Consider the following 72089-nt stretch of genomic DNA (forward strand, 5'->3'; position numbering starts at 1 on the left):
CTACTCACTTTACACCTGACTGTTTACCAACGGGAAGACTCTCTCTTTGAACGTCACTGCTTGAACGCATGGACGAAGTGCCTCTACACAGTCATTCAAGAAGCCTTTTTTGCTGATGGCTGCGCTCTTGGCATACAAAGATAGTGATCTACAGTTAACGCTGAACAAATTTTCAGACACTGTTATGCTCTTTAGCCTAACCATCAACCTTTACAAGACTGAAATACTCCATCAGTCCGTGCCAAAACACCAACACTATAGAACCAAAAATCACTGTTGACGATACCCGACTGACAACGGTAAACAGCTTCAAATACTTGGGGAGCATCGTCTTGAGTGATGGGCCTTTGGACAAAGAAATCAACTCCAGGATCAGCAAGGCTAGCCAAGCTCTGGGGAGGCTGCGCACCAGTGTTCAATCAACACAACATCCGCATTTTCACAAAGCTTGAAGTCTACATAGCTGTGGTCATCCCTTCTCTCCCACATGGATGTGAGACCTGGACTCTGTACTGACATCACATCAAACAACTGGCGAAATTCCACATGCGCGCCCTCCATTACATCCTTGGCATCCGTTGGCAAGACTGCATCTCCAACCTGGAGGTTTTGGGGCACGCCAAATCCACCAGCATTGAGTCCATGATCATCAGAGCCCAGATGCGGTGGGTGGGACATGTCATCAGAATTAATGACCATCATATGCCTCACCAGCTGCTCTATACTGAAATGAAGACCAGGAGACTTCAAAGTATCCACACAAGTGCTATAAAGACATTGTGAAGGAAACCCTATACCACTGTGGCATCTAGCCAAGAGAGTTAGAAGCTGCAGCTACTGACAGTTCCTATTGGTGAGCCTTGTGCTATGAAGCTTACACCAGTTTCGAAGACAAGTGCTGCCAAAAACTGATGAAAAACTGTGAACAGCATCACAAAACAGCAGCCATGGTTATTACAAAAACTAACTTCCAGTGCCCCCGTTGGGCTAGACTCTGTGCTTCCAGACTGGGTCTACACAGTCATCTTTGTGTCCACAGATGAACTACACTTCAACGCATCTTCTTTGAACTAAAAGGCAACCAATAACAAAAAAATATTCCAAAATGTCCATTCCCTCCACAGCTCCTTGGTCCCATCTTCCACCTTTCTTGTTCTTCTTCATATACTATCTCCCTAAGCAAGCACAGAAGCCTGAACTTCCCTCTCCTTTCCCACCCTACTCACCTCCCCAGAGCGTTGAATACTCCCAAGTGATATATCAACGTGTTTACTATTTTTCATTTAAGTACAAGAACATACGTATTGCCCCACTCAATTGAAGCCTTGTACCTGAATCTGTTCTACTGTACATAGACATTGAAGGAGAAAAAGAAGTGATCCAGATTACCTGGATCATAGAATTAAGTTGCTGGTTATAGGAATAAACGATAAAATATTGAAGCCACAGGGTGCTGATGTCTTAGAAAGGAATCTGGGCCAGAAATAAAAAACAGTAGATTTGAAAAACCTTGTGGTTTCTTTCTGGACCATGCTAATCTATTGCAAACCTTCTCATTCACATATTTCAAGTGCACTAGGCAGAAAGGCAGCCTAGAGGTTTGGGAATGGCTCTGGTGAGATTTTGCGCCTCTTGAAAAATTCAGGTGAAGTGTGAATGGTGTTTCTTGCAGCCATACCTGCTGCTGACTGGATGAGATTGTAGTTTTGTCATCATCTTCCATCGTCGTTTTCAAATACCTAACAATCACAAGTGACCAGTTACTGCTTTGATAGTAGCATTCACAAATAATTTACTTCCAATCGTTTTTTGCCTAACAGTTTATATCTTCCCCACTTCCTGCAGTGATAGGACATTGGGCAAGGTTATCCAAGCAATCAAGCCTGGCAATCAAACTCTGATTTTCCAACAACCCTCTTGTGAGCTGAAATTCCCATCCCTTGCATGAACAGCCAACTTGTAGAAATCTAGGCTTGCTCAAGAATTTTCAGTGCACCTGGATAAAACAAGGTGGGAGGTCTCAGATTGAGTGAGAGCCCAGGATGGAACAAAGCATCTCTCATTCTGTCATTCATTTGAGGCAATAATGCAAAAACAAGATGTTTTAAATGTCAAGGGCAGTGCAGTTCGCGCAACGCTGTTACTGCACCAGCAACGAGAGTTGAATCCAGCCTCGTCTGTAAGGAGTTTATACATTCTCCTCCCCATGTCTGTATGGGTTTCCTCTGGGTGCTCCCACCGTTCAAAACATACCAGGGATATAGGTCAATTGGATGTAATTGGGCAGCAGGGCTGAACCTAAAAGGCCTGTGACCATGCTGTATGTCTAAAATTAAAATTGGAAAATAAATATAAATCTCTGCATTCACCTTTGAAAAGAAATATGTACTGATATCTCACACCAGACTCTTGAAACCAACAATCTAAAATACTCATCATTCTCCCTCAGACAGACTGCCTTTTCATGTTTTTAATGATCTTAACACCAATATAACTTGAATTCCATTTTGGCACATTGCAATGCAAAGATTTTGTTTTTGTTTTCTAGGGGATTTTCGTTGATTTAAATTTAACCCTGAAATTTGTCATTGATATAATAAAATTATGCTAGTTCTAAAATTAGACAAAGTGACTTTGCAACCCATTGAAAGCAGAAATGAGGAAGCTGGTATCATCTGTACATTAGGGCAGCCACATGAACTTTCCAGGGCACCCAACAGCTGGTAGCTCAGTTTGTCAATGAAGTCAACCAACTGAACTCAGGAGATTCTTTTCATGTTGCCAAGTGCATTCTGTATCCTCAGTCATTTACAACAGCCATTCTCAACCTTTTGGCTGTGGCCCCCTTAGGACTCTGCTCAAAGTTTATGGGCCCCCTTCCCTGTGAACCAGTCATGTTTTATTTCCCCCCACCCCCGTACTTCTCTACCACTGACTACATAAAACATATTTATGTTACAAGGTGAAAAGAAAACAAGACTTTAACCCAAATGTGCTGTGGCCCCAGATGAGAATGTCTGATCCAATGGTGACTGGATGGATGTCAAATCAATCTGCCTCAAGTGTTTAGTTTTTAACCTTGATCAGTCATGCTAATGTCCATCCTCAACCCCTCCTTCATTACCAATAAAATATGATGAGGAATTTTGACATACCTGTTCCTTAAATCCAAAACTAGGAAGCAGAAGATAGCTGTTATCAAAGCACACAAGGTAATATCACTACCAATTTAAATATAGCTCGAGTTCTATGTTCTTCGTTCCAATATAATTCTGCACAAGTATTCAGTTGGAACTGGAAAATGCTGTTTTAAGTACAAATAAACATAGCAAGAATTTTTAAAGGTGTTTTATTTAATGTTTAAACATAACAGAATAATATGCAAAATCTACCCTTTTGTAAAGTTAAGGACTAACAAGGCCTTTGAAACGTTGTTGATTATCAGGATATAGAAAAATCAAATTAATCAACTGATAACAAGGCAAAAATTATGAACAATTGCAAGGACTTTTTCAATTATTTCTTTTATGAGCTATTCAGGACTTCCACAACAGTAATTGGTCAATAAATTAGCCTCTCATCTGACTACTGGATGGCTATGAAGGCGATTTTACGTCATCCAAACGTTGTACACATTATGACGTCAATCACTGATGTGTGCTATGCACAAATTAACTCTGGAAAATCAGAGTTGATTAACATTGCTGCTTCTATTGGCAGTAATGAGAAACCATTTCAGTTGGAAGAGAACATTTACAAGTGAACCAATCATTATTTCAAAATTCTGTAAAGGATGAATTTGTTGCAATGGAAGAATTTTGATGATTTGATAAACAGAATATGCATGTCTCTGCAGGAAGTACGGAATTCAGCAAACTTTAGTTTGCATGATAACTGTGACCGTTTATCACATTATACACATGCACCATCCCAGACCATGCAGTTATCTGGTTGTGCCGCAGCGTCCAATTTCATTGACCGAATTACAAGTCTTATGATTAATAGAATTGTTGAGAAATGTAGGAGAAACCACAAATCTGAAGGCCAACAGTCATCCCTGATTTGTGTAAAGTAATGCATTTTCTCCATTTGTCTACAGTAATCTTGCAGTATGACATATTTCTCAATAACACTGCCATGCATGTGGGTTCTGAACAATGAGTTACTCTATCAAGAAAAGCAACTTTTAAAATTGACTACATATTTCATTCTCCGCCACCCCTGACTGGGAAAGAGAATAAGCAGCACATAATTAAGTTTCCCCAGACTGCTCGCATGTGGTGGTCAGAACAGAACCGCACTCCTTGCTCAGAGCATTGACACATACCCATTGAGGAGTTAACTGGTAGTTTTGCATATTTGTACTTCACTAGAAGTGTAGAAAGAGAATGGGATTGGACTTTTGATAGGAAGTATAATCTATGCAATCTAAATGTGAAAAATTTAGATTATGTTCAGAAAATGTAATTATTACCTAGTTATTTCATCAACATTAAATGTAATTTCAAGAGCTGAAGATCCAAAGTTAATTTTAAAAAGTCAGCTAAAATGACTGTTAGAACGTTCATTACAAATTAAGTTTAAATCAGATGAAATAGTCCAAGGATTACCCACCCATAGATCATAAATAAATCTTTTGTTTTGAGGACACAAGAGGCCCCATAAATAACTAGATGAAAACTATATACATTATTTACCAAGTGTTACTGACAATTCATTTAGTCAGGACAACCATTTTGCGTTCTCTTATATAGGCAATATCAGTCTGCAACAGATGGATCTGCAAGTGTACATAACAGTCCTAAATATGTGTGAGATAAACTTTTATCCATGTAAAGGAGAATAAAGATAAGAAATCATGGCCAAAACTGAATTTGAATCATTGCACTCATTTAGTTCAGCAAATTCCCGCTACATACAAACATGACCCGATAGAATAATATTTCAGTACAACATCTGCTGAGAGAAAGCAGTGGTAATATTCCAGGGTACACAGCATCTGGTTTCACGATAAAGTTTTCAGGTTCTAGCTGTGATAGACTGGTGAATTTAAAATTACTCTGAAAATTAAAGGATAATTTAACAATCAAGAAAGTTAGGTTTTTTTCTTCAAGTCCTCAAATCTACGAGAGAGATCATCAAAATCTATATCTTCTGAGGCTGTAGAAGTACCACCCACAGATGTTGCTGGTAAGGTGTCAGGCACAGAGGGCAACTCTGGTAGAGTCAAGTTATCATAGATAAAATCGCTCGGACCAGGAGCAGCAGGAGGAGCAGGTCCAAACATCTTCCGAGGTGCAGCAATTGGAGCTGAAGGACCTATACAATTGGAACAGCAATTACCATGTGGAATGCCTCTAATCACACAAAACTTTTCCATTATAAGAACTATTAAAATATATCTACTGACTTACCAGGAAGCTTGGAAGAAGGCAAATGAGTGTCAGTACTTTTCATATCATCAATCTATGAAACAAAATTAATCAGTAATGTAGTCATGTCAATTTTAACAGAACTAATTTGACTGCCAATTCCATGCTGCAAGCAATAGCGGAGAAGCACAAGCTTAGCAGCAGCTGAGGTCTGCACTAATGTTTTTGCAAGGGGAAAAAAATTTCAAGATGGTGTGCTTTGCTGAAGGCTCTTGCTTGAGTGCCTGTATTAAATGGTCAGTGATATGGTAAACAGAGTTATGCTGGACATGGTCAAAGAAGCAGATTGAAATGATGTGCAAAAAGACCCTCTTAATCTACTGTCCATAGGATTTCATATTAAACTAACAATCCAGTTTGAATCATTAATGCCTCTTCCTCCTCCCCAAAATCTAATGATGAGCTTGTAAAGTTGGTAGTTTCAGATAATTGAAGTTCCAACAATTAACCTACAAATAAATAGGTCCCAAAGCCTTCATTCCCCAAATACACATCTTTCAAGTTCAAGCTGTTGCACACCTTAACACCAAAACTGAAAACCAGAATATAATTTCTTTATTTAAAAAAAAAGACACCAATAAATTCTGTAGAGGGACTATGATTTACACCAGCTGGTTGACTGGCTAAACGAGTTCTTCCACCATTTTGCTTTTTAACTCCAGATTCCAACATCTGTAATTATGGTGCTTGCATTCCAAGCCTCTCAGTCAGTTGTTTTGACTTCAGATTTCAGCCTCCTGCCACACATAAATGTGTTAAGAGGCCAGAAACAAGGGCAATTCTACTGAGCTCTAAAAACACTCTTCTGCAGAAAGTGGACATTCGTGACTACTAATCTATTAAGTGTTTACTTAGTTACTGTAAATGCCAAATGTAAGAGTTGTAAAAATATAAATGTAGCCACATTTATCTACATGGCAGATTGAGCAAAGTTCTTATAAAGTTTCACTTGTAAAAATAACTTTGAGAATCTTCAACATGCAAACAAAACACCACTAAAGACTTCCTGAAGCAAAGCAAAAAATTCTTTACATAAATACCAGCTTTAGTGAGTTGAACATTCTGAATGCACAAAATAGAGACCTTACTAAGCACTATACATATTTATGAAATAAACCTACAAATATTACTTTTGATTTTACATGGAGAAACTCACCTTTCTGTTTTCTGAAATAGTCATTAAGCAAATCATTCCCAGTACTTTATGGGTATAAAAAAATGTACACATTTGAAGTATAGCAAAGCCATTTGCCATCGTAATGTCAGAAGTTTAAGTGCTAAGCAACATTTTAAATCTCTCTAAACCAGAGAGACTTTGTAATATCATGCGATTAATGGTGAAAATGCCACAGATAAAGGTAATGGGAATAATGGTGTGAATGCATGGCTGAAAGCAGAAGTACAATTAAAATAGCATCTTTCCTGAACATCTACTGTCTTCACTGTCCAGGGAAAAGAGACTCAGCAACTCACAGATTCATATGTTGGTGGCTGTGTTGGAATTGGAGGTGGATTACCTCCAATATTTGGAGGCTGGAAGTTGTTGAATGGTTGATAAGTGTCCACTGGAAGACCATTAAAATTATCCTAGGAGGAACAAAAAAAGATTTAACCAAATGTAAAGCATTACCTCCAACCTAAACTAATGACCACCACAAGACAAATTTGTCTAGATCGTCAAATAGAGTTCCAAAAAAAAGACAAAAGACAGAACTAAGAAATTTCACAGCCATTGGAGCAGATTAAACCCCTGCAATTCTGCAACTTCTAATCATTAAGAATGGTTAACAATTAAATAGACTTTGGCAGGGATCAGCATCCAAGTGCGAAAGAGCTGAGGCACTGGAAATGACGTTCAACCACAGATGATGAACAGATGAACAATCCAACAGGCTTCCCACTATCAACAAAGCCTGTCTACCGCTAATTTTGTTCAATCATTATTATATCAAATGGCTACAAGCCCCAGATGTCGAGGCTATGAGGAACAGGAAAAACTAGCAGAATACTTCAGAAGTAGCTGCACCTCTAACCAAGTTGTCCTAATACAGTTACAATAACAGTATCTCCCTAACAATGTGGAAACACACACAAGATAGCAAATTACTAACCAGTAACTCTATTCTTAATAATTAGCATTAACCTATTAATGTGCCCAGTTCAGACTTCACCAGGATCATTCTACTTCAGATCCAAACATGGACCAAAACTAAATTCCAAAGACAAGATGAGAGTATCTACAACAATGTGGCATTACGGCAAAGGACAACCTCTGATGGTTGTAGTCATATCTTGAACAAAGATATGGTTGTGGTGGTGGGAGATCAATCACTCCAAATCCAGACATTGCTGCAAGAATTTCTCAGGACAGGGTCCTAGGATAATAAATGACTTGCTTTCCACCATTAGGTCAAGCTTAGGGATGTTGCTTAATGATAGCAGAATCTTCAATTCCACTTGTCACTCCTGAGCAAATAAAGTAAGCAGAAGACCTAGATATTGATTGACAATTAGCTTAAACCACTGGCCTGATGAAGGTCCATCCTTGACATACAATGGGATTACCATCAAGGCTCTCGGCTTCCTCATCCTGACAGTAACAGTTACTGAAGCAGATCAGAAACAGAGTATCTAACAAATAGATATTCACCTCCTCACATCAAGGCATTTCCACCATCTACATGACACACAAGGAGTGCGAAGGAATACTATTCACTTGCCTGGATGAGTGCAACACTAATAACTTCCAGAAAGCTTGACATCACCCAGGATAAAGCAGTAGCCCACCAATCACACTAAACAATCATTCTCTCCACCACAAGCACACAACGTCAGCTCTAGATACTACAAGTAAGCACAAAGAAGATCCATGGGAAACGTTATCCATGCAGAATTCCTCAACAAGCCGAACCTCATTTTCAATGCAAAATGCATCAATGGTCCTTAAATAACAAATCTGTGGGAGAATCTTCACCAGAAGGATTGCTGAGGATCGCCAAGCCAATTAAGGATGGGGAATAAATGATTGGCTTGCCAACAATGCCTTAATCTGAAAATAAATGAAATATAGTACCTTTCCGATTATCCAAAAACAGTTCTACTGAAATTCTCAAATATCAGAATTTTTTTCCAGCTGACACAAGTTAAAAAAAAGTTGCTTTTTTTTTTAAACCCACTGTGCTCAAGTGGGGCTATACAGGGAATCAGTTTTATAAAGGAGATATTTGTCCACAGCTTACGCAATGAAGGAAAGGATAGCACTGATTATTTATTTATAAATTGTCATTTTTTGCCATGAGTTACTGCAACTTTTGTGAATAATTGCATTGTGGCTTTATCAGTATTTGAATTGAATACCGCACTCGCTCCCTGCTCACCCAAGCTGTACCTGCTGTCAAAAACCCTTTAATTGGGGATGCTGAAATTCAGCTGGAAGACAATCCCTGGGACTGTACCTGCCATCTCTTACCACTTCCAGGTGAGGATTGGTGGTGGGAAGGTGTCGGCGATTAGCTACAGCCAATACATGTATTCTGCTGATGCTACTTGGGCTGCTTACAGAAATTTCTCAATTATCCAAGAAATCCGTATAACCGATATAGATTGGGTCTCAAACATTTTGGATAATCGAAAACGTACTGTAACGCGGCTTTTATCATTCACAACCAACTCGAGTTCAAAACTAACTTGGTAAGGGTATTTTGGATTACAAGAAACTTTCAGTGCATGTTCAATCCTTATCAATACCATGCTAAAGTGCATGGGAATTGCAGGTGTCCCATAAGGTTATAATAGAGTTCAGAGATTCCAATAGGAAAATGGGACATAGCGGACGTAACTGGATGTATGCAACAACCTCCCGCACATAACACGTGTATCTAATATTTACAAAGGCTTATGTATGTAGGTATTGTACTTTCTATCAAATGCAGCAAAACCAGTGCAAGTGGTAACAGTAGCAAGAGGCAAAGGAGAAGTATTAATTTGGAAGGGAAACAAAAAGTTATTAAACCACAAAAGTGGAAAAACAGTGAATGGACCAAGCACAAAAAGAGAGACCCTCTCAGCATGTTGACAATCACTGCTAAGGCACGAAGCTTGTTCCAGATGCTTAAAGAAACAGCAGGACAAGATGACGATATTGAGTTTCGTGCTAGCCCTGGGTGATTCAGGCACTTCAATGTTTTTCTCTGGGCAATGTGAAAGTGAGTGGTGAGTCTGCAAGTGCTGTTGCAAAGGCAGCAGAAGAATCTGTTCAAACCTTAGAGAAATTAATTGTAGAGGGAGATTATTTGCCCCAGCAAATTTTTTATATGGACAAAACCTCCTTATTCTAGAAATGAATGCCTAAAAGGACCTCATCCATAAGGAGGCCAAGTCAATGCCAGGCTATTAATGACAGAGTTGTCAGAAGACTATGTTGCTGGCTATTTCTTATTTGGCATAAGTGGAAATCCCAGGCCTTTCAAGAACATTAACAAACACACCTTACCAGTTTATTACAGGACCAATAAAAAGTCCTGGATGACACAAATGATGTTTCATGATGCCCTTCTCAATTGCTATGCCAGTGAGATGGAGAAATACTACTTGGAAGAAGGCATACCTTTCAAGATTTTGAAAATTGTAGACTATACTCCAGGACATCCCCCCCTTTCATTGGTCACCTCCAACCCAACATCAAAGTGGTATTCCTCCCACCAAACACCTCCTCTTTAATCCAAGCAATGAACTAAGGGGTTATTATAGCATTCAAGGCCTACAACCTGAGGAGGACCTTTGCTCAGGCTATTGCTGCAACGGACAACACTGGCAAGACACTGATGCAATTCTGGAAGGAGTACAACATTTTCCACTGCATAAAGAACCTTGCTTGGGCCTGGGATGCTGTGACCAAAGAGTGCATGAATGACATATGGAAAAAAAATACTGAAGTGGTATGTGCACAACTTGTAAGGTTTTTGACAAAGATGATGAGATTGCAAGGATTAGTAGAGCTGTTCTTGACATGGTAAACAACAACTTGAACCTAGATATAGGTGATGAGGACATTGAAGAACTCCTGGAGGTGGTTCCTGAGGAACTAACAAATGAGGAGTTGCTGGAGCTAGAGCAAGTGTGAATAGCTGAACAGGAGGCAATGGAAAAGGAAACTGCAGAAGGAGAAGAACAGATGCAGAAGAGATTCACTGTTAAGGGGCTAGTCAAATTCCTTACAGACATTAACAGCGTGCTGAAGAGATAGACCCAAACACAAAGCTTCAACTTCCACATCGCATAACGCCCAATTTCACAGAACGTTTCGTGGACGTTAAGCAGTGCATAACTGTAGAAGATTGGATGTACAGTGTTCAATACACAAAGCCAACAGGTGAAAATTCAGGAGTTTTGATCCGATCATATACATCACATTTTCAGGCTAAGTAAGTAACTAAAGCACTAATTCAACAGAATGTAAAATTCTAAATGTCAGATGATTAGACTACATTAATCACAACTTAAAATGTTTCTTTGATCCTGTGTTTCTAAGAAAGATAAAGAGAAAGAAAGATGTGATAAAATTTACAACTACAAAACATGGTTCAGCTTCAGCAAAAGCTTTTGACAATAGAGAGACCATTATTTAGGAAGCAGGAGTGCTTTATTAATTCAGAGGATTTAGAAGCTTGCATTTCATCAAAAAAGCTCCAGAAATATTCAGACTACCACAAACATCTGAATCTAGCTTCCATCTGCCTTCCCACACCAACCACCCCCCACCCCACCCTCCAAGGCTTCAAGTTACCAATCATTCATTTGTTTAAAGTTCTTCATGATCTCTCCCTTTTTCTTAACAATTTAAGGCCTTGCTAATCTACATCTAGGAAATTCCACAAATTGCTTCTCCTTTCCCTTCCATCTTTAAGGAGAGATTCAAACCTCTCTCAATGTCTCTTTTGTCTCATTATCCATCATTTATCAGGACACATCATGGAAGGTGGTTTCATTACAGCTGCTGTTTTAATGCACTTGAAAGAGTATGGCAGAAATTTAGAGGGGGGGGGTTAAAATCTGACATGTTCACTTAAAAATATTACTTACTGGTCCCTTTCTTGGCGGGTATGAGAATGGTACAGAAGGTGTAGGCATGGTTATAATGCCTGCACTTGGAGCTGTGAATCCTCCCCCACCACCTTCACCAGGTCCACCTTTCTTATCTCCATTATCAACATCAATCAAATCTGCTTCCACTCCAACTGGAATTTCACCCTAGAAATGAACATCAAAAGCACTTTAATGGCTGATCCAATATACAATATCATTTAAGTAAACCCTCCAAATGCCTACTAATTTAAAAAAGTACACATAGGAACACAAGAAACATGTGCAGTTGTTATGTGGGTGTAGTTGGAAAGGTTCCAGAGATTTAACAGAATGATTTCCAGAGAGAACCAAAATTGCGTGAAAAGATTACAGAAGTAGATTAAAAAATTTAAAACAAAATGCTGGAAACATTCAGCAGGTTAGACAGCATCTATCGTAAAAGAAAGAAGGGTCATTGCTTCAGGTCAAAGACCCTTAAACAGAACTGGAAAATAGAAGGGAAAGGCGGCCAAGGTAGAAAGGGAATACATCTAATAGGATAAAGACCAGGATTGTCAAGGCCAGCTGCTCATAGGCATTGTGTGCAGTGCAAGATATTAAAAGAGCACACAATTAAAGGGTTTACCTTGTTTCAAAAACACACTACATTACACAAATGACTATTTACCCTTGCGATGGTTAACGACTGGATGAATCCAAGTTGATGCTTAATTTCAAATTACATCTTCAAAGCTTTGCAACAGTCACCATTAATCAAAAGAACTTTGGATAGACATACCATGACAACAGAATCAGGCTCATATGGAACATTGTAGTTCTTTGCGATCTCGATTAAATATCTCTCCACTAGGATTTTGGGTGGTGCTTCAACACTTAGTTTCAGCATGAGCTGGAAGGGAAGGGAACTGATATCAGAAATCCATGCAAAGAAACAAAGCATAGACATTCCACCAAAACAAATAATAAGGCAGAAATTAGTTATTATCGAATAATTAGAACCCAACTATAAACAAATTTGTGCTGGTATAGTTTTACTACATCTCATTTTTAAATCCATTGCATTGAAAAGGAAGTTAAAAGAAAGCATTCTGGGGAGATATCTGCCTTCTAGTGCACCGTTGACCCTTCTGTGACATGGTTTGTTATAATTCAGCTGCTCCTTCAAGAGGATTTTAAAGATCTCAGCATTCAACACTGAAGTGAACAAAAATCAGGGATAGCATCTGGGTCATTAAAAGCAGATTGCGGCATTTCTACTTTTAGACTATCGAAGTGATTGGTTTTCCTATATTGCATCAATGACAATAATTCAAAATTAATTAATTGGATGTAAAAGTACTGAAAGGTTCGAAGTGCATATGAATATTCTCCCTTTTTTTCTGATAACATACAGATACTATAAATTTTCAGATACGGCTTTTCAGAGTTGTTTGACAGAATATACCTCTTACAATAATTTTTTTTTACAATAATTATTTTTTTTTAAATAGACTGCATTTACCCTTTCATTCACAGTCCCTATTTGATTTGTTCTGCAAAGTTTTCCATACTCCTTACTATACTTGGCACATAGTTGATCGGAAACCTACAAGGGAGAAAAAAATGAAATAACATTGTAGATCCAAGCTCCAGAAAAGTTGTAAAATGAAATGTTGTGAACACCACAGATAAAGCAGCAAGTTGAAATAGTTGTTTTTATTTTAAACCACTAATATTGTGTAAAATACATGAACCCAAGAAACAGGAGCAGAAATAGGCTATCTGGTCTGTCGAGCTTGCTCTGCTGCTTATCTGGCCATAGACTCAGCTCCTCTATTTTCCTCATCATCTTTAACTGTGCTACTGAGGCAGCCTCTACTGCCTCTTGGGCAGATAATTCCACAAATTCACTACTCTCTGGAATAAAAGTTCCTCCTCATCTGTCCATAAACTACTCTTCCAAATCTTGAAGCTATATCCCCGAGTTTTAGTGTCACCTACCAGTGGAAATAACTTTCCTGTCATTACCTTATTTACCCCTTTCATAACTTTACATGTTTCTATAAGATCCCCTCTCATTCTTCTGAATTCCAGCTGGTATAGTCCCAGGTGACTCAGTCACTCCTCATGTGCTTAATCCATCAGCTCAGGATTCCATCTGTTGAATTTTCACTGCACTGCCATTCTCAAGTAAGGAAACAGGACCACACACAATACTCCATGAGTGGCATTACCAGTACCCTGTACAATTGCAGAAGAATCTCTCTGTTCCTAAATTCAATTCCTCTAGCAATGAAGACCAATATTCCATTTGCCTTCATGTTTACCTGTTGCTCTTGCAAACCATTCTTTTGCAATTCATGCACGAGTACTCCCAAATTCCCTGCACAACAGCATGCTGTAATCTTTCACCATTCGTAGAACAATCTGATCCACTAATTCATGCACGAGCACTCCCAAATTCCCTGCACAACAGCATGCTGTAATCTTTCACCATTCGTAGAACAATCTGATCCACTAATTCATGCACGAGTACTCCCAAATTCCCTGAACAACAGCATGCTGTAATCTTTCACCATTCGTAGAACAATCTGATCCACTAATTCATGCACGAGCACTCCCAAATTCCCTGCATAACAGCATGCTGTAATCTTTCACCATTCGTAGAACAATCTGATCCACTAATTTTCTTTCCAAAGTGGATGACCACATCTTTACCAACATAGTACTCCATCTCCCAGTACCTCTCTCTGAAAACTCTCCACATCCTCTGCGCCACATGCTTTTTCACTCAATTTAACGTCATCAGTAAACTTAGAAGTACCAGAGTCAGCCCTCTCTTCCAAACCATTAATGTACATCGCGAACAGTTGCATGCCTAACACAGACCCCTGCGTCACTCAGCTCACCATAGATCAGCACTTCTGAATGGTAATTTACCCTAACTCTCTATCTTCTAGAGAGGTCAATCAACCCTCTAGCCATCCTATACATTATCCACAACTCCAAGCATCTTTACCTTGTGAACAAGTCTTATGTAGCACTTTATCAAATGAGCTCTGGAAATCCATCCACTCATTGGCCCTCCATCCACTGCAGTAAATTTGTCAAACAAGACCTGCCCTTCCCAAATTGCTTCTGCATCTGCCCCTAATGGAACAATTTCTATCATGAGATTTCTTCCTTAATGTTAGATTCTAGCATTTTTCTGACAACAGACATTGTGCTAACTGGCCTATAATTACTTGCCTTTTGCTGACATCCACTTTAAAAAAAAAGTGGCATGACACAAATATGAAGTAATTTTATATTATAGCTTTGAAGACAAAGTCATTACTTCACATGAGAATGCTGTCAGCTTTCCATAATAGTTATTTGATCATTATATTCCAATAAAAAAACTATAGTTATTTATTTCCTTCCATAATTGTGCTAGAAGAATTTTTAAAATTTGCTTTGCGAATACATTTCAATAGGGCAATGATTGACCAATCAGAAAGTGGACCCACATTGTTTTCCTTTTTAAAAAAAAATCAAAAATAACCTTGTCAATGCTCAAAAGATCCACTTCATTAGTAAAAATGGAAATCAGGTTAAATTTCATATTCAGTAGAACATTACAGTACAGACCCATAGTATGGAAGCCTACTCACAGCAATCTAACCCTTCCCTCCCACACACCAATAACTCAAATTTTCTTCCATCCACGTGGCTATCTGAGGTTTTTTTTGAATGCCCCCATTGTACCAGCCTCCACCCCAGCAATGCATTCGGTGTAGCCCCACCTGCCACTCTCTTTGCAAATAACCTGATATCTCCCCTAAACTTTACTTGACTCATCTTAAACAAATGTCCTCTAGTATTTGCTAATGTTGCCCTGGAGAAAAAGGTTCTAGCAGTCCATCCTATCTTTGCCCCTCTGTTAAGTCACCTCTTATCCTTCATCTTTCCAAAGAGAAAAACCCTAGCTCTGTCAACCTTGCTTCACATTGCCTCAGGGTTCTTGAACTCAATCCCCCATCCAATGAAGACCAGCACATTATAATCCTTCTTCATCACCTTATCAACATGAGGCAACCTTGAGGGATCTATGGACCTGGACCCCTAAATCGCTCTGTTCCCTCACAATGATAAAAATCCAGCCATTAGCCATGTTCAAGTTTGTCCATTCAAAAAGCATCACTTCACTCTTGTCTGGATTTAACTCCATCTACCAATTCTCAGTCCAACTCTGCATCCTGTCTATATCCCTGCTGTAACCTGCGATGACCTTCTAGCTATCCACAACATTCCAACTTTTATCACCTGCAAACTTATTGAACCAGATATTCTTTCTAGATTTATACTGCAGGATCACCAATTGAGAAAGCAAGTTCCATGTCACCCAGCTAAGATTCCAGAACTATAAAGGACCTATGTTGCAAATATGCAGTTTTCTTATTGACAAACAATTAGTGCAGGAGATATGGGTCAGCAAGGTACTAGTGTATTATTGGTGAACAATTCGTAATTTCAAATAGTATTTCATACGTTGATATTTGCATGGCCAATTTGAATATCCTTCACAGTTCACTATAAATGTGAGACAAAGAAATCAGATGTATAATATGAAGATGTGAAAATCTGCTTTGAGTATGGGTCTTTACAGGTCATTGATCAACAAACAGAACAACATATGCAGCACAATATGTTCACCTAATTTGAGAAGGTGACCTGGATGGATTTTCAGCAATGCTGCCAGATCCTTGGTGGTCAAACATTCTTGAATACTACTCAGCTAACCAACTTCTGGGGAAATCCTTGAGCTTTCCTTACACAAAATAAGCATCTCAAGGGAACAAGTGGAAAACATTTTATGAAATTCACAGGTTAGAAAATTTTCACGTGTAATACTTATACAATCAGTTTTCTAGAAATTTAACTGCACAATTGGCAGCAATGTTGAAGATCCAGTAAAACCCGTCTACATTGGAAAGTGATAAGCAGCAAAATCTCGTAATACCATGCAGAATTAGCATCAGGTGAAATTATTTCACTTTCTGCGATCTATTTCTGTTTTTGATCACTGGGCTGTGTTACAAATCATTCATTTCTTTCGCCTTTTGTCAAAACAAAACAGGCAAATGCTCATTAAGAAGCCGAGAGGGGAGGGAAGAGGGTTTCCAAACCATGAAAATAACTTGAGAAGTTATGAGAAGCATGGTTATCTGCACATGCATCAAGAAATGCTGCATTTACAATTTTTTCCACACATCTTTTTTTCATATCTCTAAATTTTGGATTACGATGAGTGAATTCCATAAAGGCTCATTTCTATTATCCAAATGGTTACAACACAAGGGTCACCATAAGCTTGGTCAAATAGTAGTACTTCGAAACTCCAACATTCTATTTGAAGAGAGGAGACAGCCTGTTCTCCAAGCCTGAACTCTACTCCTTAGATCAAGAATTAAGCATGACCTCATAAATCTTGTGGAAACCTTTATAAAACACGTAGACATTTATACAAGGAGCTGAATATATAAAGAAATAGTATTCATCTGTTAACTTGTATTCCACCACCAGGTAGTAGCTGCTCTCTACAAGGTTTATGCTGCATGCATCTCTTCTGAAGTGGCATTGTAGCTCTACTTGTTGACCTGCTCTCTCACAACATCAGAGGTCTAGCTTCAATTCTGAACTCATGTACAGAATTCCCACATTCTTCCTGTGACTGCTCTGGATTATGCACGTTGGTTGGTTAATTCACCTCTATAAATTTCACCTAATACTGTAAAACCCATTATCCAGAATTCAAGCAACCGGCTTGAAAATAAATAGGCTATTTAAAATTGGCATGTTTCGCTGTAAGTTCGCTGATCACACAACATGCACTCTCAAGCAACCAGAAAATACACTTATCTGGCATCCACCAATCCCCGTAGGTGCTAGATACCAGGGATTTTACTAATATGATGGTGAGAGGTAGAATCTGGGAATTGATGGCAAAATAAGATTCGTGGTTGATTGTCAGCATAGATTTGATGGGCTGAAGGAACTATTGCCATACTGCATCTCTGATTGTGAGAGGTGCCTTGCAAGATGCCTCAATCACCATGAATCAGCACAAGGATTCTAACCTAATTCTCACCTTGTTAGGTTGTCATTTTCCCATTAAACAATGCAATACTATGGAAGGAAAAATTATTTAATCTATTTGTGTAAATCTCTCTTGAAATTCACTTCCACGGACAAATCTGAAATAATTATGTTCTTAACCATGGAAAAGGTTAGAATGGATTGGAATCTGAGCAATCAATCAGTTAGCAAAAGATAACGGAACATGGAAAATATAATGGAATGTTCAGAGCTTATTGCTTTCCACACAAGCTAAGAGAAGTAAAAGCTGCATGCAATTGAGTTGTATTTGCTAATACAATAATCTAGACATGTAATCATCAATCAAGCCTTAAACCTATGGATTTAAAAAGTAAAACAATAGTCAAACTGAAGAAATTAACACAATCAAATTTAACTACAAGGAAGACAAATATTTCACCAGACACAGGCATGTAGAATACACACAAAAACGCAAGACTATACTATATCTGCACTATCCCCATTCACTGAAACTTACAATTTTCAACTCTATTACATCTGAAGGCAACCTTGGGGCAGCCCAGATTAGTGTCGAGACTGCCTCTGCCAGACCTGTGTCCAATTCCCTGAATAAAAAAGGGGGCAGATAATGGATTATAGATGTGGAATCTCCAAGAGAAATAATACTTACAGTTTTGAGTTCAAGTACTTCAGTCTGTAGCCGCGGGGCAGCCCAAATCAGAGTAGATATTGACTCACTGAGACCTGTGTCAAGTTCTCTAAATGCACATACACAAGAGAACGGAAATTATAAATAAAATCTCATGCAATGTTTGCAATGGTCCCTCCAGTCTAACGAGTTAGCACTTCAACAACTTTTTCCAGTTACATATCACAAAGCAAATAAAGTCAATCCACCTAGTGAAAAACTTGCGCTTGGACATTTCCAATGAATATACTCTTAAATTCAGTCAGCAAATGCATAGGAAGGACCCACTCTCACATTTACACAAGTACGAACTTGTATTAAAGGAATAACTCGGGAGTTATCAGGAAATAGTTCCACAACTTGTTTTTTTTTTTAAAACCCTCATTAAATTGCAAGACTATGGAAATATCAAGATAGAAGATATGATTGACAATTGATCTTTCAGATCCCCTTACTGGACTAGACTGATTGATCACTTGTTAGTGATCTTGCATATGTAGGTACAATACTAGATCACCAAGACTGCCACTGAAAGACCACCTTTTTGCACCCTACTTCAAGGGGAAAAAAAGTCAATAGCTGTATCAAGACAAATGTTTAGCACAATCTTATGCACTGAGGAAGAGGTTGGCAGGAATTTTGAAGACAGCAGCAAAACACCCGTACTGCCATTGGCCTCAAAACCATCCCTGGCATGGATTTTCCACCTTCTCGGTTCTGATTTCACTTCAGCTTTTGCTCCAGGAAATTTAGCAACGGTGATGACATCAGGGACACCTTCAAGTACAAATATCTTTAAAATTCTCGCCAGCAAACCAGGAATGGAATCTTTTAAATAATCTTTAAAGAGCAAATTATAATTGGGACATGAAAAGTTATTTCAATTTCAAGGATATTTCAACAAAAAGAGGGATGATGGCTCCAGGCTTGACATGTTAACTGTTTATCTTTCCACAGATCCTGCCTGGCCAGCTGAGTTTTTTCAGTATTTTACTTTTATTTCATCTGCAGTTTGATTTTTTTTGTCTTCATCATTCATAAACATCTTGGCACTCTAAAAACTCAGTAATGCCATATTCAATAGAGTGCAACTTAAGCATTTATAAACACAAGCATGATTCATGGAAGTCAGCAGATTTGATTTCGTTTCGTGGTGCATCATGGGGTCGGCAGGATACCGCAAACATTTGGATTTTTGTTTCAAAGGAGTTTAACTTTGGCTGCACGGAATTCAGAATTTTCTTCTTCTGTAGCAATTCCGGTCACCATACTTTTAAGGGCGCAGAAAAGATATTGTGGAAAGGATTCAGACATGAGGGACTTCAGCTAAAAAAATTTAATCTGAAGCAGCTGGAATGTGGTAGGTGGTGGGGGTGATGTTAAATGGAAGTGTACAAATTCGTGATCATGAAAGAAAAGCTGTCACTTATGATAGTTGATGTGACAACCAGGGGACAGATTACAAGATATAGGAACAAAAGTGGGCTAATCAGCCCATCAAGTCTGCTTGCCGTTCTATTATGAGCTGATCCATCCTCCCATTCAGCCCCACTCCCCAGCCTTTTCCCTGTAACCCTTAATGCCCTGATTAATCAAATACCTGTCAGTCTCTGCCATAAATACACCCAACAATCTTGCTTCCACAGCTCCCTATGGCAAGGAGTTCCACAGACTCACAAGCCTCTGACTAAAGAATTTTTTCCACATCTCTAGTTTAAATTGACGCTCTCTTCTCCTAGACTCTCCTACCATGGGAAACAACCTTGACACATCTACTCTGTCCATGTCATTCAGCAATTGAAATGGTTCTAAGACGTTTGTTACGAGTCCAAAGGACCACAAAACCCAGCAGCAATAGAGATTCACCAAGACAAATGGTTACTTAAACAAAAGTTGATTTTAATTATCTTTAAACATGAAAACAGAATTACACTTTAACTTATCACTATTAACTTACTTTACCTAACTTACCCCCCTTCTAATTCTAAGCGCACGTGTGAGAAATGTGTGTGTAAGTTCAGAAAAGTTCTTTGGTTCACAGTCCAATCTTACTTCTCATTCCTCCAAGTTCACTGGTTGCAGGCAATTCTTATACTGTGCACAGAATTTAACATTTATAAAGTTCAACAGGCTTTGGTGCCGCTCAGGAAGGTTCTTGTTGGTTTTCAGAGAGAGATGTGCTGATCCAGGACATCCACAACCGAGGTACTTCCCTCAGTCATTTCAGTGTCTTGCTGACAAAACTTGCCCCATTAGGGTTCTCCAGATGATAATCTCTTTCTTTCAGGTCACCACAGAATTCCTTTCTGTTTCTCTTATTCCAAGTGAAACATTAGACAGCCAGTCCTCTCCTCTTGCATGAACCACAAGAGCTGACAAGGCCATCTTCCACACTGGAGCTTGTGTTTCAGTTCCAGCAACTTCTGCTGCTTGACACTGCAGTTTCTCTCTCTCTCATACACTCTGAGACTGAGCCTGTTTGTCTCTCTCTGCTTGCAAAACCACATGACCCTCTTACAACAGCAAGTCTTCTATAGACAACAGGGCACCAGCCTGCTCTTTCATCTGTTGCTTTTGGGTAAACAAGACCCATCAGTGACCTCTCTGAGTACTCCAAAGCTCCTGAAAAAAGGTGTGAGAAGCCGCTATGTCTCCTGTTGCTTTAAAAGACAATAGTCCATTTATTCCACAACATCAGTCCAATTAACACCTACTTGTGAAGTCTCCATAGGCATTCTTTAAAGTTTCTGTAAAGTCACTGTGGACATGAATTCTCCACTATTTCAAATAAGATCTGTTTTAAAGTGTTTGTACGTAACCTACTCTAACATTTTCCAATTCATCTCCCAAAAATATTTCTATATACTCTGTCACACGTTCTTGTATACCTCAATGAGCCCATTCCTTATACGCCAACCCTTTCATTCAGCATCTTGTAAATCTTCTCTGAACTCCACTCCAACGCCAGCACTTCTTTTTTCAATTAAGGCACCCAAAGCTGTACACAGTACTCAGTGAGGTCTTACCAGTGCTTTAGAGTCTCAACATTATATCTCTGCTCTTACATGCTATTCCTCTAGAAATGAATCCAACATTGCATTCACCTTCTTCACCAACTCAACTTGGAGGTTAACTTGATAAGCGTATACAGAGCCGTTGTCATACCCACACTCCTGTTCGGCTCCGAATCATGGGTCCTCTACCGGCACCACCTACGGCTCCTAGAACGCTTCCACCAGCGTTGTCTCCGCTCCATCCTCAACATCCATTGGAGCGCTTTCATCCCTAACGTCGAAGTACTCGAGATGGCAGAGGTTGACAGCATCGAGTCTACGCTGCTGAAGATCCAGCTGCGCTGGATGGGTCATGTCTCCAGAATGGAGGACCATCGCCTTCCCAAGATCGTGTTATATGGCGAGCTCTCCACTGGCCACCGTGACAGAGGTGCACCAAAGAAAAGGTACAAGGACTGCCTAAAGAAATCTCTTGGTGCCTGCCACATTGACCACCGCCAGTGGGCTGATAACGCCTCAAACCGTGCATCTTGGCGCCTCACAGTTTGGCGGGCAGCAACCTCCTTTGAAGAAGACCGCAGAGCCCACCTCACTGACAAAAGGCAAAGGAGGAAAAACCCAACACCCAACCCCAACCAACCAATTTTCCCCTGCAACCGCTGCAACCGTGTCTGCCTGTCCCGCATCGGACTTGTCAGCCACAAACGAGCCTGCAGCTGACGTGGACTTTTTACCCCCTCCATAAATCTTCGTCTGCGAAGCCAAGCCAAAGAAAATTCTACATGAAGACTCCCAAATCCATTTGCATCTCAGAATTTTGATTTTCTCCCCATCTAAATAATAGTCTGCTCGTCTATTTCTTCCACCAAAGTGCATGACCGTCCACTTCCAACATTGTATTTCATCTGCCACCTTTTTGCCCATTCTCCTAATCTATCCAAGTATCTCTGCAACCTTACTGTATCCTCAGCATCACCCGTCTACTACCTATTTTGGTATCATCTGTAAATTAAGCCACAAAGCCATCTATTCCAGAATCCAAATCATTTATATATAAAACGCAAAAAGAAGCAACCCCTGTGAAACACCAATGGTATCTGGAACCCTTTATTCCTACTGTTTTCTATTGATCAGCCAACACTCTACCCATGCTAGTATCTTTTCTGTAATTTCATAGGCTCTCATCTTGTTTAGGACCCTTTTATGTGGCACATTGTCAAAAGCATTTTGAAAGTCCAAATACACAACATCCATTGCATTTCCCGTCTACCCTACTTGTAATCGCTTTTTAAAAAATTGCAATAGGTTTGTCAGGCATGATTTTCTTTGAAGGAAACCATGCTGACTTGGGCCTATCTTTCAATGTGCCTCCAGGTATTCTGTAACCTCCTCCTTTACAATCAACTCCCAACCACCGACATCAGGCTAATGTGCCTATAATTTCCTTTTTACTGCCTCGCTGCCTTCTAAAAAAGTGGAGTGACATTAGTGATTTTCCATTCTATCGAAACCATGCCAGAATCCAATGATTCCTGGAAAATAATTACCACTGCCTTCACAATTTTTACAACTACCTCCTTCAGAATCCAAGGGTGCATTCCATTCAGTCACAGAGACTTATCTACCCTTAATCCATTTAGCTTCCTAAGCATCTTCTCTTTCGTAATCTTGACTGCACTCACTTCTCTTCCAAGAAACCCACAGGAGTCCAGTATGCTACTGACGTCTTTCACGGTGAAGATTGATCCCAAATATTCATTCATTTCTTCTGCCATTTCCTTGTCTCCCATGACAATTTCTTCAGCATCCTTTTCTATTGGTCCTTTGTCTACTTTGGTCACTCTTTTATTCATTATAAAAAAAAAGCTTTTAGTATCTATCCTCTTTTGATATTATTTTCTAACCTCCTTTCATATTTTCCTTCCTAATCACCTTATTTGTCTTCTAAGTTTTAAAAAGTTTCCTATCCTCCATCTTCCCACTAATTTTTGCTTCCTTGTATACCCTCTTTTTTTTTAAAAAAAAAACACTTTGGCTTTAACTTCCCTTGTCAGCCACAGTTGTCTCATTTTTCCCATTCACAAATTTCTTTTTGCTATACACCCGTCCTGCACTTTTCTCATTTCTCATAGTATCGCCAGCCATTGCTGCCTTCCCCATTAGTGTGTTTTTCCAATCGACTTTGGCCAGTTCCTCTCTCATGTGACTAATTCCCTTTACTCCACTGAAATACCAACACACTGTACTTTAGCCTCAAATTTCAAAGTGTACTCAATCATATTGTGATCACCGTCTCCTTAAGAATTCCTTTACCTTAAGATTTCTAATCACCTCTGGTTCATTCCACAACACCCAATCCAGACCAGCCAATCCCCTAGTGGGCTCATTAACAAGTGGTTCAAAAAAGCCATCCCATAATCATTCCATAAACTCTCTCTCGTGAGATCCATACGACCTAACTTCTCCAATCTGCTTTCATGTTAAAATCCCCCATGCTTATTACATCCTGGCTGCTGTTTGGAGGCCTGTATATAACTGCCATTAGTATCCTTTTGCCTTTACCATTCCTTGACTTAATCTATAAGGATTCTACCTCTTCTGATGTGATATCCCCTCTTTCCAATTATTTAATATTGTTGCTTACCAGCAGAGCCATGCCGCCCCCTCTACCTACCCTTCCGATACACCATGTATCCTTGGATGTTCAGCTCCCAATGACATCCATTCTTTAGCCATGACTCAGTAATGGCCACAACGTCATCCACTTTGTTTCTAATGCTGCGGGCATTTAAGTCTAATACCTTCAGAGCAGCAGACCTGTTTTTGAATGCACCATGTCTCTGTCATCCCTCCAACTACTATTTTACCTCCCTGTCATCCTTACTGCACACTTATCTTCATTTTACTGCTGCTTCCCCCATCTTCAGCCCTAACACTCTGATGGGCAGAAGATATAGGGAATATAAAAATGGATAATTCTGCTACCTAAGTTTTAAACATCATGATGGCAAATTTCAAAAACTGTGATAACTTGATTGTAACGTTTTCACTCTACTTTTTGCTTTATCATTTATATATCTGTAAATTATACTATTTAAATGAGTTTTAGCTTTGACGATTTTTTCTCCCTTCACAGGAAGTGAAAAGTTTGTCCTAAAACAGTATTAGTTTAATTGTGATTACAGAGAGAGTTTATTCAACACGGCAGAAAATACTAATACTTGCAGCCAATCGGAACCACTAGCATTGTTTTTTAATGCCTTACCTTGTTCCTCTGCAATGAAATATCCTGGACATAAATTTCATGCTACCATCATTTTTCTATTGTATTACAACACTGACTTGTCAAATAGAAAGTTCTCTCTGCCAGCTTTGTAAAGTTAATGGTGTCTCACTTACAGAATCAAACAAATTTACAACAATTACAAACTTTAAAACAAAAAAAATTTATAACAATTACAAACTTTAAAACAAAAACACATACAACTGAGACATACTTCATTGATTGGATCATGCCAAAGCGTGCCAGCAACAAATCACAGTACAGCTCCAAAATCTCCATAGCTTCCACCAAGTAGTCCTCTCGAATAATGTGCTCAACGCGGATCCGAGCCCGTTCATCCTTCCCGGCAGCAAGATAATCAGCAATTTCCTTCCTGGCTTTTTGGGCCAATTCAGCTGTAAGAGTAATTATGCAATATCAAAAAAAGCAATGTTCTTAAAGTATTCAATTTTTGTACATTTACTATTTTACAAGTAATGAACAAGTTATGTTTTTACAAACATCTATTTGTCAATTTTATTCACCATTCATAAAATACAGCAAGATCACACAATGTGATAACTACATTTCCAAAGTAGTTTAATGAATCCTCCAAAAGCACACAAAATTGTTAAGATCAATTACAAAGGAGAAGAGACACTTCTGTGGTTTGTAGGAACAAAAACGTAGCCAGAGGTCTGCACTTTGAATTTAACAGTATTATGGAATGAAAGGAAGACTTGATTGAAGAATGCAGAAATACAATGTAGAGGTGTAATCAAAGTACCTAGATTATTTGCTGCAGCTTTGTAGGCACTTAAAACACAAGTATAATTAATATAATTGAGAAAAAATAAATATGAAGAGAAAAAAATATTCACAGTTGGCCAACAGTGCAAAGAAATGTGCAGGGTTCCTATACTAACAGGCCTTTGGCGGTTATGGAGTAGTGCCACAATTGAGATTGTACTGAGATGTTCAAGAGGCTGATAAATGTTGGAAAAAAACTGTTCCTCAACCTAGAGGTACTGGAGGGGAGGCACGGTTAGTGTAGCAGTTAGAACACCAGCAACTGGGGTATGAATCAGACACTCTCTGTAAAGAGTTTGAACATTCTCCCCATATCTGCATGAATTTCCTCTGGGCACTTGGGCTTCCTCCCACCCCTCAAAACCTACTGGGTTGTAGGTCAATTGGGTGTAATTGGCCTCTATACCTTATGCCTGAAGGAAATAGCGAGGAGAAATAGCAATGGTAAGGGTGATAGAGATTTTTTTCTGTCATTGGCTGCTTTCTTGACAGTTGGGTGTTGGTAACCCAGGGACAACCTGTATTATGTAATCAAAACACACTCATTATAATGCCAAAAGGCTGGACCAACTTAAGTAAATAAAGGCCTTGAACCTTCAGCTCCACCAACTATACAAAGGATTTAATTTACTGAAGTAAAACACAAACATCTGCAGACACCGTGTTGAAGTAAAAACACAATGTTGGAGAAACTCAGCAGGTCAAATAGTGTACTTTAAAGATAAAGATACATAACCAACATTTCAGCTTGAGCCCTTATGAACAAAATGTAGGCAGGCACTCGAGGTTTGGGCACTTGCCTACATTTCACTCATACTTTGATGAAGGGTTCAAGCCCAAAACATTGGTGATGTATCTTTATCTTTGCTGTATAAAGGACACTGTTTAACCTGCTGAGTTTCTCAAGCATTGCGTTTTTATATTTAATACTAGAGCCACAAAGATCACATTTAATATTACTTCAAAAAATTAGCCATAGCTTAATTAAAAACACCTACTTTTCTTTTTTTCCAGAAGTTTAAGCCTATTGATAACAAGTCGCAAGTTCACCCGCAAACGCTCAGGCCTAAATCCTGATCGCAGCATGACTGGATCTTTAAAATTGAATCAACCTAACAAAAAAAGATAAAGGGTAATCTTTAAACATCACCAAAAAAAAAATTGTTTAGATTTATATGTTCACTGTTACAAAGCGAGTTAAAACAAAGATAATCATTTATACCAAACTTAGTTCCATTTGTGTGTTGTTTAATTCTATTTCTTTGACCAAATAATCTAACCGTGTATTCCTCATTTTTGCTCCGTCTTATACATTCCCAGCACTGTAAAGTGGAAGTAAACAAGAAAATCTGCAGATGCTATGGTCTAGTGCAGTACACAAAATTGCTGGAGATACTCAGCAACAACCATCAAAAATAAAAGACAGTCGACATTTCAGGCTTGAGGCCTTCTTCAGGAGTGCTGTAAACAAGATACCTATATAAAAAGGTGGGGACAGGGGGGGTGGGGGAAGAAGGGGGAGGAGACGATGGGTCTACTGGGTCAGCTGGATTTGTGGATCTTGGGTAGGAGGTAGAACCAAGCAGGGTGAGCTTGGGAACAATGAGGCTGTAGAAAGATTACCAGAAGTGATGAGGCTAGTGCCCGATTTTTCCTGGTTGGGTCCTGGTTGCAGGATAAACGATGAGATGTCTGAGAGCCATCATCTGGTCTCAACAAGGTAGAGGTCAGAGCACTGATGCTGGGATCCCACTGAATGTAGTGAAAATTGCAGAGAATGATAGATTGGATGTGGAGGCTGGTGGGATGGTAGGTGAAGAACTCCCTCAGTGATACCCTTTATCCATTCATCCCTCATCACTTACCACCAATCTCCCCCTTGGTATCTTCTTATGACTGCAAGTGCTACATCTGTACTTGTACCTCTGCCTTCACCACAATTTGGGACCCCCAAACAGTCCTTCCAAGTGAAGCAACACTTCACTTGGGAATCTGCAGGGGTCATCTACTGTCAAGTGAGATCACCTGGAAATTGGAGGAATGCCACCTTATATTCCATCTTGGAAGTCTTCTCCAGATAGCATCAATAACAACCTCAAATTTCTCATTGCCTCATCCCTTTGTCTCCTTTCCTCCAGTTCTCCACCCCTTTCCCTTCTAGCACTCCTTAAGGAGATGTATTCAAGCACTCTGTACATTCACAATTGCATAGCCAGATACCATTCCACCTTCAAAATGATGACACAGTAGCATAATGATGAGAGAGAATACTGGAAAGAGATTGAAAGTCTAGTGGCCTCTCTCTTTCTCTCTCAATGCTAATAAGACATCTCTCCTTTATAACCATTGACCAGGATAGGGGCAGAGACCCTAACGGTGTCCATTTCAAATGTACTGGTGGAAAGAGTATATAGCTTTGAAGTCCTTAGGAATAAACCTCTCCAATGGGCTGACTTGAGTCCAGCACAGTGATGTGATGGTCAGAAAAGCACAAAGGCTTTACTTTCTGGGCAGACCCAAGGAAGCTCAGCACATTCTTCTTGTCCTTCAACAATTCTGACAGGTGCATTATTGAAAGCATACCTGCTAGATGCATCACCGTGTAGTCTGCTAAAGAATGGAAGCAACAGCAGAAAGTAGCAGCTTAGAAAATCACACAAACTTCCCTTCCCTGAATGAACTCCACCACATCTCAATTACATACTGAAAAACCCATTACACCCTGGGCACACTCTCTTTGCCCATCTCTCATTGATGAGAAGGCTCAAGATTGTGAAAGTGTGCATCAACAGGCTGAAAAACATTTTCTTCCCCTAATCATCAGGCTCCTGAATGAACCCCACAACAGTGCTATCATGCTACCCTTGGTTGGTACTAATTGATCTTTTTTCTTCATTGTAACTTTATTCTCAGTAAAATTGTGTCCTATATTACATGGCTGTATTAAAGTTAAGAGCTAAAGAACCCTTCTTACTATAATAGATTTTATGTTACACACTTTAGGACCTCAGACTGATAATGGTTCTCAGTGTTGACTGATTCTCATTGACTGAAGAACATCAAGGTCAAGGAAACTTTCTGCTAGATCCAATCTGGTTAAATAAAAATCTGATAAGAAATTAGTATGACTCTATAATGAAATTCCCTTGGAACAAGAGTAAAGGGTATAAATTTTTTTAAAATTTAAATTTAGACATAGAGCAAGGTAACAGACCCTTCCAGCCCATGAGACCAATTAACCTACAACCCCCAATATGTTTTGAAAGGTGGGAGGAAACCGGAGAACCCAGAGGAAACCCATGCAGTCATGGGGAGGGGGTACAAACTCCTTACAGCCAGTTCCGGATTCGAACCCAGTGCTGTAGCAGCATTGCAGTAGCTATGCCACCCCTGACCAAATATGCCATTGATCATACTCCAGAAGAGATTTCTACCAGATTGAGCCCACTGCTGGTGATAAAGGAGTCAAAAGCAAGACTGGAGCTACTCAGTTTTGTCAAACTACTTATTAATTAATTTGCTCAGAAAGCAACAGTAAAAATATCTCATACAATTCCTGTGAAGACAAAAAATAGAAGGCATTAATCTATAAAATAAACCACAAAGTGCTAACAGATCTACAATCCAACTCCTGCAAATGATGGCCCACAGCACCTCATGAATGGCCATGTTAAATGTGTCCATAGACTGTTCCACATGGCACAGTGGAAATACAGGATGGCAGTAGGTGCCAGCAGAATATGTTATTTAATTAATAATCTACATCATTTAATAGAAAACTTGGTGATCTAGTCATTATTCCCTCAGAAACTTTGCTGACAAATGAAACAAGCTTATTCCTGACCAGTAAACTACACAAGAAAAAATAGCCTTCTCTCAAGTCTATGAATCCCCATTTGTTGGTGGAAATTGCCTCAATTTCTCAATCTACCAATAAAAATTTTTCATCACCAGCACTCCCCGGGTGAACTTCTTCAAAATATAAAAATATTCAGCATTGCCTTGTGTGATCTGTTGCCATGTTTGGCCCAAGGCATAATCACAATATAAATTGAGACACAACTATAACAAAGGACAAGAAGTTTGTATATAGCAAAGATAATCATATAGTAATGAAATAACAACTTTCATGTCAACTAAAAATAAAAATACTGCAAATGCTGGAAATCAAAAGTACAAAACTAAAATTAAAAGCTGGAATAGTCAACAGGTGACCCAGCATCCTGAATGAGAAATAGTTTCACTTTGATTAGAACTGGGAAGTTTAAGTTGCAGACAAAAGGGAGGGGTGGAGAATAAAGGAGCGCCTGTGATAGAGCAGAGGCCAAAAGAATCCATGACAAATATGCAGATGATGTCATCTAAAAGAGATATGAATACCTCTAACGTTACATTAAAACTTGTATTTTTTAAAAATGGAAATCCAAAGTCCCATAGACAACATAGGAAGTGCTGTCTCAGCTCTAAGGAACTTTACTCCTCATCTGAACGACTGTACCAAGTTCAATTTTGCATTCAGATCTCTGGAAATGGAAACACAGTTTGATGAGAACTCCTTCTTGAAACCTTACACGGTTCTCACAACTGTCAAAACTCATCTCCGCAAGTCCCTCTCATAGTATGATCTTGCAAAGTTGCCCAAATTTAAAATCCCTATTTAGCCACAATTCTTTACTCTAATAAGTTTCTCATCCTCCTTCAGCAGAATCACCAAAATAAGATCCAGGATGTTTACCAGATTTCCTGGGGGGGGGAGGGAGGGGGGAAACACTAACAGAGGCAACACTCAAGCGACGGTCTTCCTTGGGCGTCGGTGTTTAGGCCGCGAACCATAGATACCCGGAAGTGAGTTCGGAAACATCAACAAACCGCTGAGGCCGCGCGGCTGGAGCCCACCCATCCCGTCCACAAGAACATCGCACAACAAGCGCCCCCCCCCCCCAAAAAAAATCACCGTTCCCTGCCTAAAAATCCCCTCCCTCACCTGTCCCGGGCTGCGCCTCAGTATCCCGACCGCCGTGACGACACTCCCCGTGATGTCATCAGTCACCTGACACGTGGACTCAACGGATTACGTCAGAACCCCCCCAGTGATTGCGGGGGGTTGAACATCTTTCTTCAATGAGCAAGAGATCCACATGTTTGCCATTGCCCTCACTTGTGCACTTTCTTCACAGTGGAGTTCTCAAATAGTCAGAAAGCTTAGGGGTAAAACAGGAAAGTCTGCAGACACCTGACTGAGGCTGGAGAAACTCAGCAGGTCAAACAGTGTCCTCAATATAGCGTAGATCAAGCTACATAACCAACATGTTGGGCTTGAGCCCTTCGTCAAGGTGTAAGCCAAATATAGGGATAACTTTTTCAGGGTTTGCATGCCTCGGAGCTTTGCAGTTAGGAGTAAAACAGGGAAGGCTGCAGACCCTGAGATTGACCCTCAGGCACCTGTCTACGCTTTGCTCATACCTTGATGAAGGGCTCAAGCCTGAAATGTTGGTCATGAGTCTTTATCCTTGTTATATTGAGTACACTGACCCACTGAGTTTCTCCATGCAGTGAACTGAGATTCACTGATGATGGCTTGTGCAGATGACTGGCTCCGCCCCCATCTAGCCATATATAACTCGGTTTCCTGCCTGAACCCAGAGCTCCACTGAAGATCCTTGTAAGACCCTACCCTTTGTTATGTTAATAAAAGCACGTGTTCTCCCTCAGTCGTGAGAGGTTTTAGTCATGCTACAATTTAATTTGGCTTATTAACAAGATGGAGGCACCACTCAAGCAAAGTATGCTGCTAATCAGCCCTCTGTCTCCAGATGGTGCCGAGGAGTTTGCTTACTGGCTGGACTGCTTCCCGGCCTATCTGACCGCCACCAGGGACGTGTTCAACACAGATGAACTCAAGAGGTCGGCCCTCATTTCCAGGGAAGGGACTAAGAGGTATGCAGTCATTCGGGACTGCCATTGAGGCTTTGAAGGCTCAGTAATTGAAGTTGCAAAACGAGGTCCTAGCAAGGCATTGGCTCGCTCTACGTCGGCAGCAGCCTGGAGAGACCATCGACGACTATTTGCTTGACCTGTGGACTCTTGACAAGAAGTGCCAGTGTGAAACAGCTACTGGTCGTGTACGTGAGGAAGAGCTGATCCAGGCACCCTAGTCATAGGGGTCCGCTCCAGAAACGTGAGGCAGGAACTACTTGAATCAGGTAAGAAAGACTTGGCCAGCCACGATGAACTGGCCAAGTCCCTTGAACAAGCCCAGCTCAAGACTGACGACCTTGAGGCCAATGACAATGCACTCCCCCATGAACTCTTCCCAGGACCGGCAGCCCCCGCTGCCACTGCCCTAATGGCAGCCGCCTCCCAATCTAGAAAGCACTCCCATGCTTGGGAGTGCTTCTTCTGTGGTAGAAGCCAGCATCTTCGTGCTTGATGCCCAGCTAAGGAATCTGCTCCAGCTGCAGTAAGAGGGTCTGCCACACGAAGTGAACAACAGGAAAATCTGCAGCCTGTACAGCTCCCAACTCCAACTCCAGCCCAAGCCATCACCCTCAGCCCCGAACTCGCCAGAGCCTACCTGGTGTGCTACTCACCAAAGGAGGGTGGCAGTGGGAAAACGGCGCGAAATGTCTCATGATTCAAATTCAAATTTAGTGCCATCATCAGAGGAGGAGGAGGGCGGCCATCTTGCTGCACCACGAGCTTGATGCCATCTTGCATGCCGGCGCATTAGGAAGGAGGGGGCTGCTTGAGCGAGGAGGACTACAGAGTCTCCAGGGTCCTAGCATTGACAGTTCTGGATCAAGACAGACCACATCAACTCAGCAACACTATAGTGACTGTCAAGGTAAATGGACACCGAACTAGATGCTTAATCGACACTGGCTCTATAGAAAGTTTCATAGACTCTCAGGCAGTTCGGGAATACAAAATTAAATGGTGTCCTTCCAATTACCATATACTTCTAGCATCTCCTTCGCACTCGACTTGTATCCAAGAACATTGTACTGTGCATTTGTCTTTTCGGAGGGAATTATGTAAACTTCAGTTGTATGTGCTTAATGATTTGTGTGCTCTGGTACTGTTGGGTCTTGACATCTTGTGTCACCTTAAAAGTGTGACCTTGGAGTATTCTGGTCCCCTCCCTCCCATAACAGCTTGGAACGGAGGGCCATTAAAATCAGAACCCAGATGCAGCCTCTCCACACTTAATATTGACCCTCCCCCCACCTCTCTTCCTAAACCTGTTTTCGAATTGCAAGCCGATTGCTACAAAGAACAGCTGGTACAGTACTGCTGATTGGAAATTTATAAAATCAGAGACTCAATGCTTGCTCGATGAGAAAATCATTGAACCTAGCACTAGCCTGTGGAGAGTGCAAGTAGTGGTAGTAAAAGGGGAAAATAAGTCCAGGCTAGTAATTAACTATAGCCAAACAATTAATTGGTTCACACTCCTAGACACATACCTCCTTCTTCGAATTTCAGTCCTGGTGAATGATATTGCATAGTTTCGATTCTATTTGACCATTGACCTGAAGGCTGCCAATCCATTCTGAGGATCATCCCTATACCAGTCTTGAAGCAAACGGCCATCTCTATCACTTCTGGAGGGCCACTTTCGGTATTACCAATGGGGTTTCTATCTTCCAGAGGCAGATGAACAGGATGGTGGACGAGTTTAGGTTGAAGGCTACCTTCCCTTACCTCAATAAAGTTACCATCTGAACAACAATTCATGCAATCTGGACATGTGAGAAAGTAGAAAAATTTTGGGATGATCTCAATCAGATATTAAATAAAATAACAGAAAACAATATACCAAAGAATCCAGAGATCTTCCTCCTAAGTAACATAAAAAACAAAGAATTTGGAATTGATTTGGAGGATGCACAAAAAAGATTTGTTAAGATAGCTCTAGCCGTAGCAAAAAAATGTATTATGTCAACCTGGAAATTGGAAGATCATTTGAAAATACAACAATGGTATATAGAAATGAATAAATGTATTCCATTAGAAAAAATAACATATAGTTTAAGAAATAATATTGAAATATTCGAACAAATATGGGAGCCTTACATGAAACACAATAGCGAAAACCTACCGGGGACAATCACTACCTAAGTTAACGGAAGGAAAAGGAAATGAAAAGAATGGACTCAGTGGAATTTCTGGTGTATTTTTATTGAATGACAACATTGTCTGACTGGTTTAATGTATCCTAGATTTTGTACCTTAAATGGACGGGAGGGGGGAGGTAGGGAGGGTGGGATGGGAGGAGGGGGGGGGGAGAAAATGGCACTGTATATGTGTGAAAAGGAAAAAGTGTGTATCATGGTTAATGTGATTTATGGTGTGAAAAATAAAAAATTAAATAAAGTTACCATCTGTGGCCATACCTTGGAGGATCATAATGCCAACCTTCAGAGCTTTCTCTACATAACGAAAGTCCTGAACCTCACATAACTCCAACAAGTGTGTGTCCAGGACTAAACAACTGGCTATTCTGGGCTTCGTGGTGGACAATGGTATTATTGCTCCCGACCCCAATAGGATGTACCCCCCTGTTGAAGCTCCCTATTCCAAGGACCATGAAAGCTTTGAAGAGATGCCTAAGGTTTTTCTCATTCTAAACCCAGTGGGTCCCTCAGTATGCAGATAAGGTTCGGCCCCTTTTAAAATCCACTGCTTTCCCCCTCTCGGCTGAAGCCCAAACGGCTTTTACCTATGTCCAAAGCCACATTGTGAAAGCCACCATGCACGCGGTGGATGAGAATGTACCTTTTCAAGTAGAGAATGATGCTTCGGATGTGGCTCTGACTGCTACCCTTAACCAGGCAGACAGGCCAGTGGCATTTTTCTCCTGGACCCTTCAAGGCCACGAGTTCTGGAATTCTTCTGTAGAGAAAGAGGCTCAAGCCATTGTAGAGGCCATCAGGCACTGGAGGGACTATCTGGCTGGTAGGAAATTTACGGTCCTCAATGACCAGTGCTCAGTCGCATTTATGTTCAATAATGCCGAGGGGCAAAATTAAAAATGACAAAATTGGTAGGTGGAGGATTAAACTCTCCACCTACAATTATGACATCACTATTGGCCAAGTGCCTTTAATATTGCCTCAGCACACATTGGACAACTGCGGTCTCTACATAATAAGCTCTGCCATCCAGGGGTTACCCGTGTGGCTCACTTTGTCAAAGTGCACAATCTGCCCGACTCCATGGAAGATATCAGGGAAATGACCATGTCCTGCTAGGTCTGCACAGAGTGCAAGCTGCACTTCTACTGCCCCGCAAAGGCCCACCTGATCATCCCGGCCCTTCCATTGGCTCAGTGTCGATTTTGAGGGACCTCTCCCCTCCAAGAATGGGAACACATTCTTTCTCTCCATCATTGATAAGTACTTCTGCTTCCTATTCACTATCCCAATTCCAGACACCTCCACCTCCTTGGTTATCAGGGCCCTAGATTCTATTTTCACCGTGTTCAGCATGACCATAGCGACCAAGGTTGACCATTTATGAGCAAGGAGCTATGTCAGTACCTGCTGGCAAGGGCATCACATGCAGCAGGTTGAAAAAAAAAACGCCAAGGTCTGAAAGCCATCAAATTGGCCCTCAAGTCAAGAGGCCTTCCAGACTCACGCTGGCAGGATGTCCTACCCATTGTGCTCCCCTCTATTTGGTCGCCACACTGTACAGTAACCAATGCGACCCCTCACAAACTTTTCCTCAATTTTGAACAGAGATCGGCATAGGGAACCACACTCCCAACCTGCTCACCACACCAGGTCCGGTCCTCCTAAGAAAGCACGTAGGGAGAAGCAAAATCAATGCCCTGGTAGAGAGGGTGAGACTGCTCCATGCCAATCCCATGGAGTATCAGGATGGCAGAGTAGACATCTTCTCTATCAGGGACCTGGCACCCACCAGAACAGAGGATCCATTGCCTCATGTGACCCACGAGTTCCAGAACCCTTTCTCACCACCTCCAATCAGGGCGTCAGGAGATTTAGTTCAGGTGGAAGAGTCATCCCCCTCCATCATAGGATTGGAGACCCTACCACCCATTGTGCCTCCCCTACGAAGGGACTAGGAGACCCAGGGCCCACTGGTGCTGAGGCACTCCTCCAGGATTTCCAGGCCCCCAGATCATTTAAATCTGTAGATAATTGTATATATTCTGATTTTTTTTTTACTGAGTCTGTGTTCTTTGTCTTCATCCACAGGCCCTAATTCTGCAGGAAGGAGTGAATGCAGTGAACTGAGATTCACTGGCAATGGATTGTGCAGATGGCTGGCTCCTCCCCAGGCTCTGCCCCATCTACCCATATATAAACCAAGGTTTCCTGCCTAAACCCAGACCCCTACTGAAGACCCTTGTAAGACCCTACTTTTTGTTATAAGATAATAAAAGTGTGTGTTCTGCCGACAGTCGTGAGAGCTTTTATTTGTGCTACACTCCAGCAGTGTGTCTTTACTTAAGAACTATCGTCTGAGCAGCCAGTGCGCCAATGATCTGCTTCCTTGTGGAGCTGCAGATCTGTAAGCAGGAGGCGGATGCCAATCCTGCTGCTTGTCATCTTGGTTATCACTAAGTCCAAACTAATACAGCAATATTTAACACCAAAGCTGATATAGCATCAGGCCTTAAAGGATTTAACCTTTGCATTGTAGTATCCAGAATTTGCCCAGCAAATTGGAACCAAGCCAACCACATGGATACCCTTGGGAAAAAGGATGCAGACAGAATGGAGATATCAATAACTGCACTCTTTTAGACTGTAGCATCTTGTTCACATACATACAAATTGTATGTGAACATACATTAAAATTGTATTTTGACACCTTATCCTGGAATTAAAAAAAATTCTTCTAGCTTCTAACACTACATCTGCTATATGAAATTGAAAATGGCATTGCAGAATTGTTTGAAATTTTTGTTAAACATTAACACAGCTTCAAGTGCAAAAGCTAATACTATTAAAGAAAACAGTAAATTTCTTTTCCTAGAAGGTAATAGTCTTAAGAGCAAGTAATTTACTTCTGTGTCATCATTTGTAATGTTATTAAACATTTAACATTCTAGTATTAAAAATTCAACGTTTCCATTAATTATTAGTGCTGCAGTAGTCTGTGGCATACTTGTATTATTTAAGATATTTGCTGAAATAGGAACTAAACAGTAAACATGTGTTAAGTTGGTGCTACACCAACCACATCAATGGCTCAAAATATAGAACAGGCTTTTTAGCCCACGATGTTGTGTCAACCTATATAAACCTGCTCTAACCCTTTCCTTCCACATAACTCTCTATTTTCCTTACATCCATGAGTCAATCGTAGAGTCTTTTAAATGTCCCTATTTCACCAGTCTCCACCACCACTGCTGGCAATGCATTCCAGACACCTACCACACCGTGTTTTTTTAAAAAAAAATTACTTCTAGCGTCTAAACTTTCCTCCACTCACCTTAAACAGATGTTGTCTGGTACTTGCTATTGATGCCCTGGGAAAAAAGGCAGTGGCTGGCCATGTGATTTCTGCCCTTTATAATTTTCCATTCTTCTATTAAATCTCCACTCATCCTTCATCACTCCAAAAAGAAAACCCCTAACTCTGTCACCCTTGCTTCATAAGACATGTCCTCCATTCCAGGCATCATCTTGATAAATTCCTCTGACCCTCTCTAAAACTTCTACATCATTCCTGTAATGAGGCATCTACAACTGTACCCAACACTCCTAAATGTGTCTAACCAGTCATATGCCTCTTTAACCACCCTATTAACTTACGTGATGACCTTGAGGAGTCTGGGGACTTGAACCCCAAGATTTCTTTTATTCCTCTACTCTGTTAAGAATCCTAGCTTTCACCATAGCTCTCAAGTTTGACCTTCCAAAATGAATCACTTCACATATGCAGATTGAACTACATTTGCCATCTCTCCACCCAACTCTGTATTCTGTTTTTATTGTGTTGTAACCTACGAAAACCTTCTACAGTATCCACCATTGCATCATCTGCAAACTTACTGACCCATCCTTCCACTTCTTCATCTAAATCATTTATAAAAATCTCAAAGAGCTGGGGTCCCAGAACAGATTCCTGCAGAACTCCAGTATTTACTGACCTCCAGGCAGAATACTTTCTGTCCACTATGACCCTCTGCTTTCTACAGGCAAGATCATTCTGAATCTACAGAGCCAGGGTTCCAAGATCCCACACCTCATGATTTTTCTGAATGAGTCTCCCATGGGGACCTTGTCCAATGCCTTAAGAAAATCCATATACACCACATCTACGCCCTACCTTCATCTTTTGTCTTTCCTTGAATAGCATAATTAGGCTTGTGAGATTACCCTTACAAAGCCATGCTGACTATCCCTGAGAAGATTACAATTCTCTAAATACTTATGTATCCTGTCTCTAATAATCCTCTCCAAATAGTTTGTCCGCTACTTACGCAAGACTCCTCACTGGTCTATAATTCCCAGGATACCCCCATTAGCTTTTTTAAACAGTGGAACCACATTTGCTATTCTCCAATCCTCTGGTTGCATCCAGAGAGGATGCAAAGATCATTGCCAATCCCCCAATCTTTCCCTTATTTCCTATTGCAACTTAAGATACATCTTGTCTGGTCCTGGGGACTTATCAATCCAAATATTTTTAAGAAGATCAGCACTTCATCTTTCTTAACGACCAATATGCTATATTGACCTCACAGCGACCAAGGTCCCTCTCTCTGGTGATCTCGAAAGCAAAGTATTCATTTAGAACCTCTCCTACTTCCAGTCACATGTTCTTTTCCTTATCATTTTGCATCCATATCTTCACTCTTCTCATCTATTCTTCACGTACGCATAGAATGTCTTAGGGTTTTCATTGCCCTTAGGGTTCTCATGCCCCCTTCTAGCTCTCCTAAATTCTTTCTTGTTCCTTCCTGGCTACCATATAGTTCTCATGAGCCCTTCCTAAACTGTATGTATGCTTCCTTCTTCCTCTTAACTAGCTGTCTCACCTCTTTTGCCAATCACAGTTCCCTTATCCTACCGTGGGGCAAACCTATCCTGAACTCTCCATACTACTTTTGTGCTATTCTCAAAAACATCTATTCCAATTTACGCTCCCCATTCCTGCCTAATCCCATCATAATTCTCCCTTCCCCAATTAAATACTTTCCCATTTTGTCTACTCCTATCCTTGTCCATAGCTATGCTAATGGTCAGCATGTTGTGGACACTGTCACCAAACTGCTCCCCCACCAAGAGGCCTATCACCTGACCAGGTTCATGACTCAGTACTAGATCCAGTATGGCTGGATCCAATTCTGTGTCATGATCTGATACGATAAGATTGTTTCCAGCTACTGTACTGATGTTACCATTTATTAATCATGTTACCTCCTTTTACTTCTACCAATCAAACTTCCCCAAGATGGAATATCCAGGAATATTTAGTTCCTACTTTTGGTTGCTCTGCTACAACATTTCTGAAAATTGATACAGAAGAGAGTCACAAATCATCAAGAACTGTGCAAATGTGATACACATGGTGGGGGAGGGCAGGAAGAGATTGTATAAGATTACCAGATAACACTGCTTCTATTTTCTTTGTTTACTCTTCCAACAAATTAGGTTCAAGTCAGAGATTAAAATGTTTCATTGTTTTATGCTCTGTATACAGGTTACTGTTGTTAGAATTGTTATTCTAACTAGGATTTGCAGCAGTTACAATGTTATTTTTCTAATTGACAATTATTTTTATTTGTGGTTTCACCCCAAAAGAAAAGATGTTCACATAGAATATGAAGAGATTTTATCATAGTGTTTTTACCAAAATTTGCAGTTAGATTTTGCCGTTTATAAATTGGACTGTGTGTAAAAATGCTATTATTTATTATTCATATTTTGATCTCCCACCAGTTGTTCATCTGACTCTGGGTTCAGTGGCATGTTTTTTTTTAAAAATACTGGAGTAGTATCAGAGATCTGAACCACAAACAGAGCCACGAGTTCAAATTGCATGGTAAATTAGTTTCAAATAATTATATAGAATTGGTTCAGTTGTGTCATGAGTAGAGCTGCTACTTCACAGAGGCAGAGACCCAGGTTCAATCCTGACCTCAGGTTCTGTCGAGGTTTTATCTTCTCCTAGTGATGGTGTGGGCTCACTCTGAGAGTCCTAGTTTTCTTTAAATGCGGACAGGGGTTCAGTAGTTATTGTAAATTGCTCCTAGTGTGTAAATGATTGATAGCATCTGGGAGTTATGGGAGATGTAGAAATAATAATAAAAGATGGGATTCATGCAGGATTAGCATAAAATGGTGGTTGGTGCCAAAGTGCCTGTTTCATGTTGTCCCCTTTACCTGATTGTCAAAAAAAAACCCACATGAATTAGTAATCTCCTTCAGTTTTTTTTTAACCGATCATTGACAATATGTGACTGCAAACTTTTAACTGCCCTTTAAAATAGGAGCAAATTAGGGATGGAAAACAGTAATGCAAGTCACAAGTCTACAACCACAAATAAATAAATAATGGCTCCTTTTCTGGGTAGAACAGTTTCTGTGCCATTCAAAAAATACAAATCTCATTAACAGAGTATTAAATGCAGCCCTAACTCAGTGGCAACCACTACTAAAACTCTTATCTTTCCTTTTTTTAATCGCCAAATTGGACGACTGTTGGCTAACTCCCTCATTCTACCCTGTACACCTTGGAGGCTACCCAACACTACTGAAAGCATCCAACTTGTACCAGTTCATCCTTCATTCCTGTTCTCACCAACCTCCATTAACTTCTCATTTGTGCAACATCCCTGATTTAAAAGCTTTCCATAGCTTCACCACTTACTTGTATATGTCATTTCTTCCTGTTCGACAATTCTCTGATGCCAAGATGCGTTTGAGGCGATATCAGCCCACTGGCGGTGGTCAATGTGGCAGGCACCAAGAGATTTCTTTAGGCAGTCCTTGTACCTCTTCTTTGGTGCACCTCTGTCTCCGTGGCCAGTGGAAAGCTCACCATATAACACGATCTTGGGAAGGCGATGGTCCTCAATTCTGGAGACGTGACCTACCCAGCGCAGTTGGATCTTCAGCAGCGTGGATTCGATGCTGTCGGCCTCTGCCATCTCGAGTACTTCCATGTTAGGGATGAAGGTGCTCCAATGAATGTTGAGGATGGAGCAGAGACAACGCTGGTGGAAGCGTTCTAGGAGCCGTAGGTGATGCAGGTAGAGGACCCAAGATTCGGAGCCAAACAGGGTATGACAACGGCTCTGTATTCACTAATCTTTGTGAGGTTTTTCAGTTGGTTGTTTTTCCAGAATCTTTTGTGTAGTCTTCCACAGGCACTATTTGCCTTGGCGAGTCTGTTGTCTATCTCGTTGTCGATCCTTGCATCCGATGAAATGGTGCGGCTGAGATAGGTAAACTGGTTGACTGTTTTGAGTTTTGTGTGCCCGATGGAGATGTGGGGGGGGGGGGAGAGAGGGGGAGGCTGGTAGTCATGGTGGGGAGCTGGCTGATGGAGGACTTCAGTTTTCTTCAGGCTGACTTCCAGGCCAAACATTTTGGCAGTTTCCACAAAACAGGACGTCAAGCGCTGAAGAGCTGGCTCTGATTGGGCAACTAAAGCGGCATCATCTGCAAAGAGTAGTTCATGGACAAGTTGCTCTTGTCTCTTGGTGTGAGCTTGCAGGCGCCTCAAATTGAAGAGACTGTCATCCATGCGGTTCGGCGGGCAGCAACCTCCTTTGAAGAAGAGCGCAGAGCCCACCTCACTGACAAAAGACAATGGAGGAAAAACCCAACACCCAACCCCAATCAACCAATTTTCCCTTGCAACCGCTGCAACCGTGTCTGCCTGTCCCGCATCGGACTTGTCAGCCATAAACGAGCCTGCAGCTAACGTGGACATTACCCCTCCATAAATCTTCGTCCGCGAAGCCAAGCCAAAGATACAATTCTCTGAAATATTTGATCACCTCTAAAATCCCACCTCTGAATCAGAATCAAGATTCATTGTCAGGAATAAGCCTCATGAAATTTGGTGTTTTGTAGCAGAATCATAGTGAAAACATTCATATTATAATCATCTTGTGACATTACTGTGCATGAAAAGTAAGGCAGTGCCTTTGGTTCATTGATTATTCAGGAATCTGATGGCAGCAGGGAAGAAGCTGGCCATGTGCCATTGAGTGCTCATCTTTAGGCTCCTGTACCTTTTCTCCAATGGTAGAAGAGTGAAGAGGGCATGGTCTGGGTGGTGGGGGCATTTGAAGATAGAGGCTGCTTTCTTAAGACACCGCCTCATGTAGATATCATTGGTGGAGTGAAGTCTGGTGCCTGTGATGTCACAGGCTGAGTTAACAGCCCTTTGGAGTTTATTCTTGTCCTAAGAGTTGGTTCCTCCATACCAGGCAGTGATGCAACCACCCAGAATGGTCTCCCCAGTACACCTGTAACACACTCGTGAGCATTCCAAAGTTTACTTGCAGGCTACACTATAAATCATCTCTTCAACTTTCAAGATCCCAAGTGCTCAAATTCTCTCACAAAAATCACATTACTTCTTCTCGTTAACTCCAATCCTTGAAACCTTTTTGGACCATTCTTTTGATCATCTGCCCTAAAATAAAATGGTGATGCTGTCAGACCTGCTGTAATGCCCATCAAAGAAGCCAACTGTTTTATTTAAAATCCTGTGATAGCGGGGTCTGGGCCCAAGATGGGGGTACCTGTGTTCAGCAGTGGTTTTGAGGGGTTGTGGACTCTGCAGAGGCAGAGGACTGGTGCAGGGCAGCAGTACTGTGGAGAACCCCTGTGGTGCATTGTAGCCAGAACAGACACGCACAAAGATAAAGACTGTACAACAGGCTTTAATCCACAAAAACTTCCACAGAGCCAGGCTGGCTGCAGCTGCAGCAACTCTGAGGCCTCGGGAGGCCGGTGCAGGCTTATATCCCAGAGGGTGATTGACAGCCGGCCAGGTGTTGTCCTGTCCCCTTACACTCCTGCAGGTACAGAGGTTGCCCCTTGCAGTAGGCCAGTGGTGTACCATCACATTCACCCCCTTCTTTAAAATTGTCCCAGGTGGGGGGGGCTGTAACAAGGAATCGCATCCACTATGTACATACAATATTTACAAGTTGAGACGATCCAGCGGCCGCCAGGATCTCTGTGACTGTCGTAGGACTGGCTCCACTGATCTGAGGGGAAGTGGGGGGAGCTGGCGGCAGGGGTGTGTGTGGCTGGTGTGGTGTCATGCAGAGGGGTGGCCGGGGTCAATGTATGCGGGTTGTATTGGATGGGTAGGGGGGTGGGTTCATCTCCTAAGGTTGAAGCAGATCCCTGGTGGTCAAGGAGGCCCTGCGTGCTCCATAGCTGCCTGGGGACGGGGATCTATGCCCGGTCTTGGGTTGGAGAGTGGTGTGATGTGGTGGGTGCTCCTGTTGGTGCCAGGTCCCTGGTTGAGATGGTGTCCTCCCTGCCACTGTCAAATCTAACGTTAAGTATAGTAATGGTTTGCATGAAGGAGGAAAACCTGCTCGACCAGGGCTTCGGCCTTGTGTGTCCGTACATGCTTACACAGAAGCACCGGTCCCGGGGACGTGAGCCATGTTGGGAGTGACATTCCAGTCACCGACCTCCTGGGGAATGAGAACAGACGTTCGTGAGGGGTCTCGTTGGTAGCCGTGCACAACAGTGACCGAATGGCATGGACTGCTTTGGGCAGGGTGTCCTGTCAGAATTCAACGGCCCACCCTTTTGACCTGAGAGCCAGGAGGACTGCCTTCCATACTACCCCATTCTCGCGTTCCACTTGCCCATTGCCTCTCAGGTTATAGCTTGTCATGCAACTGGTCGCGATGCCCCTTGCCGTCAGGTACTGGCGCAGCTCATTGCTCATGAAACTAGACCCCCCGGTTGCTGTGGATGAAGGCAGGGTAACCAAACATAGTGAAAATCTGCCCCAAAGCCCAAATGACGGTGGCCGTGGAGGTGTCCGGACAAGGGATGATGAAAGGGAAGCGTGAGTACTCGTCCACTACCGTGAGGAAGTAGACGTTTCGATTCGTGGAAGGCAGGGGCCCTTTGAGGGCCATGCCAAGACGCTCGAAAGACCAAGTAGCCTTTACAAAGTGGGCCTGAAGGGGTCGGAAGAAGTGAGATTTACACACCGCACAGACCTGACACGCCTCAGTCATGTCCCTAATATCCCTGATGGTGTACAGCAGATTTTGGGACTTAACAGAATGGTACAACTGGGTGATGCCCGGATGGCAGAGGGACTCATGCAATGTTTGCAACCTGTCATCATGCATAGACGCGCAGTTGCGAGAGAGTGCATTGGGGGAGTTGTTAAACTTCCCAGGGCGGTACTGGGTGTCGTAGCTGTGGGTTGCCAGCTCAACTCTCCAGCGCAGGATCTTGTTGTTCTTGATCTTGCTTTTGTTGGGTAGCGTTAAGCATGAATGCCACGGCCCACTTGTCTGTGAGGAGTGTGAATCTCCTGCCGGCCAGATAGTGCCACCAGTGGCAGACCGCTTCCACAATCGCCTGGGCCTGTTTTTCAATGATGGAGTGCCCTAACTTGGAGCCATGGAGGGTCCTGGAAAAGGTGACCGGGCGCCCCCCCCCTTGGTTGAGGGTAGCAGCTAGGGCCACATCGGAGGCATCACTCTCCACCTTCCAGGTGGAGTCCTCATCCACAGCCTGCATTGTGGCATCCGCGATGTCTTGCCTGATGCGGGTGAAGGCTGCCTGCGCCTCAGGTGGGAGGGGAAAAGTTGTGGCTTGGGGCAGTGGGCAGACCTTGTCTGAGAAGCGAGGGACCCACTGCGAGTAATAAGAGAACAGGCCCAGGTACCTGCGGAGGGCCTTTAGCATGGGGGGGGAGGGGTAACTCCATTAATGGGCGTATCCTTTCCGGAGCAGGGCCGACAACTCCATGGGCCACGATGTACCCCAGGATGGCAAGGCGGGTGGTGCTGAACACACACTTCTCCTTGTTGTAAGTGAGGTTCAACTCTGTGGCCGTCTGGAGGAATTTTTCCAGGTTAGCATCATGGTCACTGGATAACGTCACCAAGATGTCTGGATAACGTCACGGATGCAGATAGTGACGTTATCCAGATTTGGGAATGTTGCTTTCAGCTTGTGCTGATCTACCATGCGATCCATCTCCCGCTGGAAGATGGAGTCCCCGTTCGTGACCCCAAAAGAAACCCGGTGGAACTGGTACGGTGCCCATCCGCCTCAAAGGCAGTGTAGGGCTTGTCATTCGGGTGGATAAGGATATGGTGATACGCCGACTTCAGGTAAATTGTGGAGAAAACCCGATAGCGGGCTATCTTATTGACCATGTCGGCGATCCTCGGCAGAGAGTAGGCATCCATCTGGGTGTACCGATTAATGGTCTAACTGTAATCCACGACCATCCTCGGATTACTTCCTCCTTTGACCACCAGGACTTGGGTTCTCCAAGGGCTGTTACTGGGCTCTATAACGCCTTCCGCCAGGAGTCGCTGCACCTCCGCCTTGATGAAGTCCCTGTCTGTGGCGCAATAGTGCCTACTTCTGGTGGCAATTGGCTTGCAGCCTAGCGCAAGATGTGGGAAGAGTGCCGGTGGGATGATGCGCAGTGTGGAGAGGCCGCAGGTTGGCTGGGGCTGGTAGGTTGGTGTGCTGTGCAATGTGAGTGGAGGTTGGAGCCCCCCCGAAGGCAAGGGTGACACTCTGCAGGTGGCACTGGAAATCCAGGCACAGAAAGAGTGATGTGCAGAGTTTGGGCATGAGCAGGAACCTGAATCCTGTGTAAGTCTGCCCTCCCACTGTTATATTTACTGAGCAGCACCTGAAGGTACCAACAGTCTTAACCTTGGCGGCAAGGGCGATTGAGCAGGTGGCCCACTCCCTTTAACCTTAGGGAGTGGGCCACGTTTGGGTGAATGAAGCTCTCGGTGCTGCCATTATTGAACATGCCCTTTGTTACCTGCCCGTTGACTTGCACGTCCATCATCAAGCGCCCGAGGTCATGGGGGATGTCCCTGGTCAGCGTGGTGGTGGCCAGGACCATCTCGGAGTCGGAGTCGTCACTATCCGGAGGGATGGGGAGCGTCAATAGGGCGGCCTGGTCATCACCTGTGTTGACCACGTCGACATTGGTCGTGAGGTGCAGCGTGCAGTAACCAATGGCCTCCGGAGGCGTGGGGAGCATCGGTAGGGCAGCCTGGTCATCGCTCGTGTTGACCATGTCATTCTCAATGTCGTTGGGGGCCATCCGTGTTGGGTGCTGCCTGGCCCAAGATGGCAGCGGCACATGGGGGGGCCGCTGCATGGTTGGCCTCTTTCCCCAGCCGTGTCTGCTGTGCCGGGGGAAGTGACATTGTCACGTCAGCTGGAAGTGACGTCACTGTAGTTCTCAGCGAGTGGCACTGGTGCAGATGCTTGGGGCACATGCTGCGATGGTCGCTGGTGGGGCCGGATGTGGCGGAAGTCATTGCAGGGACAGTGGCACCACCCGGCACGTGCACGTGGGGGGGTCCATGGGGGAAGTCATTGAGGGCCGCTGAGCTGCTGGCAGATTTAGAGAGGCACACTTTTGCAAAGTGGCCTTTCTTGCCACATCGGAAACAATACTGATTCCTAGCTGGCAGTTTTGCCGCAATTGTCAATCTGACCCACACCACGACCCACAGTACTTACATGGGCGCAGGGCATGTGCCGCAGCGACGTTCTCCTCCCCAGCTCGGCCTGTGACTGCAGCTGCAGTGTGAGAGGGCCATGAAGGAGCCTGGGGGAACCTGGAATCGAAGGCTTCGACGTGCAGGGCTGCTGCTTCCAGAGTCTGGACCACTTCCACAGTCCTGGTTTGGGCATAGATGTTGTCTATGCTAGAACCAGGACTGTTGTCTTGAGATGGCCCTTAAGCGTAGCCCTCAGATGAAGGTGTCCAGGATCAGCCTCTTGACCTCCTCCGCACTGACCCTAGGTTCAGCCAGACACAGTCGGGACAATCCTTGCAAGTGTCCCAGGTAAGACTCAGCCATCTCCCTGGGTTGCTGGGCTCGGGTGTTGAGGAGGTACCTTGCACAGACCACATTCATGGGGGGTTTGTACAAGTTCTCGAGAGTGTCCATTGCGCTCTTGTACGTGGAGCAACCTTTGGTTACCTGGAAGGTGCAAAGACCCAGCTTTGACTGGAGTAAGACCAACCTTTTTCGATCGGAGTCCAGGATGTTATCCTCGTGTACCTCGATGATTGTCTCGACCGCATGCTGCCAGATCTCGAAGTGTGTCTGGGCTTCTGGGTGGCATGGGTCGACCTTGAGACTCCCTGCACACTGTGGGAAAATTTTGTGGATTAAATTGTGGTGCACTGTTAGCCAGAATCAGTCACACACAAAGATAAAGACTGTACAACAGGCTTTAATCCACAAAGACTTCCACGGAGCCAGGCTGGCTATTGCTGCAGCAACTCTGAGAGAGGCCTCGGGAGGCCGGCGCAGGCTTATATCCCGGAGGGTGATTGACACCTGACCGGGTGGGGCTTGATCCATTCAGGCCGACTGATTGACAGCCGGCCAGGTGTTGTCCTGTCCCCTTACACTCCTGCAGGTACAGAGGTTGTCCCCTGCAGTAGGCTGGTGGTGGACCACCCCCCCCCCCCCCCCCACCTCCCCATTGAGAAGGAGAAGTGCAGGAGATGGCCCAAAGGACAGTGAGCATGGTGGACTAGCGAGGGGTTCTGTGGCTGAAGGACACACACAGGCGGCGAGCTGTTGGTGACTTGGGGTCAAAGGTCTCCGACCAGACTGTGAGCTTCTGGAGACTGACTCATGGGAACCAGGATTTGAGAGGATATGGAGGCTCTGGGCACTAAAGAGTTCCTCGTCGTGACGGAGGTTTGGATCTGGAACTCGGATTGCCAATAATTTGAACTCGCCAGGAGTCTGTGCATCCTGTAATTCTCAACTACTCTTTTGCTTCTCTTTCCCTCTGTAAGGGGCACCAGGCAATCCTTGTCTGCCATCAAAGCAATTTTGTGCAATATTACTGTTTTATTACAGGGCAATAAATGGGATCTGGTGTGATCTGAAAGTAGTCGGACTGCCTCAGTGTCGACCCGTGCGATTTGCCCTGTCAAGCTGAATCCAAAGTGCTCATGTTGAAGCATCCGCACGGGAGGATTCCTCGAACCGGCTCGGGAGATTCCGGGTGGCGTCCACAATGCGTGGACGTGACGAGGAGGGCGTGATTGGGAGCTGTGCAGGAAGGAATGTCCCCGAGACGGAGGGAAGGGAGCGCGAACGCGCCGTGACCCTCGCCCGACCCGACTTGAGGCCATGGCCGGGCTGCGGCGCCCGTGCGCGGCCTGGGCGTCCTGAACCCCGCGGCGGGGGCAGGTGAGAAGACGTTGACGGATCGGCGGCGGCCGTCGTTGGTGCGGGATGGGGCTTGGGTCCGGGCGGTGGGCGAGCGGCGAGCGGCCGACGCTCCTGGCCCCCCTCCTGCTGCTGCTGCTGGGCGGCGGGGTGAGCTGTCTGCTGTCCCCGGCTCCCCACTACCTCCACATCGGAGACGGCTCCCACACCCAGTTCGACTTCCCCGAGGACACCGACGGCATCATCGTGGTGTCCAGCCGCTATGGAGCGGGCTGTACGCGGCTGCAGGTGGAGTCTCTGGATCCGGAGGTGCTGCACATCATCAACGTGACGGACGCCGAAACCATCGGCTCGGTGAGAAGTTACATCGTCAGCATCAAATCCAGGCTGGCCGGCTCGGCTCCGCTCCTCATCAAGCTGCTGGACGTGGCCCGTGTTAGGCCGATGACTGTGGAGGAGCGCAGAGATTATATCATTCAAGTATCGCCCCGCCACGACGTGGCGAGTTACAGCGGGCTGGCGCATTTCTCTCAAAACCCCGTGCTGTATTTGCTCTTGCCGTTGATATTTATAAATAAATGTGCTTTCGGCTGTAAGGTGGAAATAGCTGTCGTTCGGGGGATCCTGAAGCAGCCACATCCTGTCATTCTCGGAGTGATCGGGCAGTTTATGCTCATGCCTTTGTACGGATATATTTTGTCCAGGATTTTCTCCCTGCCGAAAGCCCTTTCCCTTGGACTGGCAATTACCTGCTCTGCCCCGGGAGGAGGGGGAGGTTACCTTTACAGCCTCCTGCTCGGAGGGGATGTCACCCTTGCTATTTCCATGACCTTGCTCTCCACTCTGGTCGCCACTCTCATGATGCCGCTTTCATCCACGATATACAGCCATGTCCTCAATGTCCACGAAACTCTCCACGTGCCATTTACCAAAATTTTGGTGACATTGCTGTTTATAGCTATCCCCATTTCTACAGGAATGCTAATCAAGTATAAAATGCCACGGGTCAGCAAGATCCTGCTTTTGTTCATTCGGCCCCTCAGTTTTATATTGATAATTGGAGGACTCTTCATGGCTTATCAGATGGGAGCTGCCATACTTCACAACGTACAGAAAGAAATCATTTTTGCTGGAGTTGGTGTCCCCGTCTTTGGACTGTTCATTGGCTATCTCATGGCCTATTGTTTGAGATTACCTGAACCACTGTGCAGGACAGTCAGCATAGAGATTGGAGTCCAAAATAGCCTGCTCGCTCTTGCTGTTCTCCAATTGTCCTTCCGCCGCATGGAAGCAGATTTTGCCTCTCAAGCCCCTTTCATCGTGGCTCTAAGTAGCACTTCAGAAATGTTGTTGCTTGTGATTGTTCATTTCATATACAAAAACCTCAGGGCCAGCCCAGTCTCTGAAGAAAATGGCTTTAAATCTTAACGTTGGATTTGTTCCAATCAAGCGAATTCACTGCACTGCAAATGGATACGAAATATTTTTGTATTGACCTATTTTCTAAAATGAGAGTATATCGCTACTGCAGTAACTTGATGTTTACATGGCATTCTGAAATGAGCCACTTTTATGTTTTTTTGTGACTATAATTTGAAAACTTCTGATGTGATTAAAATAGGAACTGGTATCACCTTGTTTCTACTTTTTCAATGGAATTGACAACTGTAAGATTTTTTTAAAAAAGTATCTTTAAAGAATGCTAAATTTTATTGCTTAAAAATAATTAACATTTTGCAATGCAACCATTCCTGCCATTTGCAGTGAGCAATATTCTGAGGTATTCCCACCTGGCCATAATGAGGCTTCTGTAAACTACAGTGTTGTCTGCATGCCACTACTTCCTGCTTAGATTGGTGATCGGCAACCTTCTCTTAAACTTGTGTAAAATTGTTCCTTGCGCAGGTGAGCAAATTCATGATGGGGTGAGGTTGAGCATCATTCCTTATCCTGCAGCAACTAGGCTCCTTGTTACAGGCTACTATATCCAGAATCAGCCCATGAATAGAGATGCCTCTTTCATTAGTGTTTGGGATTTTACACATTTTCTGAGCTTTAATCCGTATTTAAATGAAATGGCTGACTCTTTCCCCCGCCCCCACCTCATTATAGGGAGTTCACCCTCCTGATCCTTTGCCTTTGGTCTTCAAGTGTGGGCAAACATAATACATTCTAGCACGATCTAATAATATCCCAATAAAAGTCACTGAATAATCTGATACCTCCATCAGCCCTCACCGAGCCCAGGAGTATGGAAACTAGTTGTCATGCCACTATCATTTCCAAAGACTGTAAGGGGAATAACACACCTTTAGCTTAAAAATAAAGAATGTTTTCAGTATAGAACATTTTCTTTATAGCACTACATTTAAATTTAAAAAGAAAGAAATAGTTTTAAAAGATGTGCAATGAATTAGTATTTGCCATCAGAGGTTAACTTGCACAATCCATTTGACATTGACTTAATTAGCGAGAAGTTGGTCATAAAAGAGTTCTTTAGATAATATGAATGTAGAGATGTGTAAAACCTGCTTTTCAATGATGTGGGAAAAATAAATGTTGGATAAAATCTTGTCTAAGACGGCGCATAATACAAATGCACTTTTACTCTTAATAGAAAGAATTGCAACTGTTGCAGGTCATTAATTCAGATTTTCGCTACTTGTTTGCAACATTCCTATTTCATCTGAAGACGTCTTTAATAGATTGTCCAATCATTATTTTTCAGCTGGAATTGCACTGCAATTCGGAATACATTTTGTACTGCATACTCGAAAGTTACCCATGTTTAAGTAAATTTTGTGTTGAGAAACAAAGTGGCTTCTCTTTCTTTTGATTTATGCCTACTGTACAAAAGTGAGTACTGGTACATTTCAAAATATAACATGGTTATCAAGTCCAAGGATATGAAATCTACTATAGAAATTAAAATGAGAAACTCTGTGTCCTTTTACTCAACCTTCCACTACATTTAAGGTGTTGTCAAAAGACTCGAAGGTGAGAAGAGAAATTTACATGGAGTCATGATTTGCGTGATTCATGCATAAACAGGTGGCAAATGTGCTGTAGACTCAATAATAATTTCCAAATACATTAGAAAAAATTGCTTACCAATGGAAAAATAAATGGAAATAGTGTGTCTTTTGATAACAATATGTTAGGCTGATTGGCCTTCTGTTGAATCAGTTTGATTTTTAAATTCTTTATATTTTCTATTTAATAATGGATCAATTCGTAAGATAACTATATTTTCCTCAATCTAGTTACAAATGCTTTGAGAACATTTCCATTTGCAAATAACTTGGTTAGTTTTTAAAATGAAAGACATTAGTAAAATACATTGAACAGAATGTTATATGCTCAACATTGCCAACAATGACTTTATGCTATTCATAAACAAATTGGCTCAATATGCAAAATGGATAGCTAGAAAATGGTTACTAGAAAGTTAACCATTAATATGCCCTCTACAATCTGGTTGACATTCTACTATTTGAAAGCAAAGTAATTCAACTTGGTTTTATATTTTCTTTTTTCTTTCTTTCTTCTTTGGCTTGGCTTCACGGACGAAGCTTTATGGAGGGGTATGTCCACGTCTGCTGCAGGCTTGTTGGTGACTGACAAGTCCGAATGGGGACAGGCAAGCAAGGTTGCAGTGGTTGCAAGGGAAAATTGGTTGGGTGTTGGGTTTTTCCTCCTTTGTCTTTTGTCAGTGAGGTGTGCTCTGCGGTCTTCTTCAAAGGAGGTTGCTGCCCGCCGAACAGTGAGGCGCCAAGATGCACGGTTGGAGGCAATATCAGCCCACTGGCGGTGGTCAATGTGGCAGGCACCAAGAGATTTCTTTAAACAGTCCTTGTACCTTCTTTGGCGCACCTCTGTCTCGGTGGCCAGTGGAGAGCTCGCCATATAACACGATCTTGGGAAGGCGATGGTCCTCCATTCTGGAGACGTGACCCATCTAGCGCAGTTGAGTCTTCAGCAGCGTGGACTCTGCCAGCTCGAGTACTTCGATGTTGGTGATGAAGTCACTCCAATGAATGTTGAGGATGGAGCGGAGACAGCGCTGATGGAAGCGTTCTAGGAGCCGTAGGTGACGCCGGTAGAGGACCCATGATTCGGTGCCGTCAGGAGCATGGGTATGACAACGGCTCTGTACACGCTGATCTTTGTGTGTTTCTTCAGGTGGTTGTTTTTCTAGACTCTTTTGTGTAGTCTTCCAAAGGCGCTATTTGCCACCGCCAGTGGGCTGATAACGCCTCAAACCGTGCATCTTGGCGCCTCACAGTTTGGCGGGCAGCAACCTCCTTTGAAGAAGACCGCAGAGCCCACCTCACTGACAAAAGGCAAAGGAGGAAAAACCCAACACCCAACCCCAACCAACCAATTTTCCCCTGCAGCCGCTGCAACCGTGTCTGCCTGTCCCGCATCGGACTTGTCAGCCACAAACGAGCCTGCAGCTGACGTGGACTTTTACCCCCTCCATAAATCTTCGTCCGCGAAGCCAAGCCAAAGAAATATATAAAGGCATTAAACTTACATCGTCATTAGGTGAGCTTGCATAGTTAATAGCAGGACCCCAGAAAGTGTTGTAAAGCACCGGGATCTATGTAGCTGGTGCAGAAACAGGTAGACAAGATGGTGAAGAAAGTGTTTTGCTTGCTTGCCTTGATCCTATCCATGCAGGAAAGGTTTAGAAGGATGATTTCAGGTAGGCAAATTGGACCAAAGGAACAGTTTCTATAACTGACTGAAGCAATATAAAAATGGTGTACAGTTTGCTCTCAATATATTTAATAGTATTCAACTGTTTAGGGACATCCTCAATATAGATGGAAATTCTTTTCTTGTTCCCTATTGTTTATTCTGAAACATTCGACCAATTAATGAACGGGTTCAATTTTAACATCTCCTGAAGAGTCATTTTTGTAAATTAATATATGCTGTTATATTCAAAGTTCAACATATTTCATTTTTTAAACTGAAAAACTAGTATTCATACCCCCGGAAAAACATAAATTTGTTAAGAAAATAAATGAATGCAGCAGGGATTAGATACTTGACGACAAATACTCTTAATGACGGAAAGCTGTGAAAATACTGACGTATTGGTGTCATCAATTGTATAATTTGTAGAATAGTTGCTGTAAATTAGATGGTGCCTAACATGTAAAAAGAGAGGGAGAGAGAGTGTGGATGTGATGTTTTTGAATTTTCAGAAAGCCAAAGGTTAATGTGCCAAAATAAAGTACATGGGAGTAGGTGTAACATGCCACAATGGGTTGAACATTAACTAACGGAATAAGAGGGACTTTCTTGAGGGTTAGGGTTATTAAATGGATCCTGGATTCCCTGTCAGCTTATAATGCAAAGTAATTTCTATAGTGTGAAGTGTTGTCCAGCAGTTCCAAAGAACGTGATTGTTGCAATGGAGTCTCTGTTACGACTCTGGGAAGTTTTACAAAGAATGCTTTAAGCCAAGCAGAAGTCTACCATGTGACATTAATTATTAATTTTTTTTTCATTTTTACCATAAATATATTCATACAGTCTTTAAACATTTAAACATTTCAAATATATATTAAATGTTTACAAACAAAAGAAAAAGATAAATTTCCCCCCTTCCACCCATTTAAGAATATAACTTTGCAGAGTTAGAGCTCTCGTTTCTTTCATAATCCTTTTATTTTGGGATATCACATCTTCACTTACCTTGAAGGGCCAGGTTTACAATTGGACCCTACTTAAGTATGGTTGCCATATCTTAATGAAAGTCTCATATTCATTTTTTAAGTTATAAGTGATTTTCTCCATGGGTATACAACTACACATCTCCCTGGCCCATCAAGCATAAGTAGGAGAGAGTCAGACTTCCAAGTGAATGCTATACACTTCTTGGCTACAGTCAGGGCTATCTTAACAAAACAGATTTGAAATTTAGTCATTTTGTTGCTCATGTCCATAAGGTTCCCGGAAGGTACACCTTGGGTCATATGTGAAGGTCTCTCCTGTTATTCTTGTTAGTTTTCCATAATATCATGCCAGAATGGTCTTACCTTCACACATGACCATTTAAAATGTTCCAATTTTGATGTCACATCTAAAGCACATTTCAGATATTTCAGATTTTGACTTCTGTAGTTTTTATGGAGTAAGATATAATTGATGTAGAAAATTATATTGAACTAATCCATATCTTGTAATTATCGTTGATGTCATACTGTCCAAATACCAGTCAGAGCAGCATTCCTCGGGTATTGCAACACCTAGATCTGACTCCCACCTCTCCCTCGACCTTTGTAGGCCTGGCTTGGAGAGCAGCATACATCCTAGTTATAAATTTAGGTGCATTTCCCAGTCAAAGCATCCCATCCATTTCATTACTTGAGAGCAGGGTCATTGCAAGAAGGACCTCAAATGAAGAAAGCAGTTGACAGATTGTATTTCTGCTTTAGTTATTCAAAGGACATAAGTAGCCCTTCTTCATAGCAATCTTCAATATGTTTAATTCCTTTCTCATGCCAAATATTTAAAATTCTATTGCCCAGGTTCATGGACAATATTACGTTCTGGCACATGGTGTTTTTATTGATATCCCCACTTTTTTCCAATACTCTCATTAATCTCATGCCAAATTTTAATCATATGTATTAGAATGGGGTTATCGGACTATTTTTGTTATTAATTTGTCATTCCATTTATAAATGAAATCCTTCGCTGTATTCTCTCTCATTGTACGTAGTCCCATTTGGATCCATGAGGGAGAGCTCTCTTCTTTGAAAAAGGATGAGAGGAACTCACCTGGGCCATTAAATAATACATTATTTAAAAATCTGGGAATCTCAATCCTCTCAACCTATATTCCCACGTCAGTTTTCCATAGTGATCCGAGGCATTTTAGCATTCCAAAGAAATTGTCTTATATGACTATTAAGTATCTTAAAAAAGTTCTTAGGCAAAGAAATTGACAATGATTAAAAGAGGTATTACAGTCTTGATATCACTTTCATTTTCACATAATTAACTCTTCCAATTGAGGTAATAGGCAGGCCCCTCCATCTTTGTAAGTCCTCCTCTATCTTTCCAAGTAAGGGGATACATTTTGTAGATTATTGTCTACCATTATTCCTAAATATTTAATTCTATCCAGTTTCCATTTAAACCAGCCTCCTTTTTGATGTCTTTCAAATTCAAAATTTATTAATGGCATAATTTTACTTTTTTCCAAATTAATTTTATAACCTGAAACCCTCCCATATTTTTCCAGTGTGGCCTCAGCTGGGTCTGATACCTAAAGCAGTACGTCATCTCCAAATAAGTTAATTTTATGCTCTTTCTGGCCAACTCTGAATCCTTTTATATCTGGATCTCTCCTTATAATTTCTGCTAATGGTTCAATCAATAAGTCAACGAAGCTTGTAGACAGAGGGCACCCATGACTACTGGATCTACTCAACGAAAACATCAAAGACATTTGATCAGTGATTATAATTTTGGCTTTGTGATTTATGATAAAGAGTTTTTATCCAATCAATAAATGTTCACCCATTCTAAACTTTTCTAGTACTTTGAATAAGAAAGGTCACTCTAGTCGATCATGCATCTAACAAAACAGTATTACTTGGATTTTCTTTAGACTTGGCCAAATGAATTATATTAAATAGTCTGCTCAAATTATTTACAGAGTGCATTTTTTAAACAAAGTCCACCTGGTCTGAATTTATCAGTTGAGGTAGATATTCTCTAGTATGTTGGCTAACATGTTTCCCAAAATTTTTTAATCTGCATTGAACAAGGAGATAGGTCTGTATGATGATGGTTTTAGTGGGTCTTTTTTTTGGTGATAGTACTGTAATAATAGCTGTTGAGAAGGATTCTCAATTGTAATTGTAATTGATACTTGTAATTGTTTATTAATTACAAGTATGGAAAAAATTTTAATAAAATATTCAAAAAAAGATCAATCCAATTCAAACAGTCTGACAAATTAACATATAATCAGATGGAAATCAATGATACTTTTAAACAATACTAATCAGACAATAGGGATTTCTACTGAAAAAGATGAATTTCTCTCAGTGATTGAACTTACAAAATTGAAATAGAGATCAAATGGAATTAGATGGCCCCTTCACTAGAGAAGAGATCAAAAAAGTCTTGAATACATTACAGGAAAACAAGTCACCAGGAGAGGATGGTTTCCCACCTAAATTTTATGGACAATTTTTTTGATGTCTCTCATGGAGGTATCACATCGGGCACCAAAACTAAGACTTTTCTGGAGATTTTCAATCATTACATAATGGTTATAATATGGAAACATTTATTTTGTACTCTTAAACAATTACTTTTGACATTTAATTTGTATTACTCTATACTTATAAACATTTACTTGTTACTTACTATGTACCCATGTATTCACACCATATGTATTCAATTAGCAACCCTGTGTAACCATGTACTGATAAAAGGGTGGCGAGCAGTGATGTGTAACATGTGATAAAGACTTGTTAAGACACAGAGGAAACTCTGATAAGAAAGGGGAGTAAAAGATAATTGTGGCAGAAGATGATGGAGCACATGGTTTGAGACATGATTAAATAAGTAAATAAAAAATAATGGTGGCAGGTTAAGGATCAGTATGCAGCCAAGATAAAGGACATGATAGATTGAGCAAGCAAGGTCAAGATTTTAACATAAAAAGAGGATGCATGCTGTGTCTGAAGGGTGACCAGTAGCTTGTTCTCTGATTGCCTCAGCCTTTATTTGCAAATAAAGGTTTAAGCCTCTTGAAGAATTCTCTGCATTGCCTGACTCGTTTTTGGACCTCAGAAAACCACAGCAATAACCCCTCCCTTTTCCTCCCATTACCCTCCCTCCCTAAACCCCCACCCCAGAGAAATGTGTAGAAAGAATAGGTTCTTGGATTGCTCGGAGGATCACTTTCCAACACACAGGATTAATTTAGCGACAAAGATTAACACAGGTCTCTAGAGGCTGGAAGAACACCTTTGCATATTTATACCTAAACTTTCCATATACAGGTTCCAAATTTGCAGAAATATATTTTTCAAATTGTATGTAATTTTTTCTTTGAATTTCTGAATTCCATCTTCCCATATCCAAGAGTGAATCTGATTTCCAAGTCACTGCAATACCCTTCTTTGCCACCGCTAATGCTATTTTAACAGATTTCATTTGGTATATTAATAGTTCCTTCTATATTTCCCAATAAAAATACAATGGATTTTGTTGAAATACAATACCTGTAACTTGTTCTAAAATAAATTCCTTAAGTCCACCCAAAAAGGCTTTAAATTGAGATATAACAAAGTTGAATGCAAAATATTTCCTGTCTCTTCACCACACCTAAAACATCAATCTGATAAATATGATTTCATTCTATTCAATTTTTTTGGTCTAAAAAATTATATTGAACTAATCTATACCTTACATTAATAGTATTTGTCATACAATCTCGACAGAGATCTGACCATTTTGCTCATCAATTGCAATATTCAAATCCAGCTCCCACCTCTGTCTAGATTTATGAACTCCATGTTTTGAATCAAAGGCATCTTGGGCGATATACTTCCTTTAATTCCAATTTTGTCATTTATCTTATTCAAAACAGTAATCAAGTGTCTCAACAATGGTGTTTCTTTGACACCAATCATTAATTTTGAATCATATCTGTATATAAATTCATCTGCGAATAGAATTATCCAATTCTATTTTAGCTCATGCCGGTTTTACTGGTCCTTCGAAAAAAGAAGTGAGAAATCTAATCTGAACCACTTGATTCATATTTCCATGTTAATCTTTCTGTAGAAACTCTTGACATTTTACATTTCTAAAGAAATTTCCTTACATATTCATTTAATTCTTGAAAAAACTTTTGTGGTAATAAAAATTTGGGAATATACTCATCTTAACACCGTTAACCCTTCCTACTAATGTTATAGGTAAAATCATCCAATTTTTCAAATTTTCTTCAACCTTTTTGAGTAATGGTAATAATTCCATTTATATAATTTTTAAAAATTATTATCTATATGAATCTCTAAATATTTAATCCCATCTTTTGGCTATTTAAATTGAGTATTTCTTTGGCAATTACTATAATCTCCTTCTGTAAGGGGAATAATTTCACTTTTGTCCTAGTTTACTTTATAGCCAGAAATCTTCCCATCTTCTTTCAAATTAAAATGTAATTTTCACAAGGAGGTCTCAGGTTTTGTCAAATATATTAGAACATCATCTGCAAATAGATTAATTTTATCCTCTTCTTAACCAACCCTAAATCCCTTAATTTCCAAATCACTCCTAATTACCTCTGCTAGAGGTTCTATAGCTAATATAAACAAAGCTGGAGATAAGAGATATCCTTGTCTACTAGATCTCACCAGTCAAAATGGAGCAGATATTTGTCCATTAGTTACAACTTTAGTTTTAGGATAATTGTATAAGGCTTAAATTCAATTTATAAAGGTTTGACCAAATCCAAATTTATCTAAGACCTTAAACAATAAGTCCCACTCCAATCTATCAAATGCTTTTTCTGCATCTAAAGCCACTGCCACACTTAAATCTTTTATTTTTTTTGTGTTGTGTATAATAATTTTAACCTAGCCACATTGATAGCCGATTGTCTCTTTTTTACAAAGCCTGTTTGATCCATATTTATTAATTTCGGTAATAATTTAGTCATTCTGTTCACCAATATTTTGGCAAGAATCTTATAATCTGCCTTTATTAATGAATTTGATCTATAAAATAAAGGTTTTAAAGGGTCTCATTTTTGTATTCACAGTAATTATTGCTGTTGAAAAAGATTCTGGGAGCGTATGAGTTATTGATGCTTGATCTAACATTTCCATAAAAATAGAAGTCAATAAATATGTAAATTATTTATAAAATTCAGACAGAAAACCATCTTCTCTCTGATATTTATTGTTTTGTAATGACTTAATTGCCTCCTTCACCTCTGTCTGTGTAAAATGGGCATTCAGTTCTGTTTGTTTGTTCGTACTCAGTCTAGGTAAATTTATTCAAGGTAAATATCTATCTATTTTATTTTCATCTTTTAAAGACTCTGACCTATATAATTTAGAATAAAAATTCTTAAAAGATTCATTTATTTCATGAGGTTTATAACCAATTACATTCAAATAATTTTTAATTACATTAATCATTCTTGAAACCTATTCTGCTTTTAATGACCAAACAAGTACTTTATGTGATCATTCACCTAACTTGTAATAACTCTGTTTAGTTCTTGTAATCACTTTTTCTGTTCTGTAAGTTTGTAATGTATTATATATTTTGTTATTATTGATTGTTTATGTTTATCTTCCAAAGCCATTATTTCTTGTTCTATTTGATCTCTTTCATATATTCCTTCTTAATTTTAGAAAACATAATTTTCCCTCTCAAATATGCTTTTAAAGCATCCCATATTACAAATGTATCATTAGCAGAGTTCATTTATGTCACAAAATTACTGAGTTTGTCTCCTAATTAAATCATAAAAACCCATTCTTTTTAATAATAATGAATTCAAACTCCATCTATAAACCAATTTCTCTTTATCAGGCATGACAATTTCATTAATAAAGGGGAATGATCAAACTAAATTCTCACTTTATATTCTGCTTCTAAAATCTGTCCTTGTATTTGTGCTGAATTAAAAAAAAAATTCTCGAATAAGAATCATGTCTATTTGAATAAAAAGGATAATCCCCTTCTCTTGGATGACAACCTGCCCTTCCATTAAAGGCTGAAGTGGTCGGCTTGATCTGTCATAGGACAACTTTTGTGACAGTCTCTTATTGAGAAGCTGGGATTTTACCACTTGTGGCTTGTGCATATGAAGTTCAAGTAGATTCCTTGAGGCAGGGCGAGTGGAGCGTATTTGCCTTAACATTAGTCTTTGTGCAGGAGACCCTAGGGTTGTGTCTTGAGGCACGTTTCTGGGATTTAGGAGGTTGAGGAAAACATCAGTTCTATCTCTGTGAGATTTCTCCATGAGTTGCTTAGCTCTTTCAGCTAACCCATGAGATTGGGGATACTCTGGGCTGTTGGCGGCATGAGTATGGCAAAGTCCTTGAATCGCTGGCTTGTAAACTGTCCGGCATTGTATGACATTGAGCTTGTGGTGCTCACTGAACTGAAAATTCTCTTGAGTTTTGTGATGACCATTGCTGAAGTTACAAAATGAAGCAGAATGATCTCATACCAGCCTGAATACGAGTCCACTAGCACCAAATATTGCTGACGGCACCATTCAAAGATATCTGTTGCCACATTCGACCAAAGCAGGTCTGGAACTGGATGAAGGAGGAGTGGTTCCTTTTGCTGTTGTACTTTTGTGCTGTTACAGACAGAGTGTGACTGAATTTCCTTGTTGATGTCATCTGTCATTGTACACCAGTCAACTATTCTTCTTGATCTCTGTTTAGCAGTGCGAGTAGAAGACAGCTTTAATTAACTAATATGTACACTAAGAGGTCTTGACTCTCTTCAAGACAAACCTGGAAGGCTAGACTGTAGCTCTGGACTGCTTTATATACAAGGTTACCGGGATAACATATCACCACTCCCAGTAACCCCTATATACAGGATATAAACAGAGTGACTGATCTACACCAGGGAAAGGACTATGGCAGTGGTTCTTGACCTTTTTCTTTCCACTCACAGACCACTTTAAGTAATCCCTATGCCATCAGTGCTCTGTGATTAGTAAGGGATCACTTAAGGTGGTCTGTGAATGGGAAGGGAAGGTTGAGAATCACTGCTATAGACCCAATTGTTACTGAACTATTTTGCTTGAGAACAATTGTCATTGGCCCATTTCCTTTGGAGTCATGAAACCGTCCACATAATAAGTCAATTAGGTATGATTAAAATGGTGGTTTTCAAACTTTTTCTTTCCACCCACATACCACCTTATGCAATCCCTTACTAATCACAGAGCACCTATGGCATGGGGAATACTTAAAGTGGTATGTGAGTGGAAAGAAAAAGGTTGAGAACCACTGCTCTACTAGACCTATCTAAGAATGGATCGAACCATCAATTAAAATCTCCTCCTATTAAAATATTCTCATTTGCCTCTGCTAAATTATGAAATGTTTCTTATATAAATTTCTTATCATCCACATTTGATGCATAAATGTTCGGAAGAGTCCATAATTCTGAATATATTTGACAAAATACCATCACATATCTCCCAGCAGGGCCTGAAACTACATTTTTGATTTTAATTGGAAGATTTTTTTCATTAAAATTGCCACAACTCTTGCCTTAGAATTAAATGAAGAGGCTGCAACATACCCAAACCAGTCTCTTTTTAATTTCAAATGTTCTATTTCAATTGTTCTATTTCAATTAAATGAGTTTCTTACAAAAAAAGTTAAGTTGACTCCCATTTTCTCTCTTTCTTTTCACTTGTCTGTTAAACCCATTAACATTAAAATTTATGAATTTCATTTTATTACTCATCTTAATAAACCATTACTTCCTCCACCTCTGCCTGCGAACCCTCCTCCTTAAACTCCATTACTCAATATCCAATGTGTCGGCACACTCTTCCTTCGGCAATCCAGATTAAAAAAAGAAAACAGATTTACAATTAAAAAAGCATGTTCCCACATTTAAACCTATATATAAGGAGTATAACCCCCCCCCCCACCCCAACAAGGGTTGTTTAGATAAGACACAACACTACCTCCTTCTATTTTATAGGCTGCAACCAAAATCACAAATGCCCACATGATCCAATAGGACTAAGAACCTCGACTCCCCTCCCTAATCCCCTAAAACATTTACCATTTAATCTTTGATCAAACATCATCTGCAGATTACCTATGGCATCAGTGCTCTGCAGTTCGTAAAGGATTACTTATGGGGGATCAGAGGTGGAGAGGAAAGGTTCTTGGGAGTCACTATCTCGGAAGATCTTTCCTGGAACCAATACACCAATGGCATCCTGAAGAAAGCCTCTACTTCCTGGAGTTTGCGGAGGAGCTAGTGGAGTTGTTCAAGTGAACCAGTACGGACTTGAAGGGCCGACATGGCCTGTTTCCGTGCTGTAAACAGTTATATGGTTATGGTTATAAAGAATTATCCAAACACCAACAGAAAAATAGATAGGTATTATTCTGCATTGTTCAGTCCTAAAGAAAACGTCAAATAAACAGTGGCAACAGTTGATTTTCTAATTCTTCATTCCACTGGACTCTTGGAAAGTTCTGCATAAACTCTTCTGCTTGCACTAAACTCAAAAAGAACTTATTTTCTCCTCCAGGCAAGAAAACCTTCAAGGTTGCAGGTTGACGCAATACAAATCAATATCCTTTCTCCCAAAGAATCTTCTTAACAGGGTTAAATTCTCTTCTTTTTAATAAATCTGTACATATATCTGGATGAAATAAAACTTTACCCCCTTCATACTCAAGTGGGCCTTTCCTTGATCTTGCCCCTTTTGCCACCAGGGTCAAGATCTTCTTGATATTGAAGAAACTTAATTAGCACAGAGCATGGCTTCTGATTTGGTTTCCTCCAAGGGCTCTGCGTGATCTTTCAATCTCAATAGAGTGTTCAGAAGTCTCACCTCCCAACACTTCAGGAATCTATTTCCTAAAAAAAGCCAATTGCATCTTCCTCCTTCTTTAAGACCCATTATTTTAATATTATTTCTTCTACTAAAATTTATCTACTTTCTGCTGGAGTTTCTGATTTTTCATAGTTAAAACAGTGGTGGTGTCTTCCACCTTTGTCACTCTATCATCAACATGCTGCACTTCTTCCTGCATTTTGTTCATCTTCCCATCTAACATCTAATTTTCTCTTTATTTTATTGACTGAATCCAAGACTTTATTTATTTTCCCTTTCACTTCCCTTTTCATTCCATGAAATTCTCTGAATAGAAAACCAATGTTGGTTAAATGTTCTACTTTGCGTTTACTTTTAAAAGTCTTAACTTCTTTCAGTATCTCCTCTTCTTGTTCCTGATCTTCCTCTTCTTCTTCTTCCTCTTTGCTGCTAATCTCTTGAGAGTCCAACTCTTTTTCTTCTGACACTGTCGCACATGCGCAGTTCACTTCTGGGTTCACGTCCCCCAATGCCACCTCGCCATCGCTGCGGGAGAGCATCGTCAGCAGATTAACCCGCCACAGGTTCACTCACCCTGGGAGCCACTTGAACACTAGGCCTCAGATCTCTTCTGGTCTTCTCTTCATATCAGGCTCCAGGTCAGGATGCAGGAGTTATTTTCTTTGGAAGCATTTTTAAAATGTTGTTTCAGTGTATAAATGTACTTCAAAATTTTTAATTAGTTTAAAACATTCCTACATCCTAACCCTATTGCATCACGTGATGCCCCTCCCCGATGTCTTCTCTGCCTTTAATTGCCAGACAAAACTTAATAAGCACTATCTATCAATTCATAATACTCTGTTTTGACTTTAGAATAGTTTTTTTCTATTCTAAATGTTTTAAAAATATTATATTTCTATTTTTTATTTACCAAAGTTTTGTATTTTTCTTTTGAACCCGTTCTCTGATAATCTTTCTCCAATTCTGTTATTTCTTTCTCCAGGACATTGACCTCTGCCATTTACTCCTTCTTAATTTTTTCATATTATAATTATCTGTTCCCTCAAGTAAGCTTTTAATGTATCCCATTTCCGGAAACTATCATTAGTAGAGGGTCTATTACTAATCAATCCCTGATACTTGGATAGACAGGGACTGATTAGTAATAGTCAACATGGCTGATAGGGAACATGGCTTTGTGTGAGCTAGGTCATGTCTAACCAATCTTATAAAGTTTTTTTTTGAGGAGGTTATCAGGAAAGCTGATTAAGAAAAGGCAGTGGATGTTGTGTACATGGACTTTAGTAAGGCCTTTGACAGGTTTCTGCATGGGAAGTTGGTCAAGAAGGTTCAGTTGCTCAGTACTGAGGATGGGGTAGTAAACTGGATTAGACTGGTGAAACTCAACAGGTCACTCAGCATTCAGAGGAAGTAAAAGGCAGTTGTGCTTTGAGCCTGAGCTGCGTGACCTGCGAGGCTCTCCACCACTTCTATGCCCTTCACACCAGGATCTGCAGTATTTATTGTTTACCCCAAATTGGATTAGACATTGAATTTGCAGGTGCCAGAGAGTGACAGTAGATGATTGCCTCTTTGACTGGAGGCCTGTGTCTAGAGGTGTGCCTCAGAGATCAATGCTGGGTCCATCTCTATCAATGATCTGGATCCAATGTGGTAAATTGGATCAGCAAATTTCCAGATGACACTAAGATTGGACCTGCAGTGGGAAGCAACAAAGGTTTTCAAAGCTTGCAGCGAGATCTGGTCCAGCTGAGAAAATGGACTGCAAAATGGCAGATAGGGTTTAATGCAGCCAAGTGTGGAGTGTTGCACTTTGGGAGGATGGAACATTTGGCCTTCCTGAATCAAAGCATTGCATACAGGAGTTGGGATGTTATAGTGAAGTTGTATAGGACTGGTGAGGCCAATGTTTTAGCATTGTGTGTAGTGGTATGCTTGGAGGAAGTGGGCAAAACCAGCACTAACAGCTCCTGTCTTGTGACAGTGAGACACAACAGCCTCCTATCTACTGGCAACTAGCCACTACAGCCACGAGGCATAGTGACTCAGCAGCACCCATAGGTCTACTGAGAAGCCCTGGCTGAATCAACATAGCTACGTCATGAGGTCATTAGCACTTCAGATGTCATGATGCCAGGTTACATGTTGAGTGTCTATATTAAGCCTGATAAAACAAATAAATGCTTTTCTCTTCGCTGACTGACAACCTCAGGTCTGGTCTCATTATTTCAACATGATGGCATATGGACACAAACATCATCTGCCACATTTTTGGTCACCTCCTATAGGAAAGATATCAATAAGATTGTAAGAGTACAAAGAAAATTTACAAGGATGTTGCATGGATTTGAGGAGTTGAGTTTTACAGAAAGGTTGAATAGATTAGGACTTTATTCCTTGGAGCATTAGAGAAATAAGGGAGGTATACAAAATGATATACAGTGCCCTCCATAACGTTTGGGACAGACAATTTTTTCCTTAATTTTCCCCTGTGCTCCACCATTTTAAATTTGTAATCAAACAATTCACATGTGATTAAAGTGCACATTCCAGATTTTATTAAAGGGCACTTGTGTACATTTTGGTTTGACCATGTAGTATTTACGGCCTAGACCCCTCAATTCAAGGCACTATAGTATTTGGGACAGAGCAATGTCCCAATGCAAAGAATATTAAAATAGCCACATTTAATTCTGTAGTTGCCATTATAAAAAAAATGAGTTTGTTAGATTTCTTCATGTAACTTTCTTTTAAACCTTGATTGAACATATTTCACTCAGCATTCAATGTATTTTTATTTTATAAAAAATAAGAAAAGTTGCAAAAGTAATGTCTTTTGAGGCTTCTCCAGTGTTCAATAAAATTATAGCTAATCCTTTGCCTAGATGCCTCATTATCTTTACAATCCACGGACCTATAAAGATCTATTTAAAAATAGTTTATCAACGGGTCTCTGGGGACACAGAAGAAGAGGAAGAAGAAGACCAAGATCTTCACAGGAAAGAAGAAGGTAAAACAGAAGGACAAAATATAGATAAAGCCTTTTTTGAAGAACAAATGAGGTCTTTAAAAGAATGGCCATCATTAAAATTTAGTTCAATTAAAAGAAAAATGAAAAGAGCTGAAGTCAGAATGCAAAATTTAGAGTTGGTCATGACAGAAATAGGGAAAAAGTAGAAAATGTGGAGGAACGAGAAGCTGCTGTAGAAATGGAAATAAATGATTTAAGAGGGAAGTTGGAAGAGAGCGACAAAAAAATTAAGGAGACACAAGATTTATTGTCACAGGAAATTGACGTATTGGAAAACTAAAGTAGGTGAAAGAACATAAAAATAGAGGACCTGAAAGAGGGCAAAGAAGGGTCAAATATGAAGGAATTTATAAAAGGGTGCATCCCGAAGGTGCTGGGAATGACAGATTAACATGAAGAAATAGAAACAGAAAGGGCGCATAGAGCATTAGTACCGAAACCGTCACCACATCAATAACCGAGATCCATATTGGTAAAACTTTAAAGATATACGACAAGAGAAAACATACTGGAGCAAGCAAGGAATAAAGTTAGAGAAGACAATAAGCCATTGGAATATAAGGGACAAAAAAATATTCTTTTATCCGGACATAAGTTTTGAACTTTTAAAGAAGAGGAAGGAATTCAATACGGCGAAAACGATCTTATGGAAGAAAGGTTATAACTTTATATTTAAGGCATCCAGCAGTGCTCAAAGTATTCATCCCTGGGGAACAGAATAGGCTGTTCTCGGATCCAAAGAAAGCCCAAGAATTTGCTGAATGCTTACAGGACAGGAGAAGAGATGAGGAGGAGTGACAAGAAGACCGGCAAGAAAATATACAAACATATGTAATAATATAAAGTAAAGATAATGTACATATAAAGATTTAAAGATGGAAAAGAGAAGGGAAGATGGGAAGGGGAAGAGAGAATGTTAGATGTATAGAAAAATAGTGTTCTCTGGAGGGCTGGGGGTGGGAGGATAACAGTCACTGCGAAATCGGTTGATGCTTGCAAGAATGATTGCAAACTGAATGGAAAGGGGAGTTGTGGTTGCCCGACAAGGGACAAGGGGCAACCCAAGGGGGGGGGGGTTCATTTGGTGTTAAAGGGTTATTGGTTGTGGGGATTGTTGGGGTATTCATGTTTTAAGTGTGTTGTCATATATTGAGATTAAAAAGGAAAACTTAAAAAAACAATAATGGAAAAAAGGGGATGGAGGTGATGAGGAGGCAGAAAAGAAGTGAAAACAAAGATATAAGATGGCCATGTTGAATTATATGACTATAAACATATAGTCAATTATTACAGAGCTGTGCAATTAAGATACTTATCAAATTTTTATTAGATGAGAGAAAAACTGATTGGACTAAGATAGAGCTAAATAAGATAGGAGAGAAGGTACCAGAACATATACTTTATAAATGGGATGAAAAGCTGGTGCAATATAACAATTCACCAGTACTGCATCTCTTACTTAAAATATGGAAGAAGATACACGTAGAAAGGAAAAAAAATAAATTACCAAATACCAAAAATGCTATTGATGCAAAATCCACTAATCCCTTTTTCAATAGTTAACTTATTTTTTAAAGAATGGGAGAGAAAAGGAATCAAAAGAATAGAAAATTGTTTTTTTTGGAAATAATTTATTAACATTTGAACAATTGAAGGACAAATACAGAATAACTCACGGTACAATATTTGCATATCATTAATTGAAAGCTTATTTAAAGGACAAATTGGGAAGTAGATTGAGACTACCAGAGGGAAGCAGATTTGAATATGAATTTACAGATACAATGATAATTAAAAGATTTATAACAAATATGTACATTAAGCTGCAAGGCAAGGAAAATGATGAAATAAGGTACAAACCTAAAAAAAGAACTTAAACATAAAGATATAGAACGAAACATGAGAAAAATTATGTTCTGGAACTATGAAGAATACAATAAACACAAGGTTACGTATGATACAATATAATTGGTTACACAGGCTATATATATCACCCTTCAAAAATTAAGAGAATGGGACCCAACAATATCGGATAGATGATTTGACTGTAAAAATGAAATTGGAAAACAATACACACAATTTGGGCATGCGCGAAAGTGAATACATTTTGGGAAGAACTAAATAAGATATTTACATCCGGTACCGCACGGATGGCAGTCTCTTCAATCTGAGGCGCCTGCAAGCTCACACCAAGACACAAGAGAAACTTGTCCGTGAACTACTCTTTGCAGATGATGCCGCTTTAGTTGCCCATTCAGAGCCAGCTCTTCAGCGCTTGACGTCCTGCTTTGCGGAAACTGCCAAAATGTTTGGCCTGGAAGTCAGCCTGAAGAAAACTGAGGTCCTCCATCAGCCAGCTCCCCACCATGACTACCAGCCCCCCCACATCTCCATCGGGCACACAAAACTCAAAACGGTCAACCAGTTTACCTATCTCGGCTGCACCATTTCATCAGATGCAAGGATCGACAATGAGATAGACAACAGACTCGCCAAGGCAAATAGCGCCTTTGGAAGACTACACAAAAGAGTCTGGAAAAACAACCAACTGAAAAACCTCACAAAGATAAGCGTATACAGAGCCGTTGTCATACCCACACTCCTGTTCGGCTCCGAATCATGGGTCATCTACCGGCACCACCTACGGCTCCTAGAACGCTTCCACCAGCGTTGTCTCCGCTCCATCCTCAACATCCATTGGAGCGCTTACACCCCTAACGTCGAAGTACTCGAGATGGCAGAGGTCGACAGCATCGAGTCCACGCTGCTGAAGATCCAGCTGCGCTGGATGGGTCACGTCTCCAGAATGGAGGACCATCGCCTTCCCAAGATCGTGTTATATGGCGAGCTCTCCACTGGCCACCGTGACAGAGGTGCACCAAAGAAAAGGTACAAGGACTGCCTAAAGAAATCTCTTGGTGCCTGCCACATTGACCACCGCCAGTGGGCTGATAACGCCTCAAACCGTGCATCTTGGCGCCTCACAGTTTGGCGGGCAGCAACCTCCTTTGAAGAAGACCGCAGAGCCCACCTCACGAACAAAAGGCAAAGGAGGAAAAACCCAACACCCAACCCCAACCAACCAATTTTCCCTTGCAACCGCTGCAATCGTGTCTGCCTGTCCCGCGTCAGACTTGTCAGCCACAAACGAGCCTGCAGCTGACGTGGACTTTTTACCCCCTCCATAAATCTTCGTCCGCGAAGCCAAGCCAAAGAAAAGAAATAAGATATTAAATAAAATCACAAAAAACAACAAACCAAAAAATACAGAAATTTTTCTTTTAAATAACATAAAAAGTAAAGAACTAGGTCTCAAATTAGATAAAGCACAAAAAAAATCATTATGATTGCTTTAGCAGTAGCAAAATAATGTATAATGTCAACTTGAAGAGTGCCTAAAAATACACCAATGGTACATGGAAATGAACAAGTGTATTCTATTTATTAACCAATCCTTCATCCATGCTAATACATCATCCTCAACTCATTATATCCTCAAAAAGGACCTGCCTTTACTAAATCCGTCCTGCATCTGCCCGATGGATCCATTTTGCACCAGATGACTTGCTATTTCTTCTTTAATGATAGATTTAAGCATTTTCCCAACTACAGATGTTAAACAAACTGCCTGTAGTTGCCTGTCTTTTGCCTACATCCTTTTTTTAAATAGTGCCGTGATATTTACCATCTTACAACCTGCCGGGACCTCCCCTGAATCCAGAGAAATTTGGTAAATAATCACCTACTATAATTTCTGCCATTTCTTCCATAACCTGGGCTGCATTCCATCAGATCCAGGGGACTTATCTGTCTTTAGATCCACAAGTTTGCAGTGCTACCTCTTTAGTGAAAGCTTTGCATCTAGGTCCTCACCTCCCATCACATCCACATCATCTGTCTTTGGCATGGTAGACCTGTCCTCAATCTACTGATCAATCTGCAGACTGATCATGCGTCTGAACAAAAGACAGCAATGTCATCCACATACAGGGAGGCCTTGACTTGAGTGCTTCCACTGCCTGGCAACATCATTCCTCTTATGCCCTCGTTCTTCCTGATAGATTCAGCAAAGGGCTTGGTGCAGCACATAGATAGGACTAGGGAGAATGGGCAATCTTGCCCAACTCCAGACTTGCTGGGGGAGCTATCTGTTTCCCACCCACTGATTTGGGCTGTTTAATCCAATTCCAGATTTCCTCTCCAAAGCCCAGTCAAATGTCTATGCTGACCAGGCAGATGTCTATCTCCTTGCACTGCACATAGGTGATGGTATCCCTGAGAAGCACTAGGATGTCAAAGATCTTCCTGCCCAGAACCATGTTGGTTCAGTCTGGGTAGATTACCTGCCCCAGGGCAGACTTAACTCGATTGGCGATGGCCTTGGACAGGACATTGGCATTTTAACAAGGAAACTTCAGAATTATTTCAAAAAAATGAGTATACTTACATCAGGTGTGCTCTGATGTGCTAGTATACCCAGGGGTACTTTTGCGGAACTCTTGCACTGAAGACACTCCGTAAAAATGTGTAGGGGGTCCCAGTGGATAAATTACAGGATGGAACTTGCATTAAAAAAATCCATCCCGACATTTTTTACACTGCCTCCAGAGCAGAAATTTTCTGTCAGTGGGTGTGTAAAAATGTCTAATGCAATGGGTCTCCATTTCCTGATATCTTCCTTCTCCCTCCTGTGTTTGAAGATGAGGGTGGTGATACCCTTCCTCGTGCTACCTGCCAGGACCAGGCCCACCCAGTCTCATAGAGCCATGTACAACTCTGCTAGTAAGTTTTTGCTTCTGGGAGATTTACTCGACCCAAAGGAACGGATGGAGTTCGACAGCTTCCCCAGGGTAATTGGCTGGTCCAAACTTTCCCCCTTGCTTTCATCTAAGACCTTAGTGATAGAGGCCAGGAAGTCTTGGGAGGCAATTCTGTCCATAGCCTTCGTGTCATACAGTTCAACATAAAAGAATCTGCAGATCCTCTGTATGCCCGCCAGCAAGGATGTGACTGAGCCTTCCTCTTCCTTAAGGCTGTGGATGACAGAGCTCCCACTGTGAACCTTTTGGAAGAAGAAGCGTAAATTCACTGTGCATTTCTTGAATTGGGAAATGATCTTGAAGGACTCTGTAGAGCTTGCTGGCTCTTCACCTGTGTTTTGCGTGGAGGAAATGTGGCCTCCCTGTCTGCTTGGAATATGTGTATTGCGGTTGGTCACATGCCATCCCTGTCTGAAACTTATTTGGAAGTCGCATCACCTGTCAATCAAGGTTGGACTCTGGCCACCCATTAGTGCCCACCTTGCCATTGGCTAATTTAAATCACCTCGGGTCATTATTGGCTAGAGGCACAGGTTAGTACTGTATATAACATCAATGCAGAGCACATTCTTTCTCTCTGCCTCATGGTACAAGCCCTGGATGTTGGTCCACACCAGGTTGCTACTGTGGACATCACTGGAAGTGTTGTGGGTAAGGTGTGCACTACACTGAAGCTGAGCCATAATAATGGTACAGGAAACTGGGTGTGCGCAAGAGTCCTTGTTTGTAGATTGTGTACTCAAGTGTGTGAGCGGGTTGGGTACAGGTTCACTATTGTCTGAGTCCAACCTAGGTCTGAGATGAATGTCTATGTCATTGCTTAAGTGAAAAAGTAATCGTCCTGTTTAACATTCTTCCCCGTTTGTCTCCCAAGGGTTAATTAAAGTTATATGTGATTGTAACACTTGTGTCCAGACTTGTCTCTGTGAACCCATTGAACCTGATACTCTTCCCAACATGACAATTAATGCTGTGAGCAGGGTTCAAAGAGTTTCGGCTGGACACATGTGGAGTATTAACCATGTTGGTGATTGTACTAACAAGTGTGTGTGTGTGTGTGTGTGTGTGTGTGTGTGTGTGTGTGTGTGTGTGTGTGTGTGTGTGTGTGTGTGTGTGTGTGCATGTGTATGCATGTGTGTGTGTGTGTGTGTGTGTGTGTGTGTACCTGCTCACCAAAGGGGGACAACAGGAGGTTATCCACAGATGGGAAAGGAACCCTGGGGTTGGAATATAAAATCCCTGGGTGGACTGACAACCGTAAGGGATTTAGCCATACGGCGGTGTGGCTTGCAAGCAACGCCATGCTGGTCAATTGGGTCAACAGGCTCAACCCCCATGGCACCTTGTGGTCTCCCTCCTGGAGGAACCGGGGTTTCCTGAGGCTAGGGGAAGTTGTGGAGAAAACCTCTGGTTATTGATATCCCTACTGAGGCGCCAGTAGGGTATATTGTCTGATTTAAGTAATCAGGGTGCCCAGAAAAATAGGAAGATAGAGTCCATTGTTGTGCATTACAGGAGGCAGGGCAGACTGCCCAAGTGTGATTGAATAACTGAGAAATGAAAGTCATGGAGGCAGCTTCCAAACTGATTGAAGCACTGCAGCTGCAAGGAGCTCGGTAGTCTGGCTTGCAGCTTGACCCAGGAAAATTCTGAGCCATTATCCAGTGGGCAGAGGGGATCAACACATGGATGGGGATGGGTTTGTGTGGATGGATAGTAATGACCACAAGGAAACTGAGTCCTAAGGCACACATCCTCTTCCCTGCCTCTTTGCAAGCCCAACCAGTGCCCATGTGGGCACCCCACAGACCCTCCAAACCAGAGAGGTAGCAGAGATGAGGGAGGGGGGGTAATCTCAGG

At 41.3% G+C, this 72089-nt stretch overlaps 2 protein-coding genes and 1 long non-coding RNA gene across 6 annotated transcripts; 2 read left to right on the top strand and 1 right to left on the bottom strand.

Moving 5' to 3' along the window:
- Positions 1 to 4873: 4873 nt before the first annotated feature.
- On the bottom strand, positions 4874 to 34387 carry ist1 (IST1 factor associated with ESCRT-III). Of its 4 annotated transcripts, none has more exons than XM_069901271.1 (10): positions 34147 to 34387; positions 26367 to 26480; positions 24794 to 24974; positions 18265 to 18352; positions 13018 to 13101; positions 12295 to 12405; positions 11514 to 11681; positions 6906 to 7019; positions 5415 to 5466; positions 4874 to 5319 (listed from the first exon to the last, which is right to left on the bottom strand). In XM_069901271.1, exons 2-10 carry the CDS (start codon positions 26452 to 26454, stop codon positions 5096 to 5098), a joined length of 1110 nt encoding a protein of 369 aa, XP_069757372.1. In that variant the 5' UTR covers positions 26455 to 26480; positions 34147 to 34387; the 3' UTR covers positions 4874 to 5095. The 4 variants fall into 4 exon arrangements, with proteins under 4 accessions (XP_069757372.1, XP_069757374.1, XP_069757371.1 ...); XM_069901273.1 differs by lacking the exons at positions 18265 to 18352; positions 34147 to 34387 and adding exons at positions 18112 to 18199; positions 30353 to 30448; XM_069901270.1 differs by lacking the exon at positions 34147 to 34387 and adding an exon at positions 30353 to 30448.
- On the top strand, positions 31332 to 35799 carry LOC138744708 (uncharacterized). The gene is made up of 2 exons (XR_011345710.1): positions 31332 to 32212; positions 35595 to 35799. It is a non-coding gene; the product is annotated as an uncharacterized lncRNA (long non-coding RNA).
- Positions 35800 to 47135: 11336 nt separating this feature from the next.
- slc10a3 (solute carrier family 10 member 3) lies at positions 47136 to 50577 on the top strand. The gene has a single exon (XM_069901269.1). It carries the CDS (start codon positions 47828 to 47830, stop codon positions 49187 to 49189), a length of 1362 nt encoding a protein of 453 aa, XP_069757370.1. The 5' UTR covers positions 47136 to 47827; the 3' UTR covers positions 49190 to 50577.
- Positions 50578 to 72089: the final 21512 nt, after the last annotated feature.

Source organism: Narcine bancroftii, chromosome 10 (genome assembly GCF_036971445.1).
Source record: "Narcine bancroftii isolate sNarBan1 chromosome 10, sNarBan1.hap1, whole genome shotgun sequence".
Classification (NCBI taxonomy): Eukaryota; Metazoa; Chordata; class Chondrichthyes; order Torpediniformes; family Narcinidae; genus Narcine; species Narcine bancroftii.

Coding starts and splice junctions, on each gene's coding strand:
- ist1 (XM_069901271.1), bottom strand. CDS start 26,454: ATGCTGCGATCAGGATTTAGGCCTGAGCGTTTGCGGGTGAACTTGCGA. Junction 12,406..13,017: donor TAGGGACTGTGAATGAAAGG/GTAAATGCAGTC, acceptor CTTCCCTTCCAG/CTCATGCTGAAACTAAGTGT. Junction 5,467..6,905: donor AGCCACCAACATATGAATCT/GTGAGTTGCTGA, acceptor TTTGTTTCATAG/ATTGATGATATGAAAAGTAC.
- slc10a3 (XM_069901269.1), top strand. CDS start 47,828: ATGGGGCTTGGGTCCGGGCGGTGGGCGAGCGGCGAGCGGCCGACGCTC.